Source organism: Mobula hypostoma, unplaced genomic scaffold (genome assembly GCF_963921235.1).
Source record: "Mobula hypostoma unplaced genomic scaffold, sMobHyp1.1 scaffold_195, whole genome shotgun sequence".
Classification (NCBI taxonomy): Eukaryota; Metazoa; Chordata; class Chondrichthyes; order Myliobatiformes; family Myliobatidae; genus Mobula; species Mobula hypostoma.
In genome coordinates this window covers 1,817-73,905 of record NW_026948271.1, presented here as the reverse complement: position 1 = coordinate 73,905, position 72,089 = coordinate 1,817, and the positions used below count along the sequence as shown (strand labels likewise).

Below are 72,089 nucleotides of genomic sequence, written 5' to 3'. Positions count from 1 at the left end.
GTCCGGCCTCTTCGGCGCTACCTGTCCCCTTCCGCCAAAAGGGAAGGTTCACCAGCGGAAAGGGGGACTCTGGTGAGCCAGACAACACTCCCTTCCCACCCCCGACCCCCGATGCAGCTTCAAGCTACTTTGTGTTACAACCAACAGTCCCTGCCTCTGTTAGCACCAGTGGACTCCGGCAGTGAGGGATTTTTTTTTGGATGAAAACTTAGCCTTCCAAGCCGGAATTCCTCGTGAGCCATGTTCACACCCCTGGAAGCTCGGGCGCTGGGCGGTAGACTTCTGGCCCGAGTCACACACTGCACAGAACCCCTGCTTCTCCTTCTCTCCGGAAAACAGCGGGAACAGGTACGATTCAAATTAATTTCCTCCACTCAAGCCCCTATAGTTCATGGTTACCCCTGGTTAAGTCGTCATAACCCCCACATCGACTGGCCCACCGGGAAGATAGTCAGCTGGAGTTCGCTCTGCCATTCCACTTGTCTGCAATCAGCCCTTTCCCCAGTGGAGGTCAACGCGACCTCGTCCGCCTCTGACCCCCCTGACTTGTCCAGGGTTCCCGTAGAGTATCAGGATCCGGGAGAAGTGTTTAGCAAGCATCGGGCCCTTTCTCCGCCTCCACATCGCCCTTACGACTGCGCAATTGACCTTCTCCCTGGAGCTTCATCACACACCAGACGGCTGCCATGCCTCTCGGTCTCACTAATGCCCCCGCCGACTTCCAAGCCCTGGTAAACGACGTCATTGGGTACTTTATTAACCGTTTCGTTTTCGTTTGTTTGGACGACATCCTAATCTTCTCCCGCAGTCTTCAGGAGCACACCCAACATCTCCGTCAGGTTCTTCAGAGGCTTTTGGAGAACACGGTATTCGTTAAGGCAGAGAAGTGCGAGTTCCATGCCCGATCTGTCAGTTTTCTGAGGTACGTCATGGAGAGCGGGCAAGTGAGGGCGGATCCCGAAAATATCCGGGCGGTGGCGGAGTGGCAAAACCCACGACCTTAAACAACTCCAGCGATTTCTGGAGTTCGCAAACTTCTACCGTCGCCTCATCAGGGATTACAGCCGGGTGGCTGCGGCCCCTTACTCAACTCATCTCTCCTGCGACCCCTTCTCACTGGACCCCCGAAGCGGACTCAACCTTCTCGGAGCTGAAGAGGCGTTTTACCTCCGCTCCCATCCTGGTCCAGCCCGACCCCTCTCGCCAATTCATTGTGAAAGTTGACTCCTCCGACTCTGGGGTGGGAGCGGTCCTCTCCCAATGCTCCGTCCCAGACCAGAAGCTCCATCCCTGCGCCTTCTTCTCTCACCGTCTATCCCCCGCCGAAAGTAACCACAACGTTGGGAACCGGTAGTTGCTGGTCGTCAAACTCGCCTTGCAGGAGCGGAGGCACTGGCTGGGGGAGCTGAACATCCATTCATCGTCTGGACGGACCCCAAGCACCTGCCATACATCCAGAACGCTAAACGCCTTAATTCCCGCCAAGCCTGTTGGGATTATGTTTTGGCCGTTTCAAATTCACCCTCACCTGTCGTCCTGGTTCCAGGAACGTGAAGCCAGATGCTCTCTCTCGTCAATAGGTCTTCGAGGAGGGCCTTCCCAAACTCGATACCGTCCTTCAACCATCCTGTGTTGTGGCTGCCCTCTCCTGGGAGACCGAATCCATCGTCAAAGAGGCCCAACGGACGCAACCTGACCCAGGCAATGGGCCCCCCAATCGCCTATTCTTGCCTGACTCTGTCCGGTCTCAGGTTCTCCAGTGGGGGCATATTTCCCGGTTCGCCTGCCATCCCGGAATCGATCGAACTCTGTCCCTTCTGAAGCGACATTTCTGGTGGTCCCCCATGGATGCTGACACTCGCTCCTTCGTCTCTGCCTGTTCTGTGTGTGCCCGCGGAAAAGCCTCCCATCGGCCCCCTTGATGGGTTGCTTCGACCCCTACCTGTCCCTAGCCGCCCTTGGTCCGACATTGCTTTGGATTTCGTCACTGGACTAACCTCTTCACATGGTAACACTGCCTTACTTACCGTGGTGGACCGTTTCTCCAAAGCCGTGCACTTCACATCCCTTCCCAAACTCCCTACAGCCCGCGAAACAGCCGACCTCCTTGTTCAACACGTCTTCCGCCTTCATGGAATTCCCTCTGACATTGTTTCTGACCGGGATGCCCAATTCATCTCTTAAGTCTGGAGGTCCTTCTGTTAAGGCCTTGGACCCTCGGTAAGTCTGCCTTCCGGTTTCTATCCACAGACTAACGGTCAAACGGAGCGAGCAAACCACGATTTGGAAGCAGCACTGCGCTGCATATCCGCCAACAACCCGACATCCTGGAGCACCCATCTCACTTGGGTGGAGTACGCCCACAACTCCCTGGTCAACAGCACCACCGGAATGTCTCCCTTCGAATGCTTCCTCGGTTATCAACCCCTCTGTTTCCTGCCCATGCAGACGATATTGCTGTGTCTTCAGTTCAGGCCCGTCTCCGCCGGAGCCGCAGGGACTGGAAGGATGTACGCGCGGCCCTGCTCCGTTCAGCTGACCACAAATGGAAGATTGCCGATCGCTATCGAATTCCTGGACCCAACTATCGGCCTGGTCAGAAGGTTTGGTTTTCTTCAAAATACATCCCCCTCAACAATGAATCCAAGAATCTCGCCCCTCTTTACCTCCGACCATTCGAAATTGTGAGCATCACCAAGCCCTCGGTGGTCAAACTCAAACTGTCTAGAGCCATGCAGATTCATCCCACGTTCCACGTCTCCTAATTGAAACCTGTGTCTGTCAGCCCTTTGTACCCTCCTGATGAAGCTCCTCCACCCGCTTGGCTTACACCGTCTGGCGAATCCCGGATGTGCGTCACCGAGCCAGGGGTCTGTTTCACTTGGTTGATTGGGAAGGCTACGGTCCTGAGAAGCGCACCTGGATTCCCCGCTTGGACCCTTCCCTCATCCGAAATTTCCATCGAGACAATCCGGACGAACCTTGTGGTTTGCTTGGAGGCTCCTGCTTGTGGGGTGGGGTGGGGACGGCTGGCCTGATGCTTTCACGTTCCCGACCGTTAATTCCCCATTTTCTTCTAATTCCCTTTGATTGTACCACGGTTCCGACCATTAATTCCCTATTTTCCCCTAATTTCCTTTGATGGTGGCACACCTGGTTTTCATCAAGACCTGCAGCAAAAGAACCCCGGCTTTGCAGCCACTAGCTGCCAGATCGTTGGTTTTGCCAGTGTAGTATTTAACGTTTCCCGGCCGCTCAGGATTGTGTGTTCTAAGTTTTCCTTCAGTACCGAGATTTACCTGTGAAACTCGCTCTCTCCGCGTCAGGATAAGTTTTCCATGTTCCACTTCAGTTCCGAGGGTAACCTGTGAAACTCCGTCTCTCCCTGTCAAGATAAGGATTCTAAGTTTTACTTCAGCACCGAGGTTTACCTGCATAATTCCGTCTATCCGTGTTAAGAAAAGTTTTGTCTGCCGCTTTCCTTTCTAGACTGCGTGTCAAGATCTGCCTGCCTTCTGTTTTCCTTCACACCCACCTGTTTGCCGTTCAACGCTCACACCCTTGTCAGCTTCCTAACTCAATCTCCGGGCCTATGTCCTGTCTTTGGATTCACCTCGTTCCTTGCAACACAACGACTATTTTGCGCGCATCCTCAAATCCACATGAGCCACCAGAAGCCGTGTGCATTTTATGACAAACCTCTAAAGGTATTCAATCCCCAAATCAGTGCGCACCTTCATGTGCGAAAACACAGCCCTAAATCAGTGCGTATCCCCAATTCATGTTCACCCCCAAACCCGTGGGCTCCCCAATACTGCGTTCTCTGCAATTTGGTGCGCACCCCAAACCCGCTGACACACCCGCAGGCACCACAGCAACAATCAGTTCAAACCGTTCAGGAAATTGTTGCCTTGGGAAAAAATAAATATATCATGCAACCGAAGATTCTTTGCAAATCTTGGTGTAACTTCAAACCTGTGTGCACTCCCATATTAGAATAGATTAGATTAGATTAGATTATGAGGACACTCAGTCCGCTTTTGTTGTCATTTAGAAATGCATGTATTAAAAATGATACAATGTTCCTCCAGAAAGATATCACAGAAACAGAGGACAAACCAAGACTAAAACTAACAAATCGCATAATTATAAAATCTAGTTACAACAGTGCAAAGGAACACAGTAATTTGATAAAGAGCAGCCCATGAGCACATTAAAAAAAGTCTCAAGTCCCGATAGCCCCATCATCTCACGCAGACGGTAGAAGGGAGAAACTCTCCCTGCCATGAACCCCTAAGCGCCACAAACTTGCCGATGCATTGGAAGCACCAGACCGCAGCGGACTCTGAGTCCGTCCGAATACTTCGAGCCTCCGACCAGCCCTCCGACACCGAGGACCGAGCACCATCCACTGCCGAGCGGTTCGACCCCACCCCGGCCGCCGAGCAACAAGCAAAGCCGAGGACTCGGGGCTTTCCCCTCCCGGAGATTCTGGATCACACAGTAGCAGCGGCAGCGAAGCAGGCATTTCAGAAGTTTCACCAGATCTTCCTCCGTGCTCTCACGTCGGTCTCCATCAAATCAGGATTGTGCACGGCACCCCACTTGACAGAGAACAGATATCATTCACTGACTGAGTGCTCATCCCCATCTCAGTCGACACAGCCCTAAATCTGCAAAATCCCCAAATCAGTGCTTTCCCGCATATTCGAGAATACATCCAGGACCATCCCGAAATCCATCTCAAATCCAATACGTTGTAGACGACGTTATTCGCCGACAATCTGCGCAATCCCCAGTTCACTGCGCAACTCAAGCACATTAGTATCCCAGTCTAAGAATTATTTCAAACAGTTCACACAGTAGCTGCCTCCACCATGAAATAACAAGAGAAGTGCACTTATGAATGTATTTATAATTAGAAAAAAAAACTTGAGAAATGTCACAACTCCAGATCCGCGGACACCACAACAGTGTGAGAAGCCGGAAATCTGTAAACATCCCCACATTAAATCACATAATTAAATATGTTTGCATCCCCAAACCACTGTGAATCCTTATATTTGCCTACACCGCTCGAAATCGGCACGATCCCTAAATCAGTGCATACGCACCCCCATATTCGACAAGACATAACTGAATCTCCAAGCATCACCAAATCCATGTGCACACACCCATCAATTCCACATTTTTTCTGCACTCATTGTTTGACGCCACAGCCCTAAATGTACGCAATCCACAAAGCAGTGAGCACCAACATTTTCTAGAATACACCGCTAAATCCGTGCATTCCCAATATCAATGGGCACCCCTAAATCTGCATAATAGAATATCTTTGATCAGGACTCATTTCAAACAATTCATAAGATGGCTGTCTCGGCATTGAAGACCCCCACGCACCCCAAAATTCATTTGTAACACCAGATCGGCCGACACGCCCGAATCTGGATGGAACACCAAATGAGTGTGTGCACACGTACTCGCACCAAACCTCTACAGTGCTCAATCTCCAAGTCGGTGAACACCGCCATTTTCGAGAACACATCCCGAAATCCATGTGCACCACCAAAACCGTGTGCACACTCATATTAGCCGTTCAAATTTCAGTTCTCTATCCCAAATTCTTTGCGCACACCAAAAGCACACGCACATTGGGTTATCTTAGAGCAAGTATTGTGTCAAACAGTTGAGAATATGGCTGCCTCGATATTAAAAAAAAACGAGGCCCAAATTTCGTGTGCAAATCTTGAGTTACAACCTCAAACTTAAAAACACAGTAGAATAGATTTGAAAAACGAAAGTACATTGATTAATAAAGTCCCTATAAATGAAACAAACTTCAGATTCATCACGATTTTAAATCCACAAAACCTGCTCACACCTGAGTATGCACATTTGAGTACGCCAAGGAAAGAATCATTTCAAACACTTCACGAAAAATCGGTCTTCACAATTTTACAGTGCAGTTCAATGTTTAACTTTAAAGTTCAAAGTTTAAACTTCAATTGTATTAAAGCCTTTATAAATTAAACAACTTTGTGGCTCGTCAAAATCCCACAGCGACCAACAGCCACAATTTCATATGCGCCGACACACACCTAAAGCTGCGTACATCTCCAAATCCGTTTGCACCCAATATCGGTGTGCACGCTCAAAGCCACACGGACTCCTAGATCCCTGTATATACATGTCTGCCGATACACTCCTAAATCTATGCACACCACCAAATCTGTGTGAAAACCCAAATCCGCTTACACCCCACATGCATATTAGATTAGGCCACAGCAAGAATCATTTTAAACTGCTCACAAAACAGCTGGCTCATAGCTAAATAATAGGAAGAACAACATTCAACTTCCGACGTGCATTTATTAATCAGGTTTCTATAAATAAGAAACCCTCACAATTGTCACACAGCCCCTCCCCACCTCGCAACAACCACCGGCAGCCCAATCCATGTTCACCCCTGAAATCCGTGAAGATTTCCAAATCGGCACGTGCCCCCAGATCCTTGCGCAACCTCAAGTCCATGTGTACCACTAATCCGCCAGCCTCTGCAAACCCGTTAACAGATTATACTTCAGCAAAAATATTTTCAAACTGCTCACAAAACAGGTTTAACGAATTGTTATGCCCTGGTAATGGGTTCACTGCTAACAGTATTCGCATTTTGTTAGAGATATGGGCGGCTTCGGAATGTGGGGCCGCCCGCTCCGGAGGGAAGGCTGTGAAAGCAGATGATTCTTGTGCCTGACACCGGTGGGAGTCTTTGTTTTCGTTCGGCGGAGGATGAAAAGCGAAGACGCTGGAGACAACTGGCTGTAGGATTCAAGCGAGAAGTGACCTTGATTTGATGGAGTCAAGGTGCGATCGCCAACTGTGGATCGGTGAATATGAGGAAGATTTAAGCTCCAACCTCTGCTTATACTTACAATGGGCCTCGTTACTTTTTTCCCCTTTTCGTTTCTCTACTGACCCTTCAGTTAAATTACCATTCATAAATATAGTTCCTTTAAGTGTATGCCGTGTACGATCTTTTATTTCTCGCGGCGAGCTTGCAACACTCTCCCCGGGGTTTTCCGTCGTTCAAAGGCCCACCTGAAGTGTCCCTCTTCTCCACAGTTACAACAGACAATACCAGCCGCTCCCCTTCTTGCGGGACCCCGGCTGCTAGTAACCCTTTTGCATTGTCTCACCCCTCAGAGGATCCGTCTCTCGATCAACTCCATCTGTGGGCCGCAGCCACTCATAACAACCGGGACATCTCAGTTCTCACATCTGCCGCAGTCTCCTCTTACCGCTCCCCTCGGCATGCAGTCCGTGGTCAGTTCAACGAAGGGCATCACTAGCGAGGACTGTACCCTGCCGACGGAGGCCTCCTCCGCATTCTCCTCCTCCAGTACGTCTCTGATCAGCTCGACAGCCGGTGGTGTGTCGCGCCTCTTACGCGACAGTCGGAGACCCCCAAGCGATCAGGTTCTGGGACTGGGCGCATTTCGCTATTTGGTCCATTCTCAACTGATCCAACTCAACCGTCTGAATGGTTCCTCTGTGCCGCAAGCAATTTAGCTGCCTCTCCAGTCGAAAGAAAAATGTAGGCCGAGACTTCTCTCCCTCCTCCTGACACACGCTCCGAAACCCCTTGATGAGCTGCACTGGGCTTTCCGTCGCAACAAACACCTTTTCCGGTGCTTGCATTTAGGCCGCAGAATGTCAGTGAGATTCTGAGCTTCACGGCTCTCAGTCGGTCAGCAGCCCGCCCGCTCAAACTTCCAGCCAATCGCTGTCGCTTTACGTTATCAGAGCAATGCCACTCGTCTAACAACTGAGAGGTCTGCCTCGCCCAAGTCTCATACTCCTCCTCCCCTTTAGCGCTGGGCTTCGTTCCTGAGAACAGATGGAGTCTACCATAGCTGGGACCTTGAACCTGGGCATTTTTCTGGGCATTGGGTAGTTAACCCAATGCACTGCTCGCTGGGAAGCTAATTAGACTTTCCAAATCAGACCATCCCTTCGCTTTGCTACGCAGAAACACGAGAACCATGTCTTTGAACTCTCCACCCCCGGCTGCGGGAGACTCGACTTACGATTCGGCCCGCTCTCTTACACTCTCCATTTCCCGGAAGGTGTGGCCTCCCCCTCCTGTGGTCTCAATATAACCAGGCAGTTCCACTGCCGTTATGTCAGCGCTGGTCTGAACTAAAACGAATTCTGTGTCCATTATTTTATCAAATCTCCACCCCACAATGTTAACTTTCCCTACAGTTTAACTGTACTTAAAATTCGAATGAACAGTTCATCAGCAATACGAATATCGATCCCACGCAATACTTACGCGTTCAATGCCAGTAACCCCGTGTATTCACACCACCGCTCAAACCCGGCAGCATCCATGCCCACGTATCATAATCACTTTACTTCACAATAGTTTAGCACAGGAGTAAACACACGTCCCACTGGTTCAGTGCAGCATCACACTATATCCAACGAAATCCATCCCGGACGAGCCCCCACAATGGTAACTACTCAGTTCTGTTGGCCTTATTAGTCAAGGGAAGACAATCTCTGGCCCTGACAAGCGGGTGAGATTGAGATGGGAGTCCACCCCGAACATCCCTGTTTGTGCGGGCGCTGCGTGATTTGTTACCCTGTAACAAATCAGGACCACGAAATGTCAGACAGTGCAGCGCATACAATTAAACGACTTAGCTTTATAATTCTTAATTTAACTACAGGGTTAATTAGGAGAAAGCAAAAAAAGACAAGGGCCCATTTTAATGAAACAGTCTAATGTGCACAAGTTGGAGATCACGGTTTCCCCTTTGCTGATTCTCCTTCGATCTCCACGGCCTTCGTCTTGTCATGGCTCCGTTTCGGCGTCGTCTCTTTTCATCTCTCGCCGAACAAAAGGCCCAGATCACCATGGTGTCAGGCAGACTGCATGAAAACACCATCCCATCTTGGACGTCTCATATTCCAAAGCAGCCGTTATCTCTAACCATAACCCACTGCTCCTGCAGAAAGACCATTACATGAGCCGCGAGACCTTTCCCAGGATGTTACACTAATTTATTGCTGTTCACTCATATTTACGCTTAGGTTCTAGGGACAGTGTAATTTGGCTGACAGCGAGTTCCACTTTTAATTGCTCTATCGCACTTTGTTGAAAACCGCCGCGGGAACGATACTGCACCAACAGACCAACCACTGGGGTTATAATGATTATGTCGTTCGCTCTATCAACAACCCTATTTAGTAGCTTCTATCATCCAGCAGAAACCAAACAACAGCTCGCTTATATGTCGCAAATGTTTAGTTTGTGGACCAATACGTGTATCTTTGGATTAATGTAGTCTCATTCAGAGAAGAGCTGAAGAGTGGATGAATCATGTGTTTACATTCATTCGTCTGCTGTGCAGATAACTCGCGACTCCTTTTGCACGTTGGAGAAATTGGAAACAAATGTTGGGAAATGCTAGTGTGTTTGGAATGTCTGCCATTTGTTAATGATTTAAACAATCATGCGTTTATAGAGATTGAAATAAACACTTTCGCAGAACGGGTCTTTTTTGGCCAAGAGTCCTATCTACGCTCATCCAGTGGCTTGCTAGCCACTTCCAGTTAACTCTATGTAACATAGAAACATAGAAAATAGGTGCAGGAGTAGGCCATTCGGCCCTTCGAGCCTGCACCGCCATTTATTATGATCATGGCTGATCATCCAACTCAGAACCCTGCACCAGCCTTCCCTCCATACTCCCTTCTCCCCGTAGCCACAAGGGTCATATCTAACTCCCTCTTAAATATAGCCAATGAACTGGCCTCAACAGTTTCCTGTGGCAGAGAATTCCACAGATTCACCACTCTCTGTGTGAAGAAGTTTTTCCTAATCTCGGTCCTAAAAGGCTTCCCCTTTATCCTCAAACTGTCCAAACGCGTGCAAGTCATTTAACTTGTGCTTATCTCTACCTGTTCTGTCAGTTCGTTCCAAACATTATCGAACATTTGTGTGAAATTCCTTTCCATGTTAACATGTTAAATCGTAGGGCATCACCGTAATCTAAATGGACCATATATCCTGTCCCTTTCCAAGGTAAGTATATTAATTCTGAAAGGCATTTCCTTGACCATTGGGATCATCTTACATCCACTGAAGGTTGTACATTCGTTTAGTTAGGAAACTGGGGTGTACTACAAAGTGTAGGGGATATTATTGGCAGAAATTTATGACGGGGAGGATTTTATTATTATTATTTAAATGGCAATGCATTGCAGCATGCTGCTGTGCATAGGTACTTGGGAGTGCTTGTGTATGAATCGCAAAAGGTTGGCTTGCATGTGCAGAAGGCTATGAAAAATTGTATGCTTCAACTGTACAGGGTATTGATGGGGCCATTTCAGGATTACTGCGTGCAGTTCTGGTCTCCTTACTGTCTTTGGAGGCGGTGCAGAGGAGGTTCATCAGATTTTTTTCCAGAGATGAGAGGGTTAAACTATGAGGAAAGATTGAGCTGCCTGAAGAATCAGAGGAGTTACGATAGAAGCAAATGAAATTATGAAACGGATAGATAATATAGGGACAGGAAAGTTGTTTCCACTGATAGGTGAGACTAAAATTAGGGCATGTAGTCTCAAGATTCGGAGAATAAATTTAGGACGAAGATGAGGAGGAATGCTTTTCCCAATCTGCTGAATCTGTGGATTGTGCTGCACAATGAAGCAGTGGAGGCTACCTCAGTAGGTATATTTAAGACGAAGTTGAATAGACTTTTGAATAGAAGGGAAGTTACCGGTTATGGGGAAAAGGCAAACTTTTTCAGCCCAATCACCCCATAAAACACCGCCAGATTTGCAAAGGCTCTGAACCACCTTCATGTTTGCCAGGGCCCATTTATACGCAATATACATTCCGGCGCCCCTTTAGTGTAAAAACATGTCGACCGCATCCCAAAATGTGAAAAAAAATTCTGCTCATTTTTTTTCTTTGCCTTTAAACCTAGCTTAAAACAGTCTTAAGTATATCAGTGTTTATTTTTTATTACAATTTAAAATATCTGGTTCAAATTCTGACAAAAAATGCCTTAAATGTTCGAGCGCTATGACTTTTTGTGAGTTTGTGGTTAACTGTGCAAACGCCTCTTTCAACTAGGTCGGAAGATGGAAATGCAGTGAAAGGCCAACTGGGTCATTTTTGCTTGTTCATCATTCCGAATATGGATCATTTCTTTTTACAAGCTCTCTTCGTGTTCTACCATTTGCAAAAAAAAAGGTTAGTTACGCATTCTGGAATTTTCATATTTTTCAGATCCTTGAACTAAATCTGAAAAATCTTTCTTCGGTGACTGCTTGTGTAAGCAGCACCCTTGTAAATCACCATCTATGAAAGATATTTTCACACTTTCTATGACACTCTCACAGGGCAACTGCGAAAACATCCTTCTCCAAAAGTCTTGCTTACATTTCTCCAATTTTCCGATAAAATGGACAAGCCACCTTTCTCCTGGATTAAATTGAATTTCCCACCTACAGATTCATATTTAGAATGTTGATTTTGTCATATGGATCGGTTAGGTATGCAACATCTCGACGTACAAGTTCAATTTTCTTTCCCACGCTCCTGCCGAACTTGAGCAAACATTCAATCACAGTGTCAAAAAGGTGACATAGATGTTTTAAGCAGCAGCCTTTGGACAGCCAACACACTCTAGTGTGAAGACGCAAGCGTGCAAACTCTTCATCGTTATCTTGGCATATCTGGCGAAATATTCTGCTATTTAATTCATGAACTTTAATTTTGTTGATAGCAGATATTATAAAACGCATGCTTGAGAAATTCGTTGGCTGGAGCTTTTGGTTGCAATATGTTAGAGATGAGTTACACAGTGGATTTCAAATAAGCTTGGAATTTCTTATTACACAAATGCAACGAAACCAGCATAAGTGGAACAGAGGCCAATGATGGCCTCCCGTCTTCATCGTCATCTGAGGTCGATGACATAGTTGGAGTTCATCAACGCTTGTGCAATCCATTGCATCCAGTGTTCAGGGAATTGGCCTATACAGCTTCCCCAGAGCCCATTTGGACGGAATTCCGCGTCCCTACCAGAAGCTAGAAACATTAAAAATCAGCGTAACGGTAACTAAAAGTTCACGAAAGTAGCTGCCATGCTGCTGTTGTAAAGTCTCTTGTTTTGTCCAGATGAAGACTCCAACACAGCACACTATATGCTGGTTATCCTTCTTTCATTGGACAACAGGACTAGCTGTACAATGTTTCAGAAACGGTATGAAAGCGTGAGACTTCCCAAACACAACTGTTTTTTTGGGAACAGATTTTGGAATAAAATAACGTGGGATTGGAGATATCAAAAACTGATCTGATATAATTTATTCGCTATAATGAAGCCATGGGACGACACACACAAACACACACACACACACACACACACACACACACACACACACACACACACAGAGTGCGGGTAGCAGTCATTATCATTTCAGGCCGCTTTGTTTACGCGATTATTATGGAGTTGCCTTACACACTAGGTAAGTTAAATCCAAGAAGGAAAATATGGCAACCAGCCTTACCTCGTGATAAATATCGGCTATTTGCCGTAACGTGCCTTCAGACTTGAAAAAAACATCTAATAGTTTCCGGGTCTTGCAAAATTTACAAAAAAAAAATGAAAAGATGCAGTGAACAACGGATGAAAATAATACAACATGCATGAAATGGCGCAAAATGTCAGCGGTGAGAAGGGAAGTGGCTGGTATTTCAGTGGGTGAAATCCGAGTGCATTTCTATGCTGGGAAATTCTGCATTTGTTTCAAGAAACCAACTCCTTACATTAATTACAAATGACCCTCATGTCAGTTTGAATGTGGTGATGTCTTTCGAGTGATATAACTATACCGATCTTTTTCTAAGTTATTTCTCATCCCCATTGTCCACTATCGTGGCACCAAAGGAATCAGAAAACAAAGAGGCGTGAACATTCCCCTTCCAGGAAAAGGTTCTCGCATTTAACAGCCAAACCACATGCCTTTCCATAACTTAAAAAAAAATACTCAACATGTTGCGCCTACTGTTAATTATTTGAGGTGATAGTGCATGTTGGTAAAAAAAAACATGTACACATAGAATAATCTCATTTGAAACGTGCAAGTTCGGTGTCAGAAGAATGTCCGATGGAAGTCGACAGTATATATGCTTTCGGTATAGACTGGATGGGTCATCGCCCTGGAGCGGAGGGCATACCCTCGCTGTTATGTCAAAATGGTCGTTGTGACGCTAGCAGTGTGGGAGTGTAGTCGGTAGTCCTTGTCGCTCTCATTTTAAGCCTCAAACTATCTAGCAGTTTTGGGAAAAGGAGAGAGGAATGTGTAACTCACTCTCTGCCAGTACATAGCCTCTCCAGCAGTCTCCACGCTGACGACACACGGAAACTGAACTACTTTCGGACTCAGGCTGAACTACAGAGGACGGGGAGGAGGTCTGACCGCTGCACACGTGGCACGCAGGCCCATCGGTGTGTGGGCACGCCCTTGTGCTCGTGAACCAGGTCCCCAGCTGTGGGTAAATAGCCCCACTGCCCTGTGGGCAGTGACACCACTGAAATCATTTGTTTAGCTGGTGCTTGTTCCGTGGACTGTCTCTAATGCGACTAAATAGGTGTCTTAGTCTTTGATGGAAATCTAACTAAATACCTTGTCTATTAAGGGTTAACTTATTCAAATAGAGCTGTGAAATTGAGTAGCCGACAGAATGTGGCGAAGATTTCCAACAAGCATATTTTCTCTGCTGCCGTGTAATCCGTAGATGAAAAAAATATCGATGAGAAAAATCACAGCTTCTCCCGCTCCCAAACTGAAAACATTAATTATTGATGCGTGATTATAATAGGAAACATTGCCTTCTATGCCGGAGTTGCATTTATAATATCATCCCTCTCAGTAAGACAGCTAAACATTTGCATTAACCATATTCCGAAGTACTTGGTCAACAAGAATAACAGATAATGATAACGAAAAAAATCGTAATTTAACGTCTGGAAGTGAGTTGAGAGGTCTGCTCTCATCCTGGAATTAAAGACATGGGAGAATGTATGTTCGTCTGAATTAGCTGAACATATACGAATGCTAAGTATAAGTTATATAGACATAGACATAGAATAGTACAGCACAGTATGGGCCCTTCGGCCCACAATGTTGTGCCGACCCGCAAACCCTGCCTCCCATATAATCCCCCAACTTAAATTCCTCCATATACCTGTCTAGTAGTTTCTTAAACTTCACCAGTGTATCTGCCTCCACCACTGACTCAGGCAGTGCATTCGACGCACCAACCACTCTCTGAGTAAAAACCCTTCCTCTAATATCCCCCTTGAACTTCCCACCCCTTACCTTAAAGCCATGTCCTCTTGTATTGAGCAGTGGTGCCCTGGGGAAGAGGCGCTGGCTATCCACTCTATCTAATCGTCTTATTATCTTGTACACCACTATCATGTCTCCTTTCATCCTCCTTCTCTCCAAAGAGTAAAGCCCTAGCTCCCTTAATCTCTGATCATAATGCATACTTTCTAAACCAGGCAGCATCCTGGTAAATCCCCTCTGTTCCCTTTCCAATGCTTCCACATCCTTCCTATAGTAAGGTGACCAGAACTGGACACAATACTCCAAGTGTGGCCTAACCAGAGTTTTATAGAGCTGCATCATTACATCGCGACTCTTAAACTCTATCCCTCGACTTATGAAAGCTAACACCCCATAAGCTTTCTTAACTATCCTATCCACCTGTGAGGCAACTTTCAGGTATATGTGGACATGTACCCCAAGATCCCTCTGCTCCTCCACACTACCAAATATCCTACCATTTACTTTGTACTCTGCCTTGGAGTTTGTCCTCCCAAAGTGCACCACCTCACACTTCACTGGGTTGAACTCCATCTGCCACTTCTCAGCCCACTTCTGCATCCTATCAATGTCTCTCTGCAATCTTTGACAATCCTCTACACTATCTACAACATCACCAACCTTTGTGTCGTCTGCAAACTTGCCAACCCACCCTTCTACCCCCACATCCAGGTCGTTAATAAAACTCACAAAAAGTAGAGGTCCCAGAACAGATCCTTGAGGGACACCACTAATCACAATCCTCCAATCTGAATGTACTCCCTCCGCCACCACCCTCTGCCTTCTGCAGGCAAGCCAATTCTGAATCCACCTGGCCAAACTTCCCTGGATCCCATGCCTTCTAACTTTTTGAATAAGCTTACCGTGTAGAACCTTGTCAAATACCTTCCTAAAATCCATATAGATCACATCCACTGCACTACCCTCATCTATATGCCTGGTCACCTCCTCAAAGAACTCTATCAGGCTTCTTAGACACGATCTGCCCCTCACAAAGCCATGCTGACTGTCCCTTATCAGACCATGATTATCTAAATGTCTATAGATCCTATCTCTAAGAATCCTTTCCAGCAGATTTCCCACCACAGACGTAAGGCTCACTGGTCTATAATTACCCAGACTATCCCTACTACCTTTTCTGAACAAGGGAACAGCATTCGCCTCCCTCCAATCCTCCGGTACCATTCCTGTGGACAACGAGGACATAAAGATCCCAGCCAGAGGCTCAGCAATCTCTTCCCTCGCCTCGTGGAGCAGCCTGGGGAATATTCTGTCAGGCCCCTTGAAGATGTGGCCAATGGGAGAACGTAGTATTCAGTCTACAATCTGTCATCTGCAATACTCGTGTAACATCTCCGATCTTACCAACGACAAAACGAGGCGAGGTACATTGAACGGGGGAACAGGGTGTTGTGTATCTGAATGATGAGTAAGACGAAATCAAACTCTAACTTGATTAGGAGAAGACGTTGTGTGGGTAAGTCAGAGTTTATGCAATCCAACCTCGAAAAAATGCGAAGTTAGTCATTTTGGTTCCAGAAGCGAAACTCATTCTGAAGTGAGATTTGATAAACTGGGAAAGCTGCAGCGATCCGGAGTGAACGTGCACACCAGTCGCTGAAAGAAGCATTCGGCAGCATAATTACCCTTCGACTGTCTCTGGGAGAGTATTTGTGTACAGAGTCAGAATGGCCTGCGCGTCTGAAGTCCAATGTGTCCCGAACTGGAAAAGAGCGGATGAATTGTCACCTCGGTCATGAGGAAGTGGAACTTGATTTAGTATAGATAGATAGATACATAGATAGATAGATATACTTTATTAATCCCAAGGGAAAATTGGTTTCGTTACAGCCGCACCAACCAAGAACAGAGCAATATAGCAAATAAATAGTGTAAATATAGCAATACAAAAAAAAAAACAGCAATCAAACAACAAAATGCAAACTATGCCAGATGGAAAACAACTCCAGGACCAGTCTATTGGCTCAGGGTGTCTGACCCTCCACGGGAGGAGCTGCACGTTCGATGGTCACAGGCAGGAACGACCTCCCGTGCCGCCAAGTGCTGTATCACGGTGGAATGTGGCCGAAGTCCAACAGTAAAAAGTTCAATATCCAGTCTGCAAACACGTTCTTCGATCGTAATATACCTGGGACTGCACCATCCGTTGTTAACCAGATCAGTAAGCACCCCACTCCTTCACGCCGCTTACCGCTCTCGGTGCACTTCCGGTCAGCCGGAACGGTATTACCCACCGGACTCCTCTTCTCCAAAGGTCTCTGTTGTCTCGACCCGATCCTCTTTCCTCGGCTTTGTGATCCCCGTCTGCATCCTCTGTGTGTTTTCCTCCGGATTTCAGCAGGGGTGTCTGCCGCTCTGTTCGCTGAACCGGCCGGTATTTGCTGGTCCGTGAAATACACAATGCGACCTTGCTTCTGTCCCGCGTGTCGGGATGTAACCATTTCCAGCGCTAAAGAAAACCGAAATAAAACTCTCTCTACCAGCAAATTAGAGAGGGTGCAGCTTCGACGTGTTACCGTGCGAAAACAAATACAGAAATAACGTGAATTATAAAGTAAGAAGAAAAAAGTGAAAGAATAGATCGGAACTGCTGTACCAGGCTGCATGCACAACCGGCGCACGTGCACTAATTCCTAGAATGATAGAGGAATTTTCTGAGAAAAGACGAGATTGGTTAATAACAGATGAATGTGAGGCGATCTCAGACAGTTCAGCTCTTGTATTATCTTGAGCAATTCCATGATCAGATAATTCGATCGTGTTTATTATGGTTGATATCAAAAGTGATGCTACTCTCATGAATAGGAAGCTGTTGTGATGTGAAATGAGGCTGTTTGTTTTACGCGAATAGACAATGGATGATGAATTAAATAAAAATGCAGCCGCTCCCCACCATGACGCTCTCTGAATTTACCGAATATTCATACTGATTCCCTGGATCTGCTCTGTGTGCCTGACAATTCAGAATGGGTCGAAGGATCTGATCGGTTCTTTGTGATTTCTGCTCAGTTGCCCCACAGATAGAAAGTATTTACAGACGTGTCTCGACAGCGGATGTGGGTGTCACCTCTCTGTGAGACGCGAAATACTCGAACTACAGAACGTGGGGCTGTCACGGACATCTTTCTCAGTAGCCGAAATGTAATTTGTCCCAATTCATCCCGAACACCCATTTTAATCTCGTACCTTATTCTCTTTTTTTTTCAAAGATATCAGGGCGGAATCAAGGTTGGAGTAATTCATGAGGTTTCAGAGAAAAAAAAACAGATTAAAAAGAGCTCATATTCTGCGGCTGGAATCTGATTGTCTTTTCTTCTGATTAATTACAAGTTAAAAGTCTAAACAGACCTGCACAACTGATGGCTGCAATTAAATTTTATGCATTTCATTATTTTATTATAACTAAGCGTCTATGCAATTATTCAACATACTTAAACAAATTGATGACGCAAATATCGTCTGCTCATTAGCATTTTACAAGACGAAGACTGCTTACATAAACCAATTTTCAATATCTAATCGAAATTCAAAATCAGTGCATTGGAAACTTGTGCATCACAGTTTAACTTTCTATATAAATGCAATATGAGAAGCCTAGTTTTCAGATTGCTCAGGATATACCTATCCATCTCCGAAAATACCACATCTAAATTCCCTATTTAAATGAACACTGATAATTAATTCCCCCACTGGTCAATCCTCTTTGAATTTGGTAAACTCGCATCTAAAGTATAAATCCTCACATTTCTAACACGTCATCATTAATTCCACCTGGGCCAATGAAACTAAAATCCTAGATTTAAAAGTAATGCGGGAAAGACAACACAAACGCTCCTATTTTCCTTCATTCAGAAACTCCGTAAACAGCTGAAAAACCCTAAATTATTGCAGCACGGTACCGGATCACTGCTGTCCGTAGACACACATTTTGCTAACATCTATTTGCATGTCGAGAGTTTGATAAATGCCTCGGAAGCATCTAGCTCTATCACCGACCCGAGCAGGGTGTTCCACGCTCCCACCACTCTGTATAAACTGCATTCATCTGACAACCACCCTTATACTTACTTTCAAAGACCATAAAATAATGCCCTCTTATATTGGCCATTTCCGCAATGGGAAAATATACCGGGGTATACATTCTACCAATGCCTCTCATCATCTAGTATAACGCTATCAATTTACACCTCTTCCTCCTTTGCTCCAAAGAGAAAAAATCCTTCCCTTCATAGGGCATTAACGCAAGTCCAGGCTGTGTCCTGGTATTTCCGCCTTCACCTTCACTAAAGCTGCCAAATCCTTCCTTTAATAAACTTCCAGCAGTGCAGTAACAATATTGCCAATGCTTTGATGTTTGCCCCCACTTTCCCATCCTAACTAAACTAAAGAAGCAACCTTCGGCGGATGTAAGAAAATCCAATGGCCAGCAGATGCATTAATATATTTACCCGGGAAAGGGACAGAACATATGGTGCTTTGAGCTTACAGCGATGCCCTGAAATAGGTCAACACTACGATTTAACATGTTAACAAGGAAAGAATTTCCAAAGAAACCTTGGTGAAATTATGAAATGAACTGACAGACAGTTGGAGATGATTAAAACTGAAATCATTACCAGACATTTGTAAAGTTACATGGACGGAGTAGGTGTATCTGGATATGACTGACAAGCAGGCATGATATTAGCGTAGCTAGGGGTCTTGACTATAAAGACCAGTCGGGCGGATGTACTTATTTCAATCTCTCTAATCTCATGATTCTACGATTCAATGAATAAATGGCAGATCTGCCGAACGTACTCATGTTTCGCAAAATGATGAAACCGTGGAGAAGACTCGATGGGCCAAATGACATAATTCTACTCCTATATCTTGTGGCCTGATGTTCTTAGAATTGAAACTGGTGAAAGGACACCAGAGGCAACACTACTGTTGATATTGAAGGGACATTTCGACCGATATAAAACACGAGTTAGTTCCCATTTGCTGAAAGGAGGTTGAAAGAACCGTTTGTCCAAAATCACCTGGAAAGTTCACCGAAAGAACTGCCGGTTTGTTTATGTTATAGAGACTCATTTTTTTCTAAAGATACAAGTTGAATCATAGACACTATAAATAGTAATCCTTCTTTCATTGGACAAAGTGACTTGTCGTACAGTGTTTCATGTAGATATAATCAAGTCGTGGAAGTTCCCAAACAAAATATATATCAGAAACAGATTCTATAATAAAATAACCTGGGACTGGAGACAACAAAAACTATTCCGAAATGATTTATCAGAGGTGTAATGAAGGCATGGGACTTCCCAAACACAGGGACAGCGCGAGTATGTTATTGTTATTTTACGTGGCGGATATAAATTCATTCGTCTTTAATGCAATCTGTCTTGTATCCAGTAAGGAAATTTCCCTTCCCATATTGGACACACTGAGTCTTTTAAAATTTGCATAACAGTAATAGAAAAAAATGTGCTGAACAATATATGAAAATAACACACCTGCAAGAAATGGCAACAAAATGTCTATGGAGAGAGGGGAAATGGATCAGTATGTTAGTGGGAGAAATACAAGTACTTTGTGTTAAACACTGCAGTTCCATTGAATCTATTTATTTTTGCAGATAGTTTTATGAAACCGATTTCTTACATTAATCACAGATGACACCTCTACCCCCATATCAGTCTAGAGCTGCAGGTGACCTTCGAGATACATAACTAATCTAATCAATATCGAAGTTGTTTCTCATCCAGATTGACCACTATTGTGGCACCAAACCAATCTGAAAGCAGAAAAGAGGTGTGAACATTCTCCTGCCGTGAAAAGAAAATATTGAATTGAAAAATAAAACTGAACGCCCTTCCTTAACCTCAGAATCTTAAGGAGCGTCGCCTATTGCTACTATTGATGATTATTCGAGAGTGATAGTCCACGTTGTGAAAGTACTGAGACTCAGGATTATTTTACGTGAAACGCACCAATGCTGTGTTATCGAGAAAGAAAGTACAACGTTCTCGTTTGAAGGTCTGAATAAACAAAATTAAATATAATTGTTATTCTTTGATTATTCCGCGGGAGAGATTTTAATTTCACGATGACACAATGTATATAAATAGTTTACCTGAAGTGTTTGTTCAGTGGACTGTCATTGATGTGACTAACCACGTGGTATGATTAATTGTCAGAATCCACTTTCTTCTCCTGTATAAGAGCTTGCAAAGCAATCAACAGTTGATATCGGCAGTTGGACTATTTTCAAATGATAACCAACTCACGCAGAAAATGGGATATCCAGTAATTTACTACATCGCGAGTATTTACTATCCTGTACTAGCAGCGATTGGTATCCCTGGTAAGTAACTGGAATTGGCTACTATTGTATGTGTGTGTTTTGTTCTTGAAACATTTGTTACAGATGCTGCCTCATCTGATGAGTGTTTGAAGCCTGGTCAGGTTTAAGCATATATTTCATTTTATTATTTCGTTTCTCTCTGAAATTGTTACTCACTTCTGATGTCCAATCGACTGAGACTTAATATTTATACTTTTCTTGTATTTGCTTCACTCGACCTTCCAGCTTTACCAGCCCGTATTGTTCTAAATTTGATTCTACATCAATACAGAAACTCAGACGTTCACTAAAATGAAAGCAAAGTCTTTAGCGTCGCTGCAGTTCTCCCTGCGACTCCGCCGTTCGCCGGCAACATACATGATACCCGTCTCCGTCTTAATGCAACTATTTATTTATCAGTATGTGTTTGAAATTGCCACAACAACGTGCAAAACTCTTTCATTTCACTGTGTCCTCCTCTTTTGCCGGTTGTAATTAAGATACGGTTAGATGAGATTTATTTTACTTCTTACATCTATCTCACAACATGAGGGTGTAAAAATCTGTATGTTGCATCTCCGTTGCTAGAAACAAGATTCAAGTTTATTTGCCACCTGTAAATCGAAGCATAGGTTTAGCGCTGCCGTCTCGCCATTTTAAAACATTATTTGCTAAGAAACAGTCTCCCTCATCCATTTTATTCCCGCAATATATAAAACCTTCAGCATCCTCAGCTCTCTACATGACTGGCTCGATAAGCCGCCCACTGGAAAACCTAATGTCAACTGGAACGCTGTTGATCACCTGTTCCTGGGGCCCGTCGTTATCATCCAATCGAAGGACAGTGACGGACCCCGTACGCAGGACAGTGACGGAGCCCGTACGCAGGACAGTGACGGAGCCCGTACGCAGGACAGTGACGCAGCCCGTACGCAGGACAGTGACGGACCCCGTACGCAGGACAGTGACGCAGCCCGTACGCAGGACAGTGACGGAGCCCGTACGCAGGACAGTGACGGAGCCCGTACGCAGGACAGTGACGCAGCCCGTACGCAGGACAGTGACGGAGCCCGTACGCAGGACAGTGACGAAGAGGCCGTACGTAGGACAGTGCTGCATTTCCACTCTCCACATCGAAGCCTCCCTGATCCGGCATAGGATCAGATGTCTGAGGTTCACTCAGTCCGATTCAACATGTTTATATGAACATACCAAGTAAAAATGGTCGGGGTTTATGCACATGAAGCTAATTCTTCTTTGCTTCCTTGCAGTTAATTTAGTGGCGATTGTGATCTTGTCTCTGGGAAACTGCGGACTCTCTAAATGCATCTCCCGTTACCTGGTGGGAATGGCAGCAGCTGATTTAATGGGTGTTATTATTGCTGTTGTACTCTCTGAGATCAATAATATTTATAATTATGCGTTTCCATTGCTCATTACCCCGATTTGCGCCGTGACGCTTGTCCTGAGGGTCACAGCCATGGACTGTTCTGTTTGGCTCACGGTGGCTTTCACCTTCGATCGCTGTATTGCAATCTGCAGTCAAAAGCTGCGGGAGCGATACTGCACCGAGAGGACAGCGACTATTGCGATAGTAATTGTGTGTTTATGGAGTTGTGCGAAGGATGTTCCATTGTACTTTGCGGTAGAACCTATCATTATCATTGACAACATTCCCTGGCGATGCATTTTGACAATGGATTTCCTTACTTTACCAGCGTGGAAAGCGCACCAGTTGTTCAATACTATCACGACACCTTTATTGCCGATCTGTTTGATTCTGCTTTTTAACGCTTTAACAGTCAGTCATATTATCGCGGCAAACAGAGTTCGCCGGGGGCTCAGGAACAGCAGCGAGAAAAAGAATGATCCCGAGGTGGAGAACCGGAGAAAATCAATAATTTTGTTGTTCGCTCTGTCAGCCAATTTCATATTGTTGTGGATCCCCTTTATTGTATATACTATGAACTGGCAAGTTCAGAATTACTCTTACAAAGACAAATATTTGAATACCCCGTCGTACATCCTGCAACAGTTTGGGTTCATGTTGCAGTTTCTGAGTACCTGTACCAACACGTGTATCTACACTCTGTCACAGAGGAAATTCAGGGAGGAGGTAAAGGGTGGATTGAAACGTCTGGTTACGTTAAACGGTCGCTTCTGCAGGTAAAACGTAAATCAAATTGTAAGCGTTGACGGAAGTTGAAATAGACTTCAATGTTTTTTTTACGTTTGGTAAATATGCCTATATTTCTGCAGCCAGGTGAACGAATCTTAGTAGTTTCACCGTTTCAGTAAAATCAGCAAAATAAATGGAATTATGTGATGCAAGAAACAACAAAAAGGCGCTGATGTGATCGCTGCATTGGCAGAAATTGTATTCCAAGTTTTGGATTAATACCGTAATCTGCGTCAACGAACTAAGTGAAGCCAACATGTTTTTTTATCGTAGGTGGGTCGAATTCTCTGCTATTTCACTTGACCATTCCAGGGATTTATTTGATAAATGGAGAAATGTGCCCGAAGAATGGAAAACTTGCGTCATTTAAAGTGACACACACAAAATGCTGGTGAACGCAGCAGGCCAGGCAGCATCTATAGGAAGAAGTACAGTGGACGTTTCGGGTCGAGCCGTCGATCGTACTTCTTCCTGGAGATCCTGCCTGGTCAGCTGCTTTCCACAAGCGTTTTGTGTGTGTGTTGCTTGAATTTCCAGCATCTGCAGTCCAGTTCCCAGTTTGTCGCTCAGCTCCAGCCTCCGAGTTATCAGCCTGTGTCCAGTTCTGGTCACCTCACTATAGGAAAGATGTGGAAGCATTGGAAAGGGTACAGAGGAGATTTACCAGGATGCTGCCTGGTTTAGAGAGTATGGATTATGATCAGAGATTAAGGGAGCTGGGGCTTTACTCATTGGAGAGAAGTAGGATGAGAGGAGACATCATCGTGGTATAAAGATATTAAGAGGAATAGACAGAATGGATAGCTAGCGCCTCTTCCCCAGGGCACCACTGCTCAATACAAGGGGATATGGCTTTAAGGTAAGGGGTGGGAAGTTCAAGGGGGATATTAGAGGAAGGTTTGTGACTCAGAGAGTGGTTGGTGCGTGGTATACATTGCCTGAGTCATTGGTGGAGGCAGATAAACTAGTGAAATTTAAGAGACTACTAGACAGGTAGATGGAGAAATCTAAGGTGGGGGTGTTATAAGGGAGGCAGGGTTTGAGGGTCGGCACAACAATGTGGGCCGTAGGGCCTGTACTGTGCTGTACTGTTCTGTGCTCTATGTATCCACTTCGACCACCATCGCTGGCAGTGCATTCCACGCACCCACTACTCTCTGTGTCAAAATCTTAGCTGTGATATCCCCTTGTACCTACTTCCAAGAACCTTACAACTATAACGCTCGTGTTAGCTAGTTCAGCCCTGGGGTGTAAAAGCCGCTGGCCATCCTTTGTCCTATCCGATCCACGATCAATGCCTTTCATTATCTTGTTCACCTCTATCAGGTCAGTTCTCAGCCTTTGACGCTCCAAGGAGAAAAGGCCAAGTTCACCCAACCTAGTCTCAGAAGGCACGCTCTCCAATCCAGGCACCATCCTTGTAAATTTTCTTTGAATACTCTCTATATTATCCACGTCCTTCCTGTGGTGAGGTGACCAGAACTGTACACAGTCTCCAAGTCGGTCTACCTAAGGTCTTATATAGCTGTAACATTAGCTCACTGCTCTCGAACTCAAACCCACAGCTGAAGAAGGTCATCACACCATACGCCTCCTTAACAACAGTGTCAACTTGCACATCAGCTCCAAGTGTCCTATGGACAGGAACCCCAAGATCTCCCGGATCATCCACACTGCCAAGAGTCTTACCATTAATATTATATTCTTCACGATTGACTACCGAAAGGAACCACTTCACAGTTATATGGACTGAATCCATCTGCCATTTCTCAGCCCAGTTCTGCATCCTATCTATTTCTCTCTGTAATGTCTGACAGCCCACCAGACCATCCACGATACCCTCAACTTTTGTGTCATCAGAAAACTTACTAAACCACCCTTCTACTTCCCGTCCGGCTCATTTAGAACTATCCCAAAAGGGAGGGGCCCAGTACAGATCCCTGCAGAACACTACTGGTCATCATCCTCCGTGCAGAATACGAACTATCTACAGACACCCTTTACCTTGTGGGCAAGGCAATTGTGGTCTCAGAAAGCAAGTTCTTCTTGGTTCCATGCCTCTTTAACTTCTGAATGATTCTTCCTCGGGGATACTTTTCAAATATTGAAATCAATATACATTTTCTATGTTTCTATGTTTCTATGATACTCCCTCAAAGAATTCAATCGGGATCGTGAGGCATAACCTAACCTTGAGAAAGCCGATCTGACTAATTAGATTATTTCTTGCAAATGCTTATGAATCCCGCCTCTCAGGAGCCTTTCAAACAACCTGACCGCCATTGAATTAGGATTCACTGGTCTATAATTTCCCGGGTCATCTCTACTCCCTTTCCCGAAAAAGGAAACAGCACTTAGAACATTAGAAGACTAGAAACAGGATCAGGCCTATCAAGTCATTCAGTAAGATCACGGCTGATCTCACCATGGACTCATCTCAACCTACCTGCCTTTTCCCCATAACTTTAATTCCTCAACTATGCAAAACTCTATCCAGCCTTGTCTAAAATATATTCGGTGTTTTCGTCTCCACTGCTCCATCGGACAGAGGATTACAGAGATTTACTACACTTCGGGGTAAAGCAGTTTATCCTCAGCTCCGTCCTAAGGTTACTCCCCCGAATCTTAAGGCTATGTCCTCGAGTTCTATAACCATCTACCAGTGGAAACAACTTCCCTGCCTCTACCTTATCTATCCCTTTCATAATTTTGTACGTTTCTCTAAGATCTCTTATCAATCTTCTGAATTCCAGCAAGTACCGCCGCAGGTAACTCAATCTCACCTCATAGTCTAACCCCCTCATCTCTGGAGTCAACTTCATGAACCTCTTGTGCTTCGCCTCCAACCATTGCAACCTGCTTTGCAAACTTCCCATCCTCTAGTACTATTCCCGTCCCTATTTATGATGTAAGGATCTTTGCCAGAGACTCAAGAATCTCCTGCTTTGCTTCCCACATTAACATGGGCTATGCTCTACCCGAACCCGGCGACTTATCTAACTTTGTAACTTTCAAAGTTAGCACATCCTCTTACTTAAGTTCTATATAGAAACATAGAAAATAGGTGCAGGAGTAGGCCATTCGGCCCTTCGAGACTGCACCGCCATTTATTATGATCATGGCTGATCATCCAACTCAGAACCCCGCCCCAACCTTCCCTCCATACCCCCTGACCCCCGTAGCCACAAGGGCCATATCTAACTCCCTCTTAAATATAGCCAATGACCTGGCCTCAACTGTTTCCTGTGGCAGAGAATTCCACAGATTCACCACTCTCTGTGTGAAGAAGTTTTTCCTAATCTCGGTCCTAAAAGGCTTCCCCTCTATCCTCAAACTGTGGCCCCTCGTTCTGGACTTCCCCAACATCGGGAACAATCTTCCTGCATCTAGCCTGTCCAATCCCTTTAGGATTTTATACGTTTCAATCAGATCCCTCCTCAATCTTCTAAATACCAACGAGTACAAGCCCAGTTCATCCAGTCTTTCTTCATATGAAAGTCCTGCCATCCCAGGAATCAATCTGGTGAACCTTCTTTGCACTCCCTCTATGGCAAGGATGTCTTTCCTCAGATTAGGGGACCAAAACTGCACACAATACTCCAGGTGTGGTCTCACCAAGGCCTTGTACAACTGCAGTAGTACCTCCCTGCTCCTGTACTCGAATCCTCTCGCTATAAATGCCAGCATACCATTCGCCTTTTTCACTGCCTGCTGTACCTGCATGCCCACTTTCAATGACTGGTGTATAATGACCCCCAGGTCTCGTTGCACCTCCCCTTTTCCTAATCGGCCACCATTCAGATAATAATCTGTTTTCCTATTTTTGCCACCAAAGTGGATAACTTCACATTTATCCACATTAAATTGCATCTGCCATGAATTTGCCCACTCACCCAACCTATCCAAGTCACCCTGCATCCTCTTAGCATCCTCCTCACAGCTAACACTGCCACCCAGCTTCGTGTCATCCGCAAACTTGGAGATGCTGCATTCAATTCCCTCATCCAAGTCATTAATATATATTGTAAACAACTGGGGTCCCAGCACTGAGCCTTGCGGTACCCCACTAGTCACCACCTGCCATTCTGAAAAGGTCCCGTTTATTCCCACTCTTTGCTTCCTGTCTGCTAACCAATTCTCCACCCACACCAACACCTTACCCCCAATACCGTGTGCTTTAAGTTTGCACACTAATCTCCTGTGTGGGACCTTGTCAAAAGCCTTTTGAAAATCCAAATATACCACATCCACTGGTTCTCCCTTATCCACTCTACTAGTTACAACCTCAAAAAATTCTATGAGATTCGTCAGGCATGATTTTCCTTTCACAAATCCATGCTGACTTTGTCCGATCATTTCACCGCTTTCCAAATGTGCTGTTATCACATCCTTGATAACTGACTCCAGCAGTTTCCCCACCACCGACGTTAGGCTAACCGGTCTATAATTCCCCGGTTTCTCTCTCCCTCCTTTTTTAAAAAGTGGGGTTACATTAGCCACCCTGCAATCCTCAGGAACTACGCCAGAATATGCTGAAGTGTTTCAGCTCGCTGCACCTGGCAACTGCCAAGGTCCTTTTCCTTGGTGAATACTGAAGCAAAGTATTCATTAAGTACCTCCGCTACCGGCTCTGGACTCCAGGCACATGTTTCCACAGTCGCTCCCGATTGGTCCAGTTCACAGACGGCTCGTCCTCTTGCTCTTCACATACTTGTCGAATGCCTCGGTGCTTTCCTTAATCCTGCACGCCAATGCCTACTCATGGCCACTTCTAGCCCTCACAATTTCATTCTTGAGCTCCTTCCTGCCATCCCTGGAATTTTCTAGAATTCTAACAGTACCAAATTTCTCGAAACGTTGGTAAACTGTTTTCTTCTTCTTGCCACATTTCGGTCGAGCATTTCCCCGAGAACATCTCCAAATTTATCCTCCCAAGTTCCTGCTTAACAGTATACAATAACGACACAAATTGTTCAAACAGAAACTATCGCACTTAAATCACAAACACCCGCTTTTGATTTGAACTACAACTCCGGTCGGGCCCCGCGCTCAATCGGCTGCAACTGTCGAGCAGGGCAGTCGCGTCTTCTTTGAGCTGTAGTCATTTTGTTCTTGTTCGCTTCTTGCAAAATCACTTTTCCTTAGCCACCACAAACATCTGAGAACGGACTGACCGAGGCGTCGAAAGGGAACAACGCCTGTCCTTGTGGACGCCGAGACCAGCGACCACTCACAGAAGCAATTCGCTGAACTCCACCATGGCGATGGAGCGGAACAGAAGGGACTGATGATGGCGCAGATTTCCACCCGGCCTATTGTAGCTCAGACCCACCTCTGTCCGCTGTTATCACTGGCTGAGTTGCCGATCAGTGAAATGAAAGCCCACACAATGATTTGTTAATATGAACGTCAGTCAACCTTGCAGAGTGAAAGCGAATGTGTACAGTCAGAGAACAGACTGTGACGTCAGTGGATATTATGTTGCCATGACAGTCCTCTCATTAAGGACACTTTACTGCAGGATAAAATGAAGTTTGTGATGTGTATAACGCATGTGGTGAATCGTACTGCTCAGTGATCTCGTTCTAATGAGGAAATAAAAATTACTGTGAAAGCTGCAGAAAGGTATCTCGGCGTAACTGGTGTTATGTGGGAAGCTGTAATTGAAGCTCTGATGGGTGGGGTATCTGTATCCCAGTCTACTCGCGAAGGTACAGAATGGGATTAAAATATTGCAGTGGGATGGGAGAAGCCCGATGTCTCATGGTCAAGACTTTAAGAACTTAATTTCTGATTTGTCAAATTTTCACGATGTTATATATATTCAGAAAACCTGGTTGTCAACACGATTCATATTATAAAGGGATTTAGTAGGAGAAAGGTTGTACAATTGTGGATTGAAGGTGTGCAGAGATATTTAGGGAGAGGAACGGGGTGATTTGGAAAGTTATGAAGTATCAGTTAAGCATAAAAGGGCCAAGCCAAGGTGAGGAAATTGGTGCAGTTTGTGAGAAATGCTTGCTAGAGGTCATATTCAGATTATATTGGAAGGGACATTTAACTTGGAGATGTTTGGGAATTGGTTAATAAATTGGGGGATTCATACGGATCATAATATTCCTCTGTGATTGATAAGGGTAAAATGATTTTTACTGGCACAGGGAAGGTTGTGTCACTGGCTGGGTCACTTTCTGTGATTCACAATAAAGATAATTTTAGTAACACAGTTAAACAATGCAAGGATGAGGTTCTCTGTGAATGCCCTGACGTATTGAAAGTCAGTCGTAGTACTGATAGTATCACTGACGTAGAGTTTTCTTTCTGTGAAATTTAAGAAGGCTATTATTAATTCGGGAAACACACAGACAATGCTGGAGGAACTCAGCAAGACAGGGAGTATCTTTGGAAAAGAGTACAGTTGAAGTTTGGGCAGAGACACATCAGCAGGACTGTAGGTAGAAAAAAAAATACCTGGTGAGTTCCTCCAGCATTTTGTGTATTTTGCTTGAATTTCCAGCATCTGCAGCTTTTCTCCTGTTTGTGTTTGGTTGTTATTGATGCAGGTCAAATGTCTGAAGGCTATCTTCTTTCCTCATGAAAAAAGACAATCTATGGGGCTGTACGTCTGATACTTCCAGTTGTAGCCCTTATCATTAATATCCCGGTTTTGTAAACTTGTGGAACATATGTTAATCGAGCGTTTGAAATATATTTTGGATAAAAAAGGTGATATATCGCTTTATCAAAGTGGATTTCAGAAGACTAATATGACATTGGATTCAGTTTTGGGTTTAGAAGATAATATTAAGAAAGCACAATTAAATAATGATGTAATAGCAGTATTTTCTGATATTGAAAAGGCATACGATGTTTATGGAAGGATGGACTTTTGATTAAATTATGAAACTGTAGATTGAGGGAAAGATTGCATATTTTTCTGAGTTTTATATTTGGACAGTCTGTGCTGGCACGGATAGGCCAGTTGCATTCGGGTTTCTATGAGATAGAGACTGAGAAACCATAAGGCAGCATTAGTAACCTTTCATTGTTTAATATTATGATTAATGATATTTTCTGTGAGATAGCCACTGGGGTGGGTTAATCACTATATTCAGATGGTGAAGCTTTATGGATTAGAGGTAGGAATTTCAACGATACTGTATATTAGATGCAATTGGCAATTAATAAATTTGAAGCACAAGCAAACAGATGAGGATTTGAGCTTTCAGTAGCTACTGCACAAGTTATGTGTTTTACAAATGGTATAAATAGACCTGCAGTGGATTTGAAATTATATGGTCAAACTATTGAAGTCATATCAGTGGTAAGATTTCTAGGCAAGTGGGTCGATAACAAGCTGACAAGGAAGCACCATATCAGTAAAATAACTGATAAATATAAAGGAGTATTAAATATTCTCAGGTGTCTGTGGGTGTTCTGGCGTGCGACATGATTATCACTCTTGACCATTTTCATCTGTTTAATTGGATCTGTTCGTGATTAAGGTTGTGTGGCTAATGGATCAGATTAATATTCAACTATACGGGTGTGATACAACCACAGGCTTCCAGATTGTGTTGCGCTGCAGTAAGGTCGTCCCTTATTTTGTCTTTACTGGTTGAAATGGGACAACTACAATTACATTTATGGAGATTGTAGTCGATGTTAACATACTGGATTAATTTGAGCAGCAAAGAAATGATCAAACTGTTATTGGGTTGGAGGACTATTGGAAACATCACAGGAAGAGTGTTTTTACTTTTAGGTGCTGGGATCTTATCACGCTGGGAAGATGGGATTGTTGGATTACGCAAGGTTGCCCACGGTCACATTCTCTGAAACCCCACCTTGTTCTCCCTCTGACTATTCAATGTTCGGTCACACAGTGTAATAAAGTCCAAGGATTCTGTTATGCCCGGGAGTCTGTTGATTCAACAGAGTATGAAGGAAATTATTAGTATATGTCAACCATTAATACAGACTAATCAAAAATAATTTAAGTGGGAATGTTGGTGTGGCTGTTTTTGTTCCTGAATTACAGGTAACGATAAAGAAAGGACTCGCCAACCATTTATCAGTATATACAGCAGAACTTGTTGCTATCTTTTTAGGCTTACAGTGGGTGGAGGAATTTTGTTCATGTAAAATTGTAGTTTATTCAAATGCCTTTTCGGTTTTGATGTGTCTTAAGAAGATCATTCTAGCAGTCGGTCAGATTTACTATTGATAGATAGATAGATAGATAGATAGATGGATAGATATACTTTATTGATCCTGAGGGAAATTGGGTTTCTTTACAGCCGCTCCAACCAAGAATAGAACATAAATATAGCAATACAATTCCACAAACAATCAAACAACAAAATGCAAACTATATCAGATGGAAAATAAGTCCAGGACCAGTCTATTGGCTCAGGGTGTCTGACCCTCCATCCCGTGCCGTCCAGTGTTGTATCTCGGTGGAATATGGCCAAAGTCCAACAGCAAAAAGTTCAATAGTTCTGCAAACACGTTCCTCGATAATAATATGACCCGGATTGCACCATCTGTTGTTAACCAGAACAGTAAGCCCCCAACTCCTTCACGTTTACCGCTCTCAGTGCACTTCCGGTCAGCCCGAATGGTCTGGAAACCGTCCATGGAAAAGTTTTGATCGGGAATATCCTCGTGCAGCCCCGTTCTAGTGAAACACATAACACTGCACTCCCGAAATGTTCTCTGACGCCTGGCTAGCGCCGTGAACTCGTCCATTTTCTTACCCACCGAACTCCTCTTCTCCATTGGGAACTCATGAAACATTATTTCATATTGAAAATATTGTTTTTTATGTTCCCTTCTTGTGGGTCCCTGCACACAGAACTGCTCAGAAGAATGGGCGGGTTGACTGTTCAGTTACAAGTGTTGTTAAAAAAAAACAACAATGGATGAAGACCTCCCAATGAACAAATCAGAAGCTAAGAGGTTTGTAGGGTTAACAACTCGGCTCTTCTGGCGAGACTGACGGGATAATGGGCACAAGGGGAGACACATTTACATAAAACTGTTAAGTTTCTGGGAGAAAGGAGTAAGAAAAAGGAGGAGAAGTATTGTATCGATACGGCTCAGAATTGGCTATACTGTGCTCAATTGTTCATTAAGTTGCGCTGCAAAACATCACTCTGGGTCCTGTAGGTTTTGTCATTATGAAACAGTTGAACACATACTACTTCAGGGTGAAGCATATCAGGTAGAAATAACTCAATTGCAGGCTTCATTACGATCACTGGGGGGGGGGGTGGGTTGATCTCTATAATTTTAAAACGTTCTTAACTTGGGGAGGGACGAACGTAACTCACGGTATTGCGTTTCGTTACGTACAATCTATAGGGTTTGTTGGGGTAATTTAGCTTTCATTAGAGAAAAAAGAAGAGTGCGGGTTTTATTCCCAATTCTCCCTACCACACTCCAGTCGAGTTACTAGAGGGAATGCGCCTTTAAGTTGGAGAGACAACCGCTGTTTATCCAAAGCCCGCCCTATTTTTCAAATCAGCCAATCACTCAGTGGGGAGGAGGAGACTGGTGTGATTGATGCTGGATTAGTTAATCAGCATCAGACGAGACCTCTGTCGTCTTGTGGGAACGTCGGACTGTGAAATTGGTGGGCTGGAATGGGAATAGATGGACATATCAGCAGACCAATGAGTGCGTGGCATTCCGGAGTACATCTTGGACTGATATCTGGCAGGGCCAAGGAGGTACTGAGGCTTCAGGATGGTGCTTTATCCCTCCCAAACACACACTCTCCTGATGTGCCGGAGCTGCCAGTCAATAGGATAATCCGCCCGTGAACAACACCTGGGAGATCAGGCGGTAAATGTGAGGAGCTGGACCCCGGCTGGAGACACTGCGGCCGCCTCTGGCTTGTGCTCAGGACGCGGCTTTATTCAGGAATTGAAGCACCGAGGTGACCGGATATTTCACCGCACTGATCAGCTGCTCCCTGAATTTCGACTGAGTCACCACGTAAATAAATGTGTTCGTGCAGCAGCTGAAATTCCTCAGCAAAAACCCCACGTAGTGAAAGATCTCTTCAAAATCATTGAAATCAAATCCCTTTCCTGAGACCTGATAATATATGACATTCACAACCAGTGTCATCCACAGGAGGATGAAGCTGCCGGAGAGGGTGAAGAGTAAAACCACAGACCTCCTCCTGCTCTCCATCTCCGGGTCACTGCGGTTCTCCCCCTTGCTCTGACCCTTCAGCCCCTTACGGACCCGACTGGCCACTAAAATGTGTCTGACTGTCAGAGCGTTGAGCAGCAGGATCCCAGCGAAAGGGAGGAACGGAGTTAAAACCGTATCGAACTAGTCATATCCTACACACCCGGGGTCAGTGAAATAATTGTCTTTTATAACACAGAACCACGGTACATTGTCGATGATCACCCAGGGTTTCCATGTGAAGTATCGGGGAACGTTTCTCAGACAGGACAGTACGCCGGTTGTGGTTAGAACCACAGCCGCAGTTTTCCCGGTGCAATATTTTGTTTTCAACTTCTGACAGCAAATGGTGACAAACCGATCAAAGGTGAGGGTGACGGTGAACCAGACAGAACAGTCTGTGGCTATGAACATCAGTACATCGGTAACACTGCAAACAGGGGTGATGTCCAGAAAATTCCACGGAAAGTAATACCAATTGAGTCGAGACAAAATGACCTCGGTGACAATGGTCAGTAGATCGGCCGCTGCCATGGCCACCAGGTAGCGAGTGGTGCAGGTAGAGAGGCCGCACTTTCCCCGGGACAGGGTCACAATCGCCACTAAATTCACTGGAGAGGGAGAGAGAACAGACACTGGGCATTACTGAGCACATTCACTGGGCATTAACACGGGATCGTATTTCAGCTGAAGATCAGGAGTGCTAGAGCATGTGAGCGGCTGCTAATCTAACATCAGACACGGGTCACACTGTCTGTGACCTGCCTTCTTTGGTGTGGAAAGAAGACGATGTGTGGGCAGTTGCCGGTAATAAAGAAGAGCTGAATGAACAACTATCGGTCCTGATCCCGATTCCAGTCGCTGATGGGGCCGGTTTCAATGATTTAACCGTGACATACCAGGCCTCTGGAAACTCAGTATCTGATGGGGCCGAGAAGGGAGACAGAGAGGAGCAAGATGTCCAAAATACCGGACGAACTCAGCAGGTCAGACAGAACCCATGGAATTGAACAATCTCTCCTATCGCGCCGAGACCCTTCTTCAGGACGAAGCGTCGCCCCGATTTACGACGGGACACAGAGAGCAAACAGGAACATTTAGTAACCAGAGGCTGGGTGGCTGCGTTAATGGGTTAATTCTACAGCGCAGTTCAATTCGATAAAACACGTCTGCAGATTGGTGGATTCTGGTTCATGGGATCAGACGCAGTTATCAACCAACAGGCAGCGGGATCCGACTGTGACAGACTTTACAGGGAGACGTGAACTATTAGACTATAGTGTAGCTCTGACTAATAGCTCAGAATCAGCGAACTTCACAATGTGAACCACTCCCAGTCACACCCTCCCGGTGAGCTGCCTGTCCCCAGCACTAGGACTGCTCCAGACAAGGTGTCATTAAACTGACCCGGTAGTACCTTGCCGAAGAACCTCCCTCCCCAGCACTGGCACAACTCCAGATAAGGTCCCATTAAAACCCGCCTATTCACCCCTTCACACAGAACTGCCTGTCCCCTGCACTGGGACAACTCTGGACAAGGTCCCGCTAAAACCCTACCACCCATCCCTTCTCGGAGAGCTGCCTGTCTGTCCCCAGCACTACTACAACTCTGGACAATGTCCCATTGAAACATTCCCCATCACACATTCCCGGAGAGCTGCCTGCCCACTGCACTGGGACAAGGTCCCGCTAAAACCCTACCACCCATCCCTTCCCGGAGAGCTGCCTGTCCCCAGCACTCGTACAACTCTGTACAATGTCCCATTAAAACCTTCCCCATCGCACCTTCCCGGAGAGCTGCCTGTCCCCAGCACTGGGATAAATCTAGAGAAGGTGTCATTAAAGTCACAGCAACATTCGAATCAATCCCGTTAGTTAGAGGAGAGTCGGAGGCTTTGCTCCTCGTGTCATTAAATATGAAAAATCAGAATGTTGCATTAACAGGATCGATATCTCTGACCGATATTTGTGCAATGTTCATCAAGTTGGATGCTCGTCAAATTAATACAACCAAGTTCACAGCGGTTAACAGAAACACCAAACACGAATTGCTCTGCTCACTCACCAGGAACTCCAATGACGGCAATCAACACGTACAATATTTTCTCCACACTCTTGTACCGATCCAACATTGCAGACATTTTCTCTGTCCAGTGATTTGTCCCCCTGGGCTACAGGCGATTCCTCGGAATGTAATGTTAAGGCAGCACATGCCTGGGGTTTTTAATACCATTTAGCGACTCCACAGGGGCAGATTTCAACAGACTTAATAATAAAGGTTTTTAAATGATTTATAAACACATTACATCAGGCAGGTTCAATTCCCGGGGTGACACATTGTGATTAATTTAGTGAATTAATTTCGTGAGTATTTATTTCTCCCAACAAAGGTATCTGACTCTTCCGAGGTGCCTTATGAATTAAAAAAAAACAAGACAAAATGTGAAGATATTGGAAATCCAAGTAACACACGCCAAATGCTGGAGGAACTCAGCAGGTCCCCTTCTAACTCTGACTGATCTCTTCTTCCAGTGCAGCCGAAGGGTCTCGGCCCGGAACGGCGACTGTGCTCGTTTTCATTCATACAGCCTGGCCTGCTGAGTCCTTCCAGCTTTTTGCGTCTGTTGCTGTCATCAATTAAATGTTCTCCAATGCAAATGTGTACTTCAATAGAATCATTTGTCAAATAAAGAATATTGAAGTATAGTCTGTCATTGTAGCTTGTGAAATTGTATTGAATTACCCACTGTTACCATTCTCCTCAACTGTTTAAATTCTTGATAAGGTTTCTGTCTGGGGGACTCTACCGAGAGAGTCCCTAAGAAAATGTCTGTTTGTGGTGATGAATAAATACTTTCATATTCACCAAACCCTCCGACTTCTGCAGTAACTTAATCACAGTCAGAACCTTTGAGGGCTCCTTCAGGATTCACCCCGGAACCTAATGCATGGCCATCAAACTCCGGGACTGTTTGTCTGGTGTTTGATCTCATATTCCCTACCGAAGGCTTTGGATTCTGGGCTGCTGAATTGTGGGTCTTTGTGTGACACAAGTGTCTCTGGCATTCCATGGTGAGTGAATACAGCTTTCAGCTGCTGAAACACTGCTGAGGACAGCTTGGACACCTCAGCTTTCCAGGGGTGATCAAGAGTGAGAAGATGTTTGTCTCTTTCCGGCTCGAAGATGTCTGTGCCCGCAATTTGCCATCGACAGTGTGGGAGTTCTGCGCGACGGAAAGGGTTCCGCATGATTTTTGTACAGGTTTCTGCATGTTTCACATGTTTTGACGCAATCTCCCAGCTGTGTGCTCAGACCGGGCCACCACACGGATTGCCTTGCTCTACGGCGACGTTTTCCGATGTCTTGATATCCTTGACTTTTGAGAAGCGGGAATGACGAGTATGGAGCCATTTCACAGCAAACAATCAAGCATGTGAGTATGTTTTCTTGACGCCAGTAAGGTCTGCGTTGGTGAGCTTCTCTTGGGGAAGATGGCCAGCGGTGCTCACAGTACTGCCTGACCTTGCTGCAGATTTGGTGCAATACACACAGTGTTCTGGAGGAGCTCAGCAGGTCAGGCAGCATCTCTGGATGGGAATAAATAGTCGATGTTTCGACCCGACACTCTTCATCAGGTCCCTCCATCAGCATATTTCGTCCCTTTACAACAGCTCGAATTTTATCCAGTTCACCCTGTGATGCCGGATTGATTTCACTTACCTGAGCGAAGTGGATGTTGGCATCTTCCATGAGGACAGAGTCAGCTTCTGTGTGCTCACTGTTTGCATGGCATCCTCGACAGAGTGTCTGGTGTTCGAAAAGTTTGCCCCAGACATCTTCACTGTCCTAACAGAATGGAATAAGCCTCATTCTGAATATTTGCGGATGTGGAGGTAAGTCAATCTAAAGCAGGGACTCAGACCGAAAAACCGATTGTTTACTCTTTCCCTTTGATGCCTCCTGGCCTGCTGAGTTCCTCCAGCATTCCGTGAGTGTTGATTTGGATTTCCAGCATCTGCAGATTTTCTAGTGTTTCGAGCTGAGGTAGTTGGCAAGTGGCGTGTCGTCTGTTTCAAGTGGGAATTACGACAAGAGAACAAGGCGAGGATGGTTTGGACCCAAGAGCTGGAGTATCCGAGACCAGAATCGAAACACAATATGGGTCTGAAAGGAATAACATGTTCTAAACAACACGCTAGACAAGAACCCAAAGTCAAGCTGACGTTTGAGCACCGAAGGTGAGTTGAGCTGCTCTTTAAATATTAAAATCCTGGCGCCAAAAAATGGACGCCTATTAGCGGAGCAGACATGAAGATTTAAAAGGACCGCGACAGTTCGCCATATTTTGGAGAATCGGAGCGTCTGAACCTCGGAAGCTGGCGTGGTTGGCTACGCATCGTAACAGGGCCCCATCCCCTTTGACCGAATCCTGACGGCCCTGGCCACTTGGAGAGATGATGATATTTGACAAGGATGAGCGCCCGATCCACGTTGTCCCCTCCAGGAACCCAGCGGCGTCACTCGGCTCCGAATCTCAGTCAGTCCACGAGGAACTGCCCAACATGCCGAACAGTTCCTGAGTCCCGAGTTCATTTTACCATGAAGACCTGTTCCCCATCAACATACATGAGCGGCAGCGGAACTGATGGCGGTGGGGTAACGGGTTGGTATTTATAGGTTTGAGTTTGGAAATGTGGAAGGTGGGATCGATCCTGGGAGATACAAGGTGTAAGCGGAAGAGTTTACTTTCATGAGAACCTTGAAACATCCACTGAACTTGGTGCCTATTACTTAGACTCCACCCGGAGGGGCAAATCCTGAGAAGACGCCCAGACCAGGCTGCGAATCTGGTCCCCGTCTTCTCCTGCCATTTGCGCTTATTACGGCCTTCCGGGTGGAGACAAAAAAATATCTCGCCCAAGTCCATTTTCCTGACGAGAGCTTCAGCCACAGTAATCCCAAACTTCAAGTAACCCCCACAGTAACCCCTTCAAGGTGGGCGGAGGCGCGGCAGTGACGGAGGGAGTGCGGGGACTGGCTGAGCTGGAGCGGTTGGTTTAAAAGCCGGTCGTGAGCAGCCAGCAACACAGACCTTCAAGGTCGGCGGAGGCGCGGCGGGTGAAACTAATTACTCACATTATCAGCTAATATAAGCAAGGTTTGCTGTCGGGGAGCGGCCTGTCGTGGGAAGGGCCTTGTGAGAAAAGTGCGAGTCTTTGGCTCGAGAGTCTTCGGCGAGGAGGCTGAGGGAAGAGACGACGCCACTGTTGGAGAGAGGGAGAAGTGGTGAAGAAATGACCGCTGGGCTGATTCAGTGTGCTGCGTGCATGATGTGCGAGGTCAGGGACACTGATAGTGCCTCTGGCTCCTACAACTGTGGAAAATGTGTCCAGATTCAGCTTCGGAAGGACCGTGTTGCAGCACTGGAGAGGCAACTGGATGACCTCATGTTCATCCGGGAAAACGAGAGATTTCTGGACAGGACCTACAGCGAAGCCAGATTTCTCACGGTCCAGACTTTAAGTTTAATTCTGATTTGTGAGACTCTCCTGATGTTTTGTGCATTCAGGAGCCCGGGTTATTTGTACATTTTAAGCTGTTGTTGTTTTTTTTTCTGTGCAGTATTATATCGCAGTGAAATACGGGAAGCCTGAGTTATAATGTTCAAGACTCTAAGAAGTTTATTTCTATTTGTCAGAAGCTCCCGATGTATTCAGGAATCCTGGATACTTAGACATTTCACGTTTTTCTGTGCAGGATTGTATTGTCATTAGGTATGATAGGAAGCTAAGAATGGAGTTGAGAAAAAGGACCGCAAAAGTAGTAATCTCGGGATTACTGCCTGTGCCACGCGACAGTGAGAGTAGGAATGCGATGAGGTGGAGGATAAATGCGTGGCTGAGGGATTGGAGCAGGGGGCAGGGATTCAAATTTTTGGATCATTGGGACCTCTTTTGGCGCAGGTGTGACCTGTACAAAAAGGACGGGTTACACTTGAATCCTAGGGGGACCAATATCCTGGCAGGGAGATTAGCGGGGGCTACTGAGGTGACTTTAAACTAGAATGGTTGGGGGGTGGGAATCAAATTAAAGCGGCTAGGTGTGAGGAGGTTAGTTCACAACAGAGGGATGCGAACCAGTGCAGAGAGACAGAGGGGTGTAAAGTGAGCGTAGAAGCAAAAAGTACAAAGGGGAAAAGTAAAAGTGGCAGGCCGACAAATCCAGGGCAAGCATTAAAAAGGGCTAAGAGAGTTGTAAAAGAGCGCCTGAAGGCTTTATGTGTTAATGCAAGGAGCATTCGTAATAAGGTGGATGAATTGAAAGTGCAGATTGTTATTAATGATTATGATATAGTTGGGATCACAGAGACATGGCTCCAGGGTGACCAGGGATGGGAGCTCAACGTTCAGGGATATTCAATATTCAGGAGGGATAGACACGAAGGAAGGGGAGGTGGGGTGGCGTTGCTGGTTAAAAAAGAGATTAACGCAATAGAAAGGAAGGACATAAGCCGGGAAGATGTGGAATCGATATGGGTAGAGCTGAGTAACACTAAGGGGCAGAAGACGCTGGTGGGAGTTGTGTACAGGCCACCTAACAGTAGTAGTGAGGTCGGAGATGGTATTAAAAAGGAAATTAGTAATGTGTGCAATAAAGGAACAGCAGTTATAATGGGTGACTTCAATCTACATGTAGACTGGGTGAACCAAATTGGTAAAGGTGCTGAGGAAGAGGATTTCTTGGAATGTATGCGGGATGGTTTTTTGAACCAACATGTCGAGGAACCGACTAGAGAGCAGGCTATTCTGGACTGGGTTTTGAGCAATGAGGAAGGGTTAATTAGCGATCTTGTCGTGAGAGGCCCCTTGGGTAAGAGTGACCATAATATGGTGGAATTCTTCATTAACATGGAGAGTGACGTAGTTAATTCAGAAACAAAGGTTCTGAACTTAAAGAGGGGTAACTTTGAAGGTATGAGACATGAATTAGCTAAGATAGACTGGCAAATGACACTTCAAGGATTGACGATGGATATGCAATGGCAGGCATTTAAAGGTTGCATGGATGAACTACAACAATTGTTCATCCCAGTTTAGCAAAAGAATAAATCAAGGAAGGTAGTGCACCCGTGGCTGACAAGAGAAATTAGGGATAGTATCAATTCCAAAGAAGTAGCATACAAATTAGCCAGAGAAAGTGGCTCACCTGAGGACTGGGAGAAATTCAGAGTTCAGCAGAGGAGGACAAAGGGCTTAATTAGGAAGGGGAAAAAAGATTATGAGAGAAAACTGGCAGAGAACATAAAAACGGACTGTAAAAGCTTTTATAGATATGTAAAAAGGAAAAGACTGATAAAGACAAATGTAGGTCCCCTGCAAACAGAAACAGGTGAATTGATTATGGGGAGCAAGGACATGGCAGACCAATTGAATAATTACTTTGGTTCTGTCTTCACTAAGGAGGACATAAATAATCTTCCAGAAATAGTAAGGGACAGAGGGTCCAGTGAGATGGAGGAACTGAGCGAAATACATGTTAGTAGGGAAGTGGTGTTAGGTAAATTGAAGGGATTGAAGGCAGATAAATCCCCAGGGCCAGATGGTCTGCATCCCAGAGTGCTTAAGGAAGTGGCCCAAGAAATAGTGGATGCATTAGTGATAATTTTTCAAAACTCGTTAGATTCTGGACTAGTTCCTGAGGATTGGAGGGTGGCTAATGTAACCCCACTTTTTAAAAAAGGAGGGAGGGAGAAACCGGGGAATTATAGGCCGGTTAGCCTAACGTCGGTGGTGGGGAAACTGCTGGAGTCAGTTATCAAGGATGTGATAACAGCACATTTGGAAAGCGGTGAAATGATCGGACAAAGTCAGCATGGATTTGTGAAAGGAAAATCATGTCTGACGAATCTCATAGAATTTTTTGAGGATGTAACTAGTAGAGTGGATAGGGGAGAACCAGTGGATGTGGTATATTTGGATTTTCAAAAGGCTTTTGACAAGGTCCCACATAGGAGATTAGTGTGCAAACTTAAAGCACACGGTATTGGGGGTAAGGTATTGGTGTGGATGGAGAATTGGTTAGCAGACAGGAAGCAAAGAGTGGGAATAAACGGGACCTTTTCAGAATGGCAGGTGGTGACTAGTGGGGTACCGCAAGGCTCAGTGCTGGGACCCCAGTTGTTTACAATATATATTAATGACTTGGATGAGGGAATTAAATGCAGCATCTCCAAGTTTGCGGATGACACGAAGCTGGGTGGCAGTGTTAGCAGTGAGGAGGATGCTAAGAGGATGCAGGGTGACTTGGATAGGTTGGGTGAGTGGGCAAACTCATGGCAGATGCAATTTAATGTGGATAAATGTGAAGTTATCCACTTTGGTGGCAAAAATAGGAAAACAGATTATTATCTGAATGGTGGCCGATTAGGAAAAGGGGAGGTGCAACGAGACCTGGGTGTCATTATGCACCAGTCATTGAAAGTGGGCATGCAGGTACAGCAGGCGGTGAAAAAGGCGAACGGTATGCTGGCATTTATAGCGAGAGGATTCGAGTACAGGAGCAGGGAGGTACTACTGCAGTTGTACAAGGCCTTGGTGAGACCACACCTGGAGTATTGTGTGCAGTTTTGGTCCCCTAATCTGAGGAAAGACATCTTTGCCATAGAGGGAGTACAAAGAAGATTCACCAGATTGATTCCTGGGATGGCAGGTCTTTCATATGAAGAAAGACTGGATGAACTGGGCTTGTACTCGTTGGAATTTAGAAGATTGAGGGGGGATCTGATTGAAACGTATAAGATCCTAAAGGGATTGGACAGGCTAGATGCGGGAAGATTGTTCCCGATGTTGGGGAGGTCTAGAACGAGGGGTCACAGTTTGAGGATAGAGGGGAAGCCTTTTAGGACCGAGGTTAGGAAAAACTTCTTCACACAGAGAGTGGTGAATCTGTGGAATTCTCTGCCACAGCAAACTGTTGAGGCCAGTTCATTAGCTATGTTTAAAAGGAAGTTAGATATGGCCCTTGTGGCTACAGGGGTCAGGGGGTATGGAGGGAAGGCTGGGTTCTGAGTTGGATGATCAGCCATGATCATAATAAATGGCGGTGCAGGCTCGAAGGGCCGAATGGCCTACTCCTGCACCTATTTTCTATGTTTCTATGTTTCTATGATAGGTTAGTTGGTGGAGGGGTGGTGGTGTTGCCAGTTTTTTCAGGAAAGGGGCAGTGTGTAAAGTAGTGACTGTGCATGAAACGTATGCGGGATTTGTTATAGAAATATTTCATTTAACAAGGAGGTGTATAAAAGTGGCTGATTTTGACAAACCTTGTGGAAATCTTTCAATTGATTTGTGAGAAAGTGTATGCAGTTCTCGCTCACTAAGGGTTATATGGCGTGGAGATTTTAACGCATGTACTCACTGTGGGGTTGTTTGCGGAATGATGTGATGGTTTGAATGAGGAAGAGTTTTTCAACTTGTGTGTCTAAATGGGTCAGAGATTTAATGCTCCAAGTTGTTCTGGATGCTACAGGATGTTGAGGAAGATGTGTATTTTTGCAATGAAAGGTTATGTCACGTTATTCAGCAAATTGCGTTGGAAGTGATTCCCATTAGAAACGGAATTAACAGGAGAAAGGCTGCACCGTGGTGGATTGAGGAGTGTGCAGAGGCAATCAGGGAGGCGTTTCGGAAAGCTAAGAAGTATCAGCTGCCTTATTAAGTATGAAAGGGCACAGGCCGCGGTGAGGGAAGTGGTGAAGATTGCAAGAAAGGCTTACTGGCGTTCATAATGTGATATTATTGGAAGGGATTGGTAGGTCACACATCTCCGGGAAAGGATGATCTGTGTTATTGTATGATCAGACATATGAATGAATCGTATTTGTACGTTTGGTTATCTTCTGTCCTCTTGGAAATGGTTTTAGTAGTGCTTATTCTAAAATGTAGGAGCTCCCCGCCTGATCCTTCTGGTTATAGGCCAATATCGTCAACCTTTCATTTATGTAAACTTATAGAATGTATGGTAATCGAGCGTTTGAGTTACATTTTCGAAACGAGAGGTGATATCGTGTTTTATGAGTGTGGATCTCAGAGGGGTAGACCAACAAGACAGTATTTATTATTTCATATTCTGATTAATAATATTTTCTCTGAGATATGTTCTGCGGTATCTAAATTACTATCTGTAGATGATGGATGTTTATGGAATAGAGGTAGAAATTTCAATTTTTCTGTGTTTAGGATGCAATTAGCAATTAAACACAAGTCATGTGTTTTATATACAGGATTAATAGACCTGCACTTGATTTGAAATCATATGATCAAACTTCTGAAGAAGTGTCAGTGGTAAGTTTTCCAGGCCTGTGAATGGAGAATAAGCTGACATGGAAGCACCACGTCAGTAAAATAATTGATAAATGTAAAGGAGCATTAAATGTCCCCAGCCGACGATGTGGGTATTGTTGGGGAGCTACCAGAAAATATTAGTTGACCGTTTATAGTTGTTTCATTCAATGAGTTATTCATTATGGCTGTGTGGCTAATGGATCAGCTTCATCTTCAACTTTAAAATGTTTGAGTGTGATACCAGCACAGGCTTTAAGATTGTGTTGTGGAGCAGTAAGGTCATCTCTTGGTTCGCATTCACAGTTTGAAATTGTGGAGAATGAATTTAATGTTAACATACTGGATCAATTTGAGTGGGCAAAGTAATGGTCATCCTGTTAAAGGTGTGTTGGAGGACTGTTGGTTATTTCACAAGAAGAGTGTTTTCAGTTTTGGGTGCCTGGGTTCTCATCATGCTGGGAATATGGGTTCATTGGATTTGCAATATATCCCACTGTCGCGTTCTCGGTAACCCGACCTTACTTTTTTTCAATACTATTAGTTGATTTTAGATACACGTTTTAATAAAGTCTAAGGATTCTGTTGGGCTTGAGAATCTGTTGATTCGTCAGTATATTGAGGAAAGTTATTATGATATGTTAAACATTGCTGCAAAAGAATCCAAAGATAACTTATCTGAGATGATAATGTACCTTTTTTGTACGTAAATTATTGGTAATGATAAGGATACCAACAATTTATCGGTATATACAGCATAATTAGTTTCAATAATTTTAGGCTCACAGTAAGTGTTGGAAATTTGTTCATATTAAGTTGTAATTTGTTCAGATGCCTTTTCGGTTTTGATGAGTCTTAAAACAGGTCATTCTCGCAGCAGGACAGATTCACTGTTGGAAAGTATCAAACATTATTTTGTACACAAAGTATTGGTTTATATGTCCACTTCCTATGGGTCGCTGCACGTAGTGGTTTAGTTACAAAAGCTGTTAAATGTTTAACTGTAGATAAAGAACTTCCACCTAGCAAATCAGGGATTGGTGGGTTAAGAATTATAGCAAGACTGGTGGAATAATAGGCATCAATGGAGACACCTTTACAGAATACATACCTGTTAGGTTTATGAGTGAAGGTGGTAAAACAAGAAGATAAGGAATTGCATTGACACGACTTAGAATTCGGCACACTATGTTGAATTATTCCTTTGTTTGTGTTGGACATTGATCGGATGCAAAACTGGGCTGAGAAGTTGCAGATGGAGTTCAACCCAGATAAGTGTAAGGTTGTTCACTTTGATAGTTTAAGTATGATGGTGGAATATAGTATGAATGTTAAGACTCTTGGCAGTGTGGAGGATCAGAAGGATCTTGGGGTCCGAGTCTATAAGACACTCAAAGCTGCTACACAGTATGAGTCTGTGTTTAAGAAGGTGTATGGTGCATTGGTCTTCATCAATAGTGAGATTGAGTTCAAGAGCCAAGAGGTAATGTTGCAGCTATATAGGACCCTGGTCAGACCCCACTTGTAATACAGTGCTCATTTCTGGTCGCCTCACTACAGGAAGGACATGGAAATCATAGAAAGGGTGCAGAGGAGACATACAAGGATGTTGCCTGGATTGGGGGGCATGCCTTATGAGAACAGGTTGAGTGAACTCGGCCTTTTCTCCTTGGAGTGAAGGAGGATGAGAGGTGATCTGATAGAGGTGTACAAGATGATGAGAGGCATTGGTCACGTCGATAGTCAGAGGCTTTTCCCCAGGGCTTAAATGGCTAGCAGGAGAGGTACAGTTTTAAGGTACTGGGAAGTAGGTACAGAGGAGATGTCACGGTAAGCTTTTTTTTACGCAGAGTTGTGAGTGCGCGGAATGGGCTGCCGGCGACGACGGTGGAGGCGGAAACGATAGGGTCCTGTAAGTCCTGACGAAGGGTCTCTGCCCGAAACGTCGACTGTACCTCTTCCTAGAGATGCTGCCTGGCCTGCTGCTTTCACCAGCAACTTTGATGTGTGTTGCAGTGTCCTTTAAGAGTCTCCTGGATAGCTACATGGAGCTTACAAAAATAGAGGGCTATGTGTAAGCCTAGATAGTTCTAAGGAAAGGACATGTTCGGCACAGCTTTGTGGGCCGAAGGGATTGTATTGTGCTGTAGGTTTTCTATGTTTATAAAACATCATTCTGGGTCGTGTAGTTTTCATTTAAAAGCTTTCTTAAGTAATGGCAGTAACTTTAATGTAATTCAGTGTACTGTGTTTTGTTACGTACAATCTATAGGGCTTTTGGGGTGGTAATTTAGGTTTCATTTGATAAAGGAAAGCAGTGAGGGTTTCATTTCCCAATTCTGTGCACCACAGTCCAGTATAGTTAGTGGCCGGATTGCGGCTTCAAGTTGGAATGTCCACCGCCGTTTATCCAAACCCCGCCCTCATTCCTCACGTCAGCCAATCAATCAAGGGGAAGGCGGAGACTGGTGTGATTGACATTGGATTAGCCAACCAGCATCCGATTAGATCCCCGCCACTTTGTGGCAACGTCGGGCAGTCAGTTCGGTGGGCGGGAATGGGAATAGATGGACATATCCACAGACCAATAGGTGGGCGGAATTCTGGAGTAGTTCTTTGACTGACATCTGACGGGTCCAATGAGGTACCGAGTCTCCAGGCCGGTGCTTTGCCCCTTCTCACACACACACACACACACACACACACACACACACACACTATCGTAACCTCCCGGAGCTTCCGGTCGATGGGACAATGCGCCCGGGAATAGAAAAAATTGAAAACATTGAAAACCCACAGCACAATACAGGCCCTTCGTCCCACCAAGCTGTGCCGAACATGTCCTAACCTTAGAAACACCTGGGAGATCAGGCGGTGAATGTGAGAGCCCGGACTGGAGACACTGCGGCCGCCTCTGGCTTGTGCTCAGCCCGCGGCTTTACTAATGAACTGAAACACCGAGGTGACCGGATATTTCACCGCGCTGATCAGCTGATAACGTGTGACAAGCGGAATCCCCACGGTGACAGATTGGAATTACATTAATGAATTATTATTTAGACCATATGTGGAAGTTAGTTTGTCCCGACAAATTGTATACACTATGCTGCCACTGTAAATTTGCCTTGAGTTTCGTCACAGCTCCAAATCAGCACACAGCCCCACATGCACGTTAGGTTATCCCAGAGCAAGAATCATTTCACGGAATAACTGTCTCAGTATTTTTTTTTAAAAGAAAGCAAAAGCAGAGACTAATGTTCATATTGCATTTATTATGGAAGTCTGTATAAAGGCAAAAACCTTGAGATTTGATACACCGCCAAACCCACCGGCTTTCCCAAGTCAGTGTTCACCCCCGAGTCCGTCAACACACCCACTCTGCACATATCTACAAATTTGTGTGCACCCACAAATCCGTGCTCACCGACAAACCCACATTCAACCTTCAAGTCAGTGTGCACCCCAAAGCAACCGATGCCCCTGTTACGAGCTCTCGTTTCATTTCCTCTGAGGGTCACTTTAAGAGGCAGGACTGAGTGACGTCATGAAAGGCGGAGCTGATTTCTGAGTGACAGCCAAAGAGAGAGAGAGAATATTTATGAACCGTGTTTGTGCTCGAAAAGCCGGTGAATCAGCGAGTGAGTCTGTGACTCGGTGACTTTCCGTGGAAACCAGACATGGGTCTCCCCCATAGACTACTATCATATAAAGCATCGGGCCACGAGCTTGGGACAGGCACGGTGCAAAGTACGGACAACTTTGATAGTTCTCCCTGCCCGGAGAATTATTGACAGATCGACACAGTGCCTGTGGCTAAAGTAACTGTCACTTTAATTGATCCTTTCGTGGATTTTGGAAGAATTAGTGGCATCACATTTTTTCCGTCTTCCCTTGTACAGTAGTCAAGGGGTGCTGGGACGACGACTCGAGTCAAAGGATACATCTGTGTGGATTCGTGGGATTTTGACTTCGCACGGCGGTGCTCTCACTCAGTTTACTCAGTCTCACAATCCTCTCGTAACTACGTCTCAATATTATTAACACTGGATTCTTAGGACTGATTTTTGGGGAAAAGATTTTCCAGACATGTTCCTAAGCTTACCTGTTGGAGCTACATACACACTTATACACACATTTTTTTTCTTTTTTTTGAATAATGTTTCATATATTAAGTAGTTACGAATAAAAATACTCGTTTTACTAATGAAACCTGCTTCCGGCCGTGATCTATTGTTGCTGGTGCTTTGTTAGATCGGAACAAACTTGGGGTGTTCTGTTTTGATCGTAACACCCCAAAATCCCAGTGCACTCACAGATTCGCTGGCATACCCCCAAATGCGTACACATCCGTAAAGCCACGTGCACCCCAAATCTGTAACCACCCCCAGATTCACCGACAAATCAGGAAACAGGCGCACATCCCCAAATCGGTGCGTACTCCAAATCCGTGTTTACACCTACACATGAGACTACCGCAGAGCGGGAATCATTTGAGACACTTCACAAAACAGCTGCCTCCTCTTGAAAAGTGGCAAAAACAAAGTTTAAATTCGAAACACACATCAACATGCATATTCCCCCATTCTTGTTGACATCTCCTTAAGTCTTCGCACCTCCCCAAACTGATCCTCACTCCCGTGTCAGTTGTTGCCCCCAAATCCATCGACATCCCCATATTCGCTGACAAACCCCTAAGTCTGCGCAAATCCCTGTGTACCCCATATTCGCCAAAACATTTCTAAATCAGCACAATCGTCAAATCTGTGTGCACCCCCAAATCTGTGCTCACACCGAACCTGCCAACAGGCATAAATATACCAACGTACCCCGATCTGTGCGCACACCAAAGCCGCTGACTCCTTCACACACAGATTAGATTATCTCAGAGCAGGAATAATTTCAACCAGTTCTCAAAATATCTGCCTCCAACTTAAAAAAACAGCAAGAACAGAGGTCAAAGTTCAGGTTGCATTTATTATTAAACTATGTATCAATGAAACAACCTCGAGATTCAAAACGCCTTAAAATCCACCGGGATTCCCATATCTGCAAATCTGTGTGCACTCCCCAATCTGTGCACATCCGCAAACCCTAACTCAGTGTTCACCCCCAAATCAGTGTGCATCGCCAAACCCATACGCACCCCAAACCTGCCGACACCCCGAAATCCACCGACATACCCAGAACTATGCGCACCCCAATCCCGCTAACATCTCCACATGCACATTAGATTATCACAGAGCAAGAATCATTTCAAACACTCCACCTCAAATCAAATAGCAAGAACAAAGTTCAAACTTTGAAGTGCATTTGTTCGTAAAGTATCTGTAAATGAAACAGCCTTGAGATTGATTACACCCCGAAATCCACGGACTCCCCAAATCCGTGTGCACCCCCAAATCCACCGAGACACCCAAATCTCTGCGCAGACCTAAATACGCCCAAATTTCTGTGCACCCTCAAACGCCCAAAGCAGTGTGCACCCCCAGATTCACCAACACTCCAAAATCCGTGTGTACCCCATATTCACCAACATACCCTGAAACCTTCGTACATCCGCAAATCAATGTGCTGCCCCATTTGCATGTGCACCCCAAACCCGCTGACATCCCCACAAGCACATCAGATTATCCCAGAGGAAGAATAATTTCAAACATTTCACAAAATAGGTGCCTCCATCTTAAAACGTTCAAAATGCAAACTGCATTCATTTTTAAAGTATTTCTGTATGTCTGCATCTCTGTGTGTTTAAGCAACACACATCAAAGTTGCTGGTGAACGCAGCAGGCCAGGCAGCATCTATAGGAAGAGGCGCAGTCGACGTTTCAGGCCGAGACCCTTCATCAGGACTTCCTTCAGTTAGTCCTGACGAAGGCTCTCGGCCTGAAACGTCGACTGCGCCTCTTCCTATAGATGCTGCCTGGCCTGCTGCGTTCACCAGCAACTTTGATGTGTGTTGCTTGAATTTCCAGCATCTGCAGAATTCCTGTTGTCTGTGTGTTTATATGCATCCTCGTATGTGTCTGTCCTTCCTTTTGTGTGTCTGTGTGTTTCTGTCAGACACCAGCTCGCAGACGGCGCTCGGTCTTTGTCGTTACGGCGTAGCTACTGGGAACACACGGCTATCCTGTCTACTCCACACTCCCCTCCCCCGCCTATTTTGCAGCACATAAAAAGGGAACAAACTGGCCTCTCCCGGAAAACATGAGCCTGGCCTGCTGCTTTCATCAGCAACTTTTATTTGTGTTGCAGTAAAGGAGGAACTGCTGAGAAGGCGACAGGCAGGCAAAGTGTTTTTTAGAAATGGAGAAAGAGACAATAAGGGAGAGTTGAAGAGCACTGAGTGGGTAGGGTAGAGAGGATTGTGTGGAGGAAAGAGTGCGGGAGCGGCGAAGAGAACCAATAAAGAGAGGACAGAGAAAAAGACGTTGAGGCTATATATATATTTAGTCTCTCTCTCTTCCGTTCTCTCCTGTCTCCTCCACACTCCCCTCCCTCGCCTATTCTGCAGCACATAAAAAGGGAACAAACTGGCCTCTGCCGGAAACCACAAGCCTGGCCTGCTGCCTTCACCAGCAACTTTTATGTGTGTTGCAGTAAAGGAGGAATTGGTGAGGAGGCGACAGGCAGACAAAGCGTTGGGTAGAAAGGGAGAAAGAGACAATAAGGGAGAGAAGAAGGGGAGTGAGTGGATATGGTCGGGGAGAATGTGTGAAGGAAAGAGTGTGGCAGTGAGTAAGGGAACGTATGAAGAGTGTAGAGAGAGAAAGAGAGAGTGAGGAAGAGAGGAATATATGTGAGGGGAGAGGAGGAAGAAAACGGATGAGTCAGCTGGAGACAACAGGTGGAGAGAAAGAGACGATGAGGGAACGGGGAAGAGGAGGTGGTGAGAGTGGGAAGGTGTGAAAATGGGGGCAGGAGAGTGGCAGAGTTTGAGGCAAAGCGGAGGAATGAGCAATTTTTTGGGAAACGGGGTAAAAGGCAATGGGAATATGGAGGGAGTGTGGGTGTGTGTATGTGTCTGTGTGAGTGTATGTGTGTGTGCGTGTGCGTGTGCGTGTGTGTGTGTGTGTATGTGTATGTGTCTGTGTGTGTGTATGTGTGAGTGTGTGTGTTTGTGTGTGTGTGTGAGTGTGTGTGTGTGTATGTATGTGTGTATATATGTGTGTGTGTATGTGTGTGTGTGTGTCTGTGTGTGTGAGTGTATGTGTGTCTACGTGTGTGTGTGTGTGTGTGTGTGTGTGTGTGTGTGTGTGTGAGTGAGTGATGAGTGTGTGTGTGTGCCTCTACCTGTGTGCATGTGGGTGCCTGTGTCTGTTTGCTCTTCAGCAACTCTAAAATCCCTGGCCCTGATTGCCTCACTTTGACCATGGATGTCCAGTAGCTATTCACTTCTGTCCCCAGCAGGAAAGCCTTATAACACATCGCATTCTTCCCGACAACCGACCCAACCAATTCCCATTCACCGACACTTTATTGGAGTCAGAGATCACCATAACCAAGAAACAAACCACTTTGCCCATGGAGCCGGTACCGAATTGTTATTCTGCCGAATCCCATAACCACAGCTGGACCATGGCCCTCAATAGCCTCCCGTCCATGTACTGATCCAAACTTCTCTGCAATGAAATCCATAACTTCCACTGACAGCTCTTCCCACACCTTCACCACCCTCTGAGTGAAGGGATTCCCACTCAGGTTCCTCTTAAATATTTCACATTTCACCGTTAAACTGCGACCTCTAGCTCTCATCTCACCCAACCTCAGAGGAAAAATCCTGCCTGCATTTACCCTGTCAACAACACTGATAATTTTGTCTGCATCTGCAAAATCTCCCTTTATTTTCCAACACTAAGGGGAATGAAGTCCTTACCTTTTCTCTAAAGCTCCAGTCCTCAAGTCCCAGCAAACCGATTGCCAATTTTCTCTGCACTCTTTCAACTTTGTTGATAATTTTCCTTCAGGTGTCACGTACCCCGTGACGGGTTAAAGAACCAGTAGAAATGGAAAACACTTTGGAGTCCAGTATTGCTTTTAACTAATAATATTTATTAGTAACTACACAATACAGTAATATAAATGTGGATAAATCAAACAGGTTAGCAATGATTATATATAAGTAAGTGTGGAAAATCTATATGAAAACCAAGCTTCTTCAAGTCTAGGGGTAAATAGATATTCTTACGATGATGAGTAAAGTTCAGTTCAGTTCGTAGTATTGAGTTGAGTAGTGATAGAGAGAGAGAGGGAGAGATTTGAGTCTTTAGATGAGCTGACGCCGTCGATCTTCTCGTTGTCCTCCGAAATCCTTTAAAAAGTCACCAACTCTGACCACAACAAAGGGGGCCATTTTTCTGTGGTGGAATCATCAACCCAGGCAAGGGTGGACACATGGATAACTCCCCACTGGTCACTCCCTTTTCACACTGCAAGAACCACTGATCGATCCTCCAAAAACCCACTTTTTCTGTGGGCACAACAGATCTCATTCAGTGTCCAAAATCATGTGCCTGAGGTCTACCATCTGACCTCCTATTTTCTCACTGTACTGAGTACCAACTGTCTCTCAAATAACTCCTCCTTCCTTTCTCTGTGTAAGAATGAACTAGCAAGCCATGTCCTTTGAGAAAGTAGAAACAACCTCCAGAGAAACCATAACCTCAATTGTCCATGAAATAACGCCGCCCTCTGTCACCATAGTGACCCACGAGCTGCTCGGTGCCCTCTCTCTCTCCAACTCAGCAGAAATCCAAAAGTTATTCTCACTTCTTCCTCGTGCCTTAAAGTGACAGTCCAAAAGTTAGTCATTGTCTCTTTCTCTCTCTCTTTTCAAAACAACATGTCGGTGTTAAATAACTCTCTCTCTCTCTTTTCAAAAGCACAGTTCATAGGGGTAATTTAGGACTCCGTCACACAGGCATGTAACAAAAACTACACACAATACTCCAGATTAGGCCTCACCAACGTCTTATACAACTTCAACAGAACATCCCATCTCCTGTACTCAATACTCAGATTTATCAAGTCCACTGTGACAAAATCTCTCATTTCGATGCCATCTGCATGTGACGCCTCTTTCAAGTAATTATGAATCTGTGTTCCCAGATCCCTCTGGTCTACCGCTTCCTCAGGACCCGACTGCTCACCGTGTCTTCATGCACCCCCAACTCAGTGCGGACACCAAATCCAATCCTTTGAATATGAAATAACGTTTGACGAGTTCCCAGCAGTAAATCTGACCTGCTGCGAGAACGACCTGCTTTGAGACTCTCGAAAACCCAAAGGGAATCTGAACAAATTACATCTTTACATGGACAAATTTGCTGCACGCACTGTAAGCACGAAATGATGGCAACAGATTCTGTTGTAAATCCTGATAAATGGTTGGAATGTCATCTCTTTATTGTTACCTGCAAGTCATGTGTGACACAGCAACACCAACATTCCCAGTTAAATATTATTTTGATCCTTCTGTGGTTAAGGTATCCCAATAATTTCCTTAATATATGCTGAACCAACAAATTCCCAGGCATAACAGAATCGTTAGACTTCATTAAATCATGTATCATGTAATCAACTAAAGCATTGAAATAAACAGGGCGAGATTACCAAGAATGCGACTGTGGGACATTTTGCATAACCCAATGAACCCATATTTCAAGCGTGATAAGAAACCAGTCACCCAAAACCAAAAACGGTCTTCTTGTGAAATTCCCAACAGTCCTCCAACACACCTTTAACAGGATGATCATTTCCTCCCCCTTAAATTAATCCAGTATGTTAACACTTAATTCAACCACCACAATTTCAACCAGTAAAGCCAAAACAGGGGACGACCTGACTGCATCACAACGCAATCTTAAAGCCTGTGCTTGTATCACACCAAAAAACATAATAAAGTTGAAGGTGAAGCTGATCTATAAACCACAGCCATAATCAAGTACAGATCCAATTAAACAAACAAAAATGGTCAAAAACTCCCCTCCTCTACGGACCGTGCCTTCCAAATTTGGAAGACTAATTGTATATCACGGTTTTTGGACTTAGTTTTAGATGGCTCGCTTATGTCTTTTGAACAGTTATCTAATAAATACAATTTATCAAGATCACATTTTTTTTAAGATATTTGCAAGTTAGAAATTTCCTAGATACCATACTTTCTTCCTTTCCGGTGTTACCCCCTACAAATATTTTAGACGCTATCATTAACCTCAACTCCTGTCAGAAAGATGTAACGGCAACCATTTATAATGCTATCATGAAACTTAGGAAAGCTCCATTCGATAAGATTAGGACTGACTGGGAAAAGGAATTGGGCCTTACTATCCCGGCTGATGACCGGGCTCATATTTTACAACTTGTTAATACTGCCTCTATCTGTTCCAAACACTCCTTAATTCAATTTAAAGTTGTCCATAGAGCACACATGTCTAAAGATAAATTAGCTCGTTTTTACTCTATTAACCCTCTTTGTGATAGATGTCATGGGGAGATAGCTTCCTTGACCCACATGTTTTGGTCTTTTCCTACTCTGGAAACATTTTGGAAAGACATTTTTAATACTATCTCAAATGTTTTGAATAGTGATATTTCTCCCCATCCTACTACAGCTATCTTTGGGTTACCTAAAACTTGTAGTAATTTATCCCCCACAGCGCGTAGAATAATTGTTATTCTTACTCTAATGGCAAAAAGATTTATTCTACAACATTGGAAGGAGATTAATGCCCCAACTACATTTTTTCAGTTCTCCCAAACGATACTGTGTCTAACTTTGGAAAAATTCAGAAGTAATATTTATGATACTGTGAGGGGATCCAGGAGTGCCCCGATTAACTGTTTGGAGAGAGACATTTATCATTGATGGTTTGTTTGGAAAGGAGAGAGAGACAGAGTTACTTACCACTGATATGTTGCTTTTGAAAAGAGAGAGAGAGAGAGAGAGAGACGAAGGTCAACGGTTGGACTGTCACTTTAAGGCATTGGAAGTAACTTTGGATTTTTACTGAGTTTGGAGTTGGAGACAGCACCGAGCAGCTCGTAAGTTGCTATGGTGACTGAAGGCGGTGTTATTTCATGGACACTCGATGTTGTGATTTTCAGCAGGTTGTTGATATTTCTTCAAGCACTTGTTGCCTGCTTGTGCATTTCTTCACAGAGAAAGGATGGAGGGACTCTTTGAATGACAGGTGATGTTCAGCCTGGTGGGATAAATGGGAGGTCAGATGATACAGACCTCAGACACATGATCTGGACACTGAATGAGCATGGTTATGCCCACAGAGAAAGTGGGTTTTGGAGGATCGATCAGGCGGATCGATCCAACTTGCTATTCCACCGTGTGAAGAAGGGGTTGACTGGTGGGGAGTTGTCTATGTGTCCACCCTTGCCGGGGTGATAGCTCCACCACAGGAAAACCGTCCCCCTGGTTAAAGTCACAGGCGGTGACTTGTGAAGGATTTCGGAGGAGGACGAGAAGATCGACGGCATCAGCTCACCTGAAGACTCAACTCTCTCACTCTCTCTCTCTCTTTCTCTCCATCACTACTCAGCTAAATACCACGAACTGAACTGAACTGAACTTTACTCAACATCGTAAGACTGCATCTTTTTACCCCAAGACTTAAAGAAGCTTGGTTTTTATACATACATATTCCACACTTACTTTTATATATAATCATTGCTATATATTAATAAGACAATTAATATTGTGATTAATTGTGTGCAATTTATTTACATTGATATGACTGTATTGCGTAGTTACTAATAAATATTAGTAATTTATAGCAATACGAGACTCCAACGTGGTTTCTATTTCTGCTGGTTCCTTTATCCCTGTTACGGGGTCCGTGACATAATTGGGGCCTGCGTCCGCGATATGAACAAATTAATCGAGAGGCTGGTTTGATTTGATTGGGGAGAATCCCTTTTGATTTGGTTGTGTGGGAACACAGCAGAAATGGATGTTAGGGACTTTCTGAAATCACCAGAGCTGGTGACTTTGAAGTTAACTAAAAAGTATGAGTTGCGGGACATTGCTAAAGAATTGAGAATTGAGGTAAAGAAGGGTGTGAGTAAGGTAGAAATTCAAAGAAAAATAGTTGAATATTATATAGATAAGGGAACATTTGATGAGGAGGCGTTAGAGTTGTTCGTGGAAGGTGAATCTACTCAGGAAGAGCTTCAGCTTTTGTTGGAAATAGTAAACAGGGAGCATGAACTGAAATTAAAACAGCTCGAGAGAGAGGTCAGAGAGGCAGAGAGACGAAGGGTCCATGAGGCTGAAGAGGCAAAAAGACAGAGGCAGCTCGAGAGGGAGAAATGGCAACGTGAAGATCGTGGCAGAAAGGCAGAGACAGTTTAACAGGGAGAGGTTGCAGCAAAGAGGTTTAGAGTCGGACCCTGATGATTCTTACAGCTCGGAAGGGCTTGTTTCGTGTGATGAATTTAAAAGTTGTGTTCCTGATGAGGTAAGGGCATACCCAGTGGCAGAAGATGCCCCAACCCTGAAGGGGTTTGATAAGAAAGCAGACGAAGAAGTTTTAACCCACGAGGTTGAGTTAACTCTGGATGAGAGTTTGCCAGGGAATAGCTGGGAGGTTCGAGACGACCTTGAATTTGAAACTGGGACAAGTGATGACAGCCCAGAAGAGGCAATTGTTCCGATTGAATGTGTTCAGGTTGTTGAAGTACCTGTGAATTCACAGGGTTCTGAACCTTGTGTTGAAACTCAGTTAAGGTCTGAGGTGTCTGACTTGGTTGGAAAGGAATGCAGTTTTTGTGTGTCAGATGGACTTGGTTCAGTGAATAAGGGGTTAACCTTGGTAAAGTGGAATGTGAGGATTCTCAGTCATTTGTAGTAGACCATGTTTTAAAAGCTGGAAGGAATGGGAAAAGTGCTGTTCCTGGACTTTTGGATAAAGTGATGGAAAAGGTTGGATTGGTTGTGCGACCTTTGACCCTGCTTGCAGGACAAACGCCTGCTGAGACAGGATGTGCCGCTCTGTTGCATTTTGTTTGGACATTTGGAAGTCAGCACCTGCAAGGTCATGCTGTTATTCAGAGTGATGTTATGGAGAGGAAGAAGAATTGTTGTGATTTTGGAGTGGAAGTTGCTATGGATACAAGTCGAAGTATAGGTCGTAATCAGATGGGCAGTTTATTTGTTCTCTTTCATAATGTATACATGATTCTGATCAGCCTGATGATGGTACTGAGTTTAATGAACAATGGAGGCATGTTGACAGCTCTCCAAGATAAGAATGTTTCAGCAATTCAGTTGATGAGCAAAGTTGCTATTGAGACTCCCAACAAAGCAAAAATTAATGGTAAGATAGACGATTGGAACAGTTTTAAAAACCTACTGTCACGTACCCCGTGACGGGGATAAGGAAACCAGCAAAAAATAGAAAACACTTTGGAGTCTTGTATTGCTATAAACTACTAATATTTATTAGTAACGACGCAATACAGTAATATAAATGTAAATAAATCACACAGGTTAGCAATGAATATATATATGAGTATGTAAATCAGTAAGTGTGGAAATATATTTATGAAGACCAAGTTTCTTTAAGTCTAGGGGTAAAAAGATACAGTCTTACGATGTTGAGTAAAGTTCAGTTCAGTTTGTGGTATTTAGTTGAATAGCGATGGGGGGGAGAGGGGGAGAGGGGGAGAGGGGGAGAGGGGGAAAGGGGGATGGGGGAGGGGGGAGAGGGGAAGATGAGTCTTCAGGTGAGCTGATGCTGTTGATATTCTCGTCGTCCTTCAAAATCCTTTACAAGTCACCGACTGTGACTGTAACAAGGGGGACCGGTCTTCTGTGGTGGAGCTATCACCCAGGCGAGGGTGGACACATAGACATCTCCCCACCAGTCAACCCCTTCTCCTATCTTGGAATAGCAATTTGGATCGATCCGCCTGATTGATCCTCCAAAACCCACTTTTCCTGTGGTCACAATAATTCTCATTCAGTGTCCAGAACATGTGTCTGAGGTCTGTATCATCTGACCTCCTATTTATTTCACCAGGCTGAGCATCACCTGTCATTCAAAGAGTCCCTCCTTCCTTTGTCTGTGAAGAAATGCACAAGCAGGCAATAAGTCCTCGAAAGTAACATCAGTAATGTCCTGTTGGCCACCATAGCACCCTTCGAGCTGCTCGGTGCTGTCTCCAACTCCAAACTTAGTAAAAATCCAGAGTTACTTCCAATGCCTTAAAATGACAGTCCAACCGTTATTCTTCGTCCCTCTCTCTCTCTTTTCAAAAGCAACATATCAGTGGTAAATAACTGTCTCTCTCTCTCCTATCCAAACAAACCATCAATGATGAATGTCTCTCTCTCTGTCTCTCTTCAATCAGTTAATAGGGGCACTCCTGGATCCCCTCACACTACAGAGAGCAAGTAAAAAATCATTAGAAGGGAAAAGATGAAATCTGAAACCAACTAGCAAATGATAACACAGTGGATAGTAAGAGTTGTCTCATGTATGTTAAAAAGAGAAATGACAGTGGATATAGGACCGCTAGAAAATGAGGCAGGAGAAATAATAACAGGGGACAAGGAGATGGCTGATGAACTAAATGAGTATTTTGTGTCAGTTTTCACTGTGGAAGACACTACCAGTATGCCTGATGTTGTAATGTGTGAAGGAAGAGAATTAAGTGCAGTTACTGTCCAAGAGAAAAGCTGCTCAAAAAGCTGAAAGACCTAAAGGTACGTAAGTCCCCCGGACCAGAGGAACTGCATCCTCGGGTTCTGAAAGAGGGAGCATCAGAGATTGTTGTGGAATTAGAAATGATCTTTCAAAAATCAATGGACTCTGGCATGGTGCCAGAGGACTGGAAAATTGCAAATGTTACTCCACTCTTTAAGAAAGGAGGAAGGCAGCAGAAAGGAAATTATAGACCAGTTAGCCTGGCCTCAGTAGTTGGGAAGATGTTAGAGTCAATTGTTAAGGATGAGCTGATGGAGTACTTGGTGACACAGGACAAGATAGTACAAAGTCAGAATAGTTTCCTTTCGGGAAAATCTTACCTGATGAATTTGTTGGAATTCTTTGAGGAGATTACAAGTAGGATAGATAAAGGGGATGCAGTGGATGTTGTGTATTTGGACTTTCAGAAGGCCTTTGACAAGGTGCCACACATGAGGCTGCTTACCAAGTTAACAGCCTATGGTATTACAGGAAAGTTACTAATATGGTTGGAACATTGGCTGATTGGTAGGAGGCAGCAAGTGGGAATAAAAAGATCGTTTTCTGGTTGGCTCTCAGTGACTAGTGGTGTTCCACAGTGGTCGGTGTTGGGACCACTTCTTTTTATTTGTATATTAATAATTTAGATGATGGAATAGATGGCTTTGGTTCCAAGTTTGCAGATGACACGAAGATTGGTGGAGGGGCAGGTACTGTTGAGGAATCAGGTAGGATGCAGATGAACTTAGGCAGATTAGGAGAATGGGCAAGAAAGTGGCAAATTAAATACAATGTTGTAAAATACCTGGTCAGGCACTTTGGCAGTAGAAATAAACATGTGGAATATTTTCTAAATGGGGAGAAAATCCAGGACTCTGAGCTGCACGTGGACTTGGGAGTCCTTGTGCAGAACACCCTGAAGGTTAACTTGCAGGTTGAGTTGGTTCGGTGATGCGGAAGGCAAATGTCATGTTAGCATTCATTTCAAGAGGTCTAGAATACAAGAGCAGGGATGTGATGCTGAGACTTTATAAGGCACTGGTGAGGCCTCACCTTGAGTATTGTGAACAGTTTTGGCCCCCTCATCTGAGAAAAGATGTGCTGGCATTGGAGAGGGTCCAGAGGAGGTTCACAAGGATGATTCCAGGAATGAAAGGGTTATCATACGAGGAACGTTTGATGGTTCTGGGTCTGTACTCGCGGGAATTCAGAAGGATGGTGGGGGAATCTCATTGAAACCTTTAGAATGTTAATAGGCCAAGACAGAGTAGATATAGAAAGAATGTTTCCCATGCTGGGAGAGTCCGGGACAAGAGGGCACAGCCTCCGAATAGAGGGGCACCCTTTCAAAACAGAGATGCAAAGAAATTTCTTCAGCCAAAGGGTGGCGAATTTGTGGAATTTGTTGCCACATGAAGCTGTGGTGTCAGGTCGTTAGGTGTATTTAATGCAGATTGACAGCTTCTTGTTTGGACATGACATCAGTGGTTATGGGGAGAAGGCTGGGATCTGGGGTTGAGGAGGAGATTTTAAAATAAAGGATCAGCCATGATTGAATGGTGGAACAGACTCGATGGGCCAGATGGCCTAATTCTGCTCTTATGTCTTATGGTTCTTATGGAGTACCTGGACTATTTTCTAAATGGAGAGAAAATTCAAAAACTGAGATGCATAGGGATTTGAGAGTCCCTGTGCAGGATTCCCTGAATGTTAATTTGCAGGAGTCTGTGGTGAGGAAGGCATATGTGTTGTCACCATTCATTTGAAGAGGACGAGACTATAAATGCAAAGATGTAATGTTGAGTCTTTATAAAGCACTGGTGAGGCCTCACTTGGAGTACTGAGAGCAGTTTTGTGTTCCTTATCTTGGAAAGGGTGAGCTGAAACTGGGAAGGGCTCAAATGCGGTTCATGAAAATGATTCCAGGATTAAATGGCTTGTTATATGAAAATCGTTCGATGGCTCTGGGCCTGAATTCACTGGAATTCAGCAGACTGAAGGTTACCCGAATTGAAACCTATTGAATACTGAAGGACCGTGATGGAGTGAATGTGGAGAAGGTGTTTCCTATGGTAGGAGGGTCTAAGACCAGAGGACATAGCCTCAAAATAGAGGGGCGTCCTTTCGGAACGGAGATGAGGAGGAATTTCTGTAGCAGAGAGAACTGAGTCTGTGGAAATCTTTGCCCCAGGGAGCTTGGGAGGGCAAGTCATTATGCATATTGAAGACAGAGGTTGATTGATTTTTGATTGGTCACGGCATAACGGGATACGGGGTGGGGGGTGCGGCAGGAGATACTGTAGCTGCAGACAGGAAAAATGGATCAGCCGTGATGAAATAGTTAAACAGACCTGATAGGGAAAAAGGATTTATGGTTTAATACAAGAATACAAAGCTCCTCTGAAGGTATGTGGGGTCCTGTTGAGGGCCAACATGGAACACTGTGCACAGGTCTGGTCTCCTTCCCGGAGACAGTCTATGGGATAAAGGGAATGAAGAGTTTTCCCAGATTGATTTCAGGGTTGTGGTTGTGTCCTCAGGGAGATTACACTGACTGGGCCTGTCTCAAAACTAGAGAAATAAGAGGTGGTCTGACTGAGACAGACACAGTTTCACAGGGTTTTGACAGGGTGCGGAGTAATTTCCTCACCCAGATTGTGGCGAATATTTGCAATTTTCTTCACAAGTTTCCTAAATTCAAAAGCCAAATTTAGGGGCTCTGCGAGGCTGGGAACGTTGCAGGAAAGTGGCGCTGAGGTCAAAGATCGGGTGTATTCTGAGGAAAGGGTAGAACAGTCGCAACGGGCCGAATGACCACGCCTGCTCCTGTTTCTTATTTTCTAAAGCACGAGTTTACCTTTGTGCCTTGTTCTCCCTTGGATTTCAGCCATTTGGATTGCAAAGGGGAGCGGTGAGAGCTCCGGACATCCATCGGCTGCCGCTGCGGGGCAGCTCCCGTCTCCCAGCAGCAGCGGACGAGTCCAGAAAACAGGGCCCGATCCTCGGCGGGGAAAGGCCGGGCGCCCTCCGTGTAGCTGAAACGTCTCAGGGAATCTCCGCCAGTCACTTCAGCTCTGCCTTCGAAAGGATTCAGGACCGGCCGGTGTTGCAGCCGAAACCCGAGGCGCAGCTCCCGGTCTCCGGCCTCACTCGGTCCCGGTTCCAGACTCCAGCCCGCTTCCAGCGCTCAGCGTCCCGCCCACTGACACCCCTCAGCCAATGAGAGAAGCCTTCTCCTAGCCGTGATCGTTGATTGGCTGTGAGTTTGTCTGAGGACGGGCTGCTACTGGGAGACAGAGATGTCAGTCACAGTTTGTTTTCAGAATCAAAGTTCCCCGAAACTCAAATTTAAAAGTAAATTTTATTATCCGAGTACATATAAATCACCACATACAACCGCGAGAATCATTTTCCTGCAGACAAACTTAGAAAAAAGTATAGAATAGTAACCACTGCAAAATCAGGCAGTGAAAGATCAACCGGAGTGCTGAAGGTAACAAACTGTGAAAATGCAAATATAAATAAATATCGATAAATAACGAGAACATGAAATAACCTCAGCGTCTGCTGGTGGATGTCCGGAGCTCTCACCGCTCGCCTGTACAATCCGACAGGCTGAAGGCCAAGGGGGAATAAGATGCAAAGGTAAACTCGTGCTTTAGTAAATAAGAAACAAGAGCAGGCGTTGCCATTCGGCCCCTTGCGCTGTTCTGCCCCTCACTCAGAACATGGCTGATCTTTGACCTCAGCGCCACTTTCCTTCAATGTTCCGAACATCGCCGAGCCCCTAAATTTGTGGTTTGAATTTAGAATCCTTGCAGAGAAAATTCAAAAGATTCACCGCGCTCTGTGTGAGGAAATTTCTCCGCATCTCCGTCCTGCTGAGGTGACCTCGTATTTTGAGTGTGTGACCCCTGGTTCCACACCCCAGCCGGGGAGAAACATCATTCCTGCCCCTACCCTGTAAATGCCCCGTGAGACTGTGTCTGTCTCATTCAGGAGGCTTCTCCATGTGAACCTTGTGATAATGATGTTGGTTACAGTTCTTTCAGACCAGCAGCTTTGACCACAAGAACATCAGACAGTGGTCAGCACGGAATGTCCTGCAGTTACTGCAGGAGAAGGACTGGATGGACACAGTGGAGTGGTTCCCTGAGCAGACAGTCCAGACCATCTGGCAAAATGTCTCATCACCAGATCTCACCAACGGGCACCAAGACCTTACCTGCCTGGCGGCGAGAGGGGCCTCCCAGTCTGATCCTTGCTGCATGCCCGGAGATCACTCCCACAGCGCGCTGCCCCGAGATTACTGCTGTGGAGACGGGACGGTCACTCACCTCTTTGCGGACTGTGGGTTGGCGAAGATATGTGGAGAAAGATACAAGGGCCCGTGTCACAGCAGCTGCGTGACAGAAAGCTCACTGACCTTCGGGCTGTTCCCAGGACGCACAGGAAAGCGGACAGTAAGTGCTGCTGGTAGATCATCAACTCGATGAAAGACGCCAGGAAATTGTTGGTCTGTCATCATATCGAGATGTCCGGAGAGCAGGGTTTCCCACCCTGGAGTCCAAGGTTAATGGAATTGGTCTTTGGCATAAAAAAGTTGGGGAACCCCTGTCGTGGAGGAATGCTGCCGATGGCACATTCCAGGCTGCAGGGACACCATTGAAACTATAGAAATCCTCTAGTACTGGACCGGGAGGGGCCGGGTTGGCTCAGGAAACCTCTCAGTTATTGTCGGAGTGTAAGACCCCAGGGGGCACATGAGCGACAACAGTCCTATCGGTTTTATCGAACGTGAACTAGCACTAAATACCCCACTGACAAAGAATGTAAAATCACTGGGTAAAGGCACTGCACGGTTTATCCCTGTGAATATCTATATGGACTTTAGTCACCATAATAACATTCAACTTCTGGGCTGAGTGAGGGAGACCGGGCCTTCCATTGGAGCCGGGATGGACATGCGTTAAGTCACGAAGTTTCTCTCACGAAGGGCTGTTGAAATCAGGACGTCACCGAAAAAATAATGTTTTGCTCCCTGTGACGTTGAATATCCGGTCCTGTGCTTTTTTTCCCCCCTGTAGTCACAGGTCAGTCATTACCACTGCATCTGTCTCCTCAAAGCACAATATCTCTCCATAACCCCAGTTTCATGGCATTAACTAATTTAATAGTTGCTTTCAATATTTGCCACCGTTTTGCACCCAAGCCTTACTCTCTTTAGACCTGGAGAAACAATAAAAAGGAGCTGCTGGAATTACTCATCAGGTCAGGCATTTCAGGTTGAGACAGTCCAGATGAAGGATCTCGACCCGGAAAGTCGATTGTACATTCCTCTCCACAGACGCTGCCTGTCCCGCTCAGCTCCACCAGCATCATATTTCTGACTCGAGATTCCAGCATCTGCAGTCTCTTGTGCCTCTCTTTTCAGAACTTTCCCCTTTCAGTCCTGCCTCAGACTGAACCAGGCCCTACCCTCCGGCTTCATTTCTGTTCTGTTTCTCACTTCGCCCATCACGCCTACTGGGGCACAGGCCAACAGCGGCTCTCCAGCGTTTCCTGTAGTATCTGTCGCACTGTGATTACTAGCCCCATGCCCACCATCCTCCTTTTGCAGCCGGGCTTGGGCAGTCCATGGCCAAGTGTTTATTTCCGACCAGTTTATGTGTTTCCGATCCCACCCTGGTATGGAAATCACAGGCAGTAACGTAATGTTCATTCGCTGAGTCTGCAGCGCCTGTAGTGGACAATCGCGGTACTGCAGGGGATCGGCAGCGTTCTGAATCAGGAAGTGCCGCGAGTTAACATGGCTTCGAAAGGACCGGTCGAGAGTTTGAGCGAGGAGGCAATTTGTCCCATCTGCCTGGATTTCTTCACAGATCCGGTGTCGCTGGAGTGCGGACACAACTTCTGTCGCTCTTGTATCACACAGTATTGGGAAAAGGAGGAGAGAAACTCCTGCCCGGAGTGTAGAGAGGTGTTTGCAGACCGCACCCTCAGGGTCAATCGGGCCTTAGCAAATCTGGTTGAAAAATTTCGAAGTTTAAACCTGAATCCGAAAGGGAAGGAAGGTAAACTTCACTGCGAGGAACATGAGGAAGAACTGAAGCTGTTCTGTGAAACGGACAAGACACTGATCTGTGTGATCTGTGCAGCTGCGCAGGAACACAGAGAGCACCGCTTCCTGCCGATTAAAGAAGCTGTTAAGTTCTACAAGGTGAATCTAACCCGAATTTGAAACTCACCCCACCGTCAACTGAATCTCCAAAGTGCTACCTACCATCACACGAGCCTCCATAACCAACGCATCATTCGCTGCAACTTCCGCCATCTCCAACGGGATTCTAGCATCTGTCCGTCCCACAGCCCATCCCACACCCCACAACTCCCCGCTCTCTGTAGAGATCGCTCTCAACATAACTCCCTTATCCACTCGCTCCTCCCCACTGATCTCCCTCCTGACACCCCGATACCTGTAAACGGGACAGGTGATACACCTGACTCCTACACTTCCTCCCTCGTCATCATTCAGGGGCCCAAACAGACCGAATTCCTCCCTTTTTCCATGGTCGATTGTCCTCTCGTATCACTTTCCAACCTTCTTCAGCTCTTTGCCTCTTCCACCCTCTCAGCTTCTCACTTCATCACCCTCCCCCACGTTCCCCTTCACGTTGTCTCACCCGTCACCTGTCAGCTGGTTCTCATCCCCAACCTTTTTATTCTGGCTTCTGCCCCATTCTTTCCCAGTCCTAATGAAGGGTCTCATCCCGAAACACCGACTGTTTATTTCCCCTGTGTAGATGCTGCCTGACTCACTGAGTTCCTCCGGCATTTTGTGTGATGATCGGGTTTGATCACCTGTTTCTTATGACCCATCTTTGTTTCGATTTCCTTCTCTCTCTGACTTCCAGGATCAGCTTAAATCTTCCTTAGACTCTCTCACAAAAATGAAATCAGACTTCCAGGAAAAGGAGCAGCAACAGAAAGAGAAGATTTCCGGAGTTCGGGTGAGGCTTCCTGAGCGGAATTTCTGATATTACTGTATAGTTTTGCTCCCTTTAATGCAGAATAGCAGAGTATCGCAGCTCCAGTGACCTGGGTTCGATCCTGACCTCTGGTGCTGTCTGTGTGGAGTTTGCATGTTCTCCCTATGACCACGACAGTTTCAGACACATTCCACGGACATGCTGCATGAATGGTTAAATACAATTAACCCTGTGAAGGTGGGGGAGGGTGTATGTGAATCAGGTGGGAGTTAATGGGTCAATGGGGAGAATTGGTTTCAGGAAAACGTAAGTGAATGGGGTTGATGGGAATGTTTCAGAGCTAGCATGGACATTAATGGACCGAATGGTCTCCTTAATGTCATAAGGAAATACACATAACAATACAGTAAATTCATCTTCACCTTTCATTCGACAGGAACAGTCACACAGCCTTCAGACCCACATCACATCCCAGTTTACTGAACTGCGCCAGATTATCACTGAGAAAGAGCAGAGCTTACTCAGGGATCTCAAGGAAGAAGAGAAGAGGATTCTCAATTCAATGGAGAAAACTCTTCGTGAGATTCAAGAGCATATAAGGTTAATTCAGGAGGAAATCACTGGGTTAAAGGAACAGATGGATCAAAAAGACAGTGTGATATTTCTCAAGGTGAGGGATTTTATTTCAGTTTGTTTCTGTCAAAGGCCACTAAATGAGCAGTGGTATATTTGAAATAAACACAGCACAGCGGCCAATTCTAACAAACCAATTGCTGCTGTTGGCGATGTCACACAGATTGTTATGATTGTATGACGAGCCCTCCAATCACATGAATAACGACCTTCCAAAATGTCGAAAATATGTATTCAGTCCTTTATCTGCAAGATACAATCATGAAGCGATGAAACATCAGCGTAATTAATCATAAATTAATCAGCCACGGAGCGGTCAACAAACGATACGATATTGGTCCGTCCTCAGCTCAAAACTGCCCAGAACAAAGCACAAATACGTAACTTATGCCCTTCACTATTACCAGGCCCCCACACACGTGACTAGTTACTATAACAATCACATAACACAGAAAACAATGCAAACAGGGCTATCAAAGACAGAAGACAGATGCGTCGCTCCTACAGACAGCATTAATAAATGACAGTAAACTGTTTTTCACTGGACAATTGATGCATCTATTCAGGGTTGTTGTTGTCCCCAAACTGGACTTTCACAACTTCTGTACATCCCAGGACAGAATGCAAACTTCTCTGAAATAATTTATTCTGATCATAACACAGAGCTGCTGATTGTGTCCTTACTTATCACGTTAAATATCCTCTAAATCTCCCATTAGCACCCAGTTCCAGTCACAGGCTGTGAGTGTGTTTGGTGCGGTGGGTTTGAGGGTCTCTCTGTCAATCCGTGAAAACAAAGAATGTGACCCACACATCAGACTTATCCCCTGTATCCGGTTTCCATCAGGTTAGGGAAACTTTCAATGTTTCTTTAATTTTTCACATAAGTTTCACATTAGAGACGTAGAAATGTAAACATTGAAAACCTACAGCACAATACAGGCCCTTCAATCCAACATGTCCTTACTTTAGGAATTACCTAGGTTTACCCATAGCCCTCTGTCTTTCTGAGCTCCATGTGCCTATCCAGGAGTCTCTTAAAAGACCCCGTCGTATTGGCATCCACTACCGTTGTCAGCAGCCCATTCCACACATTCAGCACTCTCTACGTAAAAATATTACCCCTGACCTCTCCTCTGTACATACTTCCAAGCACCTTAAAACTGTGTCCTCTCGTGCTAGCCATTTCAGCCCTGGGAAAAAGCCTCTGACTCTGATCAATGCCTCTCATCATCTTATACACCTCTATCAGGTCACCTCTCATCCTCCGTCGCTCCAAGGAGAAAAGGCCGAGTTCACTCAACCTATTCTCATAAGGCATGCTCCCCAATCCAGGCAACATCTTTGTAAATCTCCTCTGCACCCTATCTATGGTTTCCACATCCTTCCTGTAGTGAGGTGACCAGAACTGAGCATAGTACTCCAAGTGGGGTCTGAACAGGCTCTTACATAGCTGTGAGATTACCGCTCGGCTCCTAAACTCAGTCCCGCGGTTGATGAAGGTCAATGCACCGAATCCCTTCTTAACCACAGAGTCAACTTGTGTAGCAGATTTCAGTGTCCTATGGACTCGGACCCCAAAATCCCTCTGATCCTCCACACTGCCAAGAGTCTTACCATTAATACCAAAGTCTGCCATCATATTTCACCATTATCTGGTTTGAACTCCAAACTGCCACTTCTCAGCCCAGATTCACATCCTATCACTGTCACGCTGTAAACTCTGATAGACCTCCACACTATCCACAACACCCCAAGCTTTGTGTCATCAGCAAATTTACTAACCCATCCCTCCATTTCCTCATCCAGGTCATTTATAAAAATCACAAAGAGAAGGGGTCCCAGATCAGATTTCTGAGGCACACCACTGGTCACTGACCTCCATGCAGAATATGACCTGTCTACAACCACTCTTTGCCTTCTGTGGGAAAGCCAATTCTGGTTGCACAAATCAATGTCCCATTGGATCCCTTGCTGAAATCCATTTACACTACATCTACTGTTCTACCTTCATCAATATGTTTTGTCACATCCTCAAAAAATTCAATCAGGGTCGTAAGGCACGACCTGCCTTTGACAAATCCTGCCTCTCAGGATCTTCTCCATCAAATTAACAACCACTGAAGTTGACTCACTGGTCTATAATTTTCTGGGCTATCTCTACTCCCTTTCTTGAATAAGGGAACAGCATCTGTAACCCTCCAATCCTCCGGAACATCTGCCGTCCCCATTGATGATGCAAAGATCATCGCCAGAGGCTCAGCAATCTTCTCCCTCACCCGCCCACAGTGGCCGGGGGTACATCTCATCCGGTCTCCATCATAAACAGGCCATTTGGTCCGTCATCCTCTAACAATTTCCCTGCTTCAGAATTCTCTTCCCACCCCCAGCAACAGTGCCCTGAACTCCATGGTCCCTCACGTCTTCATCCAGTTTTTTTTTTAGATTATGAAGACACGTAGTTCTCTTTCATTTTCATTTAGTAATGCATGCATTAAGAAATGATACGATATAGTTTTCCCATTACATTCAATCTCTGCTGTTCTGCTTCAACCACTCCAATGGTAGCGAGCTCCTCTTCACTAAATTTCTTATGGGATTTATTAAAATCCATCTGAACTTCATCTTCCACAATTTTTCCCATAAATAGAGGTACATCCCTCACCCCTGCACACAATTAAATCCATCATTGATCTTAAATGCCTACATCTTATCACCCTAATGTCTATCCAGATGAAAATGCACAACCTGTCCCGTCTTCCTTGTAAGTTTCATCCTCTCAGTAATGGTCTGACATTCAGGAACTTTCCCTGTAATTTAACCGGTAGTTCTGTATTGGTTGTGTTTGTGAGTTACCGTGGGAGTGGGAATTTTCAACACCTTGTCATGACTTGGATGAAATTCATGATGTGGACAGTAAGTCCAAGTCTAATCAGATTTATGTGTGATTTATTTCAGGAGGAAGCTCGTCGGAACAGGAGGTAGGGCATACTCTTTATTGAAAATCGGTATAGTTCAAACTTGCAGTTTATAACAAGTAGTTTAATATTTACAGGATTAATGACGATGTCCAGGAATTGTCAGTGACAGATGAGGCCCTACCGGTTGAAAAATTCGATCACCCCTATTTGTTGAACACAGTGCTGAGAGAAAAACTTGATGCCGTTAATCGAGGTGAAACTTACAAAGATTCATTTCTCCTTGTTTAATTAAGTTCCAATTTGAAGTGAGAATTGTCTGTAATTTGGTTTGGGGGGGGCGTGGGTTGGGAACGAGTGAAGCGACAGGACTGATGGTAAAAATGTAAAGATATCATGCAGTCAGACTGTCAGATAGGGCAGACAGATACAAGGACAAAATTGCAGCCACCAGGCCGAGTATCAGTGCATGAGGGATGCAGAATAGAAAGGGTAGCAGACACAGTACACAAAGTGTTATATCTCAATGCATGGAGTGTGAGAAATAGGGTGGATGATCTTGTTGCTCGATTACAGATTGTCAGGTCTGATGTTGTGGCCATCACTGAATCATGGCTGGAGGATGGTTGTAGTTGGGAGCTGAATGTCCAAGGTTACACAATGTATCGGTGGTATAGGAAGGTAGACAGAGGGGTTGGTGTGGTTCTGCTGGTAAATCGGTAGAAAGATGTGACATAGGATTGGAAGATGTTGAATCCTTGTGGGTTGAGTGAAGGAACTGCAAAAGTGAAAATGAGACTGATGACAGTCATATACAGGATCCCAACAGTAGCTGGATGTGGACCACAGATTACAACTGGAAATAGAAAAGGCCGATGAAAAGGACAATGTTATAATAGTCATGGGAGATTTCAACATGCAGGTCAATTGGGAAAATCAGGTTGGGAATGGATCTCAAGAGAGTGAATTTGTTGAATGCTGTGTTATGTTTTATCAAGCAGTTTGTCCATGAGCCTACTCAGGGAACAGCTCTACTGGGTTGGGTGTTATGTATTGAACCGGAGGTGATGAGGTAAATGAACCCTTAGGAGGCAGTGCTCACAACATGACTGAATTCAACTTGTAATTTGATAAGGATAAAGTAACGTCTGACGTTGTAGTATTTCAGAGGAGCAGAAGAAATTACAGTGGTCCGAGAAAGGAGTTGGCCAAAGTATATTTGTCAGAAATGGTGTCAGTTTCTGGGAAAATGAGGAAGGTGAAGGATAGATGTATTCCAAAAATAAATAAATACTCAAATGGCAAAATGGCTGACAAGGGAAGACAAGCTAATGTAAATGCAAAGAGTGGGCATACAACAAAGTAAAAATTAATAGGAGCCAGAGAATTGGGAAGCTTTTAAATACCTACAGAGAGGAACTGAAAGAATGATTGGGAGGGGAAAACTGAAATATTAAATTGAATTGAACTGACTATTACTTGCATTCTTCATATGCACAAGCAGTAAAATTCTTTACGTTATGTCTCCGTCTAAATGTGCCATTTACAGTGTTCGTGCTGGGTTGAGCGTCGAGCTAGCAACTCGGCCTCATAAAAATAAGAAAGCCTGCTTAAAAAACGCCGTCATAACTGCATCCCGATGACTCCACTCGGAGTTAAGGGCTTTCTTCTTGTTCTCTTCAAGATAAATTTCATGTATAACATGCTTGTCAATATAACGTAGAAATACAGTTACCTCAGCATGAGTTAAGCAGGCTGATGGCCTGGTGGAAGGAATTGTCCCTGGACCCTGTTGGGGTTTTTATGCTGCGGTACATTTCCCGGATGGGAGCAACTGGTACAGTTTGTGGTTGGGGTGACTCGGGTCTCCAATGACTCCTTTCAGGCCCTTTTTACACACCTGTCTTTCTAAAACAAGTGAGCAAACAATATCAAACTGTTTTTCAAGTATTGTAAAAAATAAAATAGAGATGAGAGTGGATATAGGACAGTTAGAAAATAAGGTCGAAGATATAATAACGGGGAACAAAGAGATGGCAGATGAACTAAATGAGTATTTTCATCAGTCTTCACTGTGGAAGACACTAGCACTGTGCCAGATGTTGAAGAGTGCGAGGGAAGAGAAGTGAGTGCAGTTACTGTTACACGGGAGAAGGTGCTCAAAAAGGGACATAAGTCACTCAGACCAGATGAACTGCACCCGAGTGTTCTGAAAGAGGTAGCGGTAGACATTGCGGAGGCATTTGAAATGATCTCTCAAAAATCATTGGGCTCTGGTATGGTGCTAGAGGACTGGAAAACTGTAAATATCACTCGACTCTATAAGTAAGGAGGAAGGCAGCAGAAAGGAAATTATAGACCAGTTAGCCTCACCTCTGTGGTTGGGAAGATGTTAGTGTCAATTGTTAAGTATGAGGTTATGGAATACTTGGTGACACTGGACAAGATAGGACAAGTCAGCATGGCTTCCTTTAGGGAATATTTTGCCTGGCAAACCTGTTGGAATTCTTTGAGGAGATTACACGTAGGGTAGATAAAGGGGTTGTAGTGCATGTTGTATATTTGGACTTTCAGAAGCCTTTGACAAGGTTGAACACATGAGGCTGCTTACCAAGTTAAGAGCCCACGGTATTACAGAAATATTATTGGTACGGTTAGAGCATTGGCTGGTTGGTAGGATATACAATGCTGGAAAATTCATGGTCATGTACTTTGGTAGTCGACATAATATGCAGATTATTTTAAATGGGGAGAAAATCCAAAAATCTGAGATGGAAATGGACCTGGAGTCCTTCTGGATAACACCCTAAAAGTTAAGCTGCAGGTCGAGTCAGTTGTAGGGAAGGTAAATCCATTGTTAGCATTCAGTTCAAGGAGTTTAGTATACAAGAGCAGGGATGTGATGCTGAGGATTTATAAGGCATTGGTGAGGCCGCACCTTGAGTATTGAGAATAGTTTTGGCCTCCTCATCTTAAGAAAGATGTGCTGGTATTGTTGAGTGTTCAGCGAAGGTTCACAAGGATGATTCCGGAATGAAAGGGTTATCAGACGTGAAACATTTGATAGCTCTGTACGTGTACTCGCTGGAATTTAGAAAGATGAGGGGGGAACCTCATATTGAAACCTTTCGAATGCTGAAAGGCCAAGACAGAGAAGATGTGGAAAGGATGTTTCCCATGGTGGGGGGAGTCTAGGACAAGAGGGCACAGCCTCAAGATAAGGGCGCGTCGATTTAGAAACAGAGTTTGAACACAGTATCAAACGTTGTGGGGAGATGGCCGGGGAGTGGGGCTGAGGAGGAGAGAAAAAGGATCAGCCATGACTGAATGGTGGAGCAGACTCGATGGGCCAAATGGCCTAAT

The 72,089-nt window shown here is 44.9% G+C and overlaps 1 long non-coding RNA gene and 1 pseudogene across 1 annotated transcript; one reads left to right on the top strand and one right to left on the bottom strand.

Annotated features, from left to right (window-relative positions):
* Window positions 1-31,250: 31,250 nt before the first annotated feature.
* On the bottom strand, window positions 31,251-61,373 carry LOC134342302 (probable G-protein coupled receptor 139; annotated as a pseudogene).
* A 4,241-nt stretch (window positions 61,374-65,614) lies between these two features.
* On the top strand, window positions 65,615-68,946 carry LOC134342301 (uncharacterized). The gene is made up of 3 exons (XR_010016992.1): window positions 65,615-65,845; window positions 68,767-68,789; window positions 68,864-68,946. It is a non-coding gene; the product is annotated as an uncharacterized LOC134342301 (long non-coding RNA).
* The last annotated feature ends 3,143 nt before the right edge of the window (window positions 68,947-72,089 follow it).